This window comes from Ursus arctos, unplaced genomic scaffold, assembly GCF_023065955.2.
Source record: "Ursus arctos isolate Adak ecotype North America unplaced genomic scaffold, UrsArc2.0 scaffold_18, whole genome shotgun sequence".
Classification (NCBI taxonomy): Eukaryota; Metazoa; Chordata; class Mammalia; order Carnivora; family Ursidae; genus Ursus; species Ursus arctos.
The window spans coordinates 58,972,153-59,040,064 of NW_026622852.1; the positions used below are offsets into that span (position 1 = coordinate 58,972,153).

The window sequence follows — 67,912 nt, forward strand, 5'->3', positions numbered from 1 at the left end:
AGAATGGAAATAAGCAGACGTGCAGGAACGGGGAAGAAGACAGGCAGGAAGGACGGGCGGACGTCAGCGAGCCAGTCGTCTACGGCGGGAGGGGGTGCGCAGGCAGAGAAATTCACGGGCACAGATTTTCACGCGATTTTAAATTTGGACCAGTTCATGTCTTATATATTTTAGATGTAAATGAAAAGAAAAACTGAGGGGCTCCTGGGTGGTTCAGTCAGTTAAGCGTCTTCCCAGGGTCCTGGGATCAGGTCCCGTATCAGGATCCCTGCTCAGCAGGGAGTCTGCTTCTCCCTCTCCCTCCGCTCCTCCCTTTGCTTGTGCGCTCTCTCTCTCTCTCTCTCTCATGTACTCTCTCTATCTCTCTCAGATAAATAAATACATTAAATCTTTTAAAAATAAAATGAAAACTGAAAGGCAGCAAGCCACAAAATGATAAACACGCAGAAACAAATGAATCCAACTTCCGTAAAACTGACCATCAGAGAAAAAAGTGTCAACTTTTTAACTTATTTTTTTGCCAGTGACATATGTTAACGCCCCACGGCCATCAGTCCATCGTGAAGCGTGGTCAGTTCCAATATGAGGGAACGTAGACAGTGGAGCAGCCTCGTTGAGAAATCTTGGTCAGATGCCTCCCACTCTCTGGTCACACCCCGTTCACTGGGCTGCCTGTGCCCACCCTGGGGTCCTGCCCGTGACAGTGCCCCACCTACTCACGCTTTGATCTTTAGTGGACTGTATTCTAGGGAAAAAGAAATCTTAACGTCAGCCTAGTGGTGACATTCGTGTTGGCGACAATATTGGTGTTCTTATCAGTGAGAGTCCAAATCGAAGCAGATGGAACTTGAGAAGTGGCTCTGATGGAGGACTCCTTTAAAAGGATCTGCCCCCAGGGAAGGAGGGAGGGGGCCGGGGCTAGTGGAGCCAACCTCCTACCACACACAGTCACGAGAAGGGACGGGGAAGGATTCACGTTGTCACTGGAATAAACCAAAAGATCAGTGGAACAAAATAGAGTGGCAAGAAATTTGTGTTGAAATTTAGTGAACGATGGGGGTGGCGTTTCAATTCAAAGGAGAAGTAAGTCTTATTTAATAAATAGCACATAGCCAGCTGGAATCAGTGTAGTGCGTGTCTCACAACATGAATTGGGAGTCACCCCTCGGCTTGCGGTTTCTGGAAGAGTTTCTGCAAGATTTGTGCTCCTGCTTTCTTTCTTTCTTTTTTTTTTTTAAGATTTTATTTATTTATTTGACAGAGATAGAGACAGCCAGCGAGAGAGGGAGCACAAGCAGGGGGAGTGGGAGAGGAAGAAGCAGGCTCATAGCAGAGGAGCCTGATGTGGGGCTCGATCCCACAACGCCAGGATCACGCCCTGAGCCGAAGGCAGACGCTTAACCGCTGTGCCACCCAGGCGCCCCTGTGCTCCTGCTTTCTTAAATGTTGGATAGAATTTAACAGTGAGGCCAACTGGGGTTTCAGATTTTGGCGGGGGAGGGGGAGATTTTCATCCACAAATTCAATTTCTGCAATAGATCTAGGCCGATTCTGGCTACCCATTGCTTCTGTAATAACCTTTGATACTTTGCATCTTTCCAGGAATTTATGCATTTTGTCCAAGTTATCAGAATTATTTCCATAAAGTCATTCAAAATGTTCTCTTAATATTCTTTGGGGGGGGCAGAGAGCACATGAATGGGGAGGGGCAGAGGGAGAGGGAGAGAGAGAATCTCAAGCAGGGACTCAATCTCACGACCTTGAGATCATGACCTGAGCCGAAACCAAGAGTTGGACGCTTAACCGACTGAGCCACCCAGGTGCCCCTTTTAATATCCTTTTAGTTTCCATAAGGTCTGTACTGGTGTCGCATTCTTCATCCCTAATAGTGACATATGTCAACTGCCTGGGTTTTCCTGATTAGTTTAGCTAGAGGTTTACCCATTTTCCTGATCTTTTCAAAGATCAAAACTTTTTTTTTAAAATATTTATTTGACAGAAAGAGAGCGAGCACAGTAGGCAGAGCAGCAGGCAGAGGGAGAAGCAGGCTCTCTGCTGAGCAGGGAGCCTGATTCGGGGCTCGATCCCAGGACCTGAGATCACGACCAGAGCAGAAGGCAGACTCTTAACCAACTGAGCCACCCAGGCACCCCTCTTCTTTTTTTTTTTTTAAGATTTTATATATTTATTGGAGAGAGAGTGAGAGAAAGAGCATGAGCAGGGGGAGGGGCAGAGGGACAAGCCAACTCCCACTGAGCAGGAAGCCTGATGCAGGTCTCAATCCAGGACCCTAGGATCATGACCTGAGCAGAAGGCAGATGCTTAGCCGACTAAGCCACCCAGGCATCCCTCTAAACTGTTTTTGATTAATTTTCTCTGTAGGCTTTCTGTTTTCTATGTCATTGCCTTTTGCTATTACATTATTTCTCTCCTCTTGCTTACATTGATTTCAAGTTGTTCTCCTAGTTACTTAAGCGGCAAGCTTAGATTTTTCAATTGAGTATGTTTATGTGGCCTAATATAAGCGCCAATGTCACAAATTCCCTTCAAACTGCTGCATCCACATATTTTAATATATTTTGTTCTCATTTTTAGTCAATTGAAAATACTTTTCTGAGAAGGATCAAGTTGTATCTTTGTCTATTGAATTCTTGGTATTTATTGATCTGCGGGAGCTCTTTATATATTAGGGAAATTAGGTATTATTTGTGCTATCAGTTAAAAATAATTTTCCTCAGTTCATCATTTCTCTTCTTACTTGGCTTGTGGTGTCATTTCAATGTGTTTCCTGTGCGTGGTTAGACTCGCCAGTATTTCCTTTTGTAGCTTCTGATCACTGTTGCAGGGTTTTGATCATCTTTAAAAAGGCCTCTTGGGGCGCCTGGGTGGCACAGCGGTTAAGCGTCTGCCTTCGGCTCAGGGCATGATCCCGGCGTTATGGGATCGAGCCCCACATCAGGCTCCTCTGCTATGAGCCTGCTTCTTCCTCTCCCACTCCCCCTGCTTGTGTTCCCTCTCTCGCTGGCTGTCTCTGTCTCTGTCAAATAAATAAATAAAATCTTTTAAAAAAATAAAAAAATAAAAAATAAAAAGACCTCTTATATTCTGATATTGAATTCCTGAATTTTCATTGTTTCATTGTTTTCATTGTTCAATCCTTTGCTCCATCAGGAATTCATTTGTTTTAATTCATGAGTCAGGACTCAAACTGTATTTTCCAAATGCCCACCCCATTCTCCCAAGACCGTTTATTAACTACTGAGTTTCCCTCATTCCTGATTCTCATGTGGGTTTGGGTCTGTTCAGAGACTTTTCATCCATTCTACTGGGCTGTGTGCCAGAACCCCAATGGTTTGCTTTTGTTTGTTTTGTCTTTGAAGCACAGCTCATCCACAATGTTCCATTAGGTTCAGGTGTACAACATAGGGATTCGGCATCTCTACATGTTATGCTGTGTTGTCACCATATGTCACCATACATACTACTGCAATATCACTGTGTTCCCTGGGGCTATACCTGTCATCCCCGTGATTTATTCATTCCATAACTGGAAGTCTGGACCTCCCACTCCTCTTCACCTATTTTGCGTATCCTCCCTCCTTTGGCAACCACTAGTGTGTTCTCTGTGTTTATGGTTCTGTTTCTGCTTTTTGTTTGTTTGTTTGTTTGGTTGGTTTGGTTTTTTTAGATTCCACATATAAATGAAATCATACAGTATTTGTCTTTCTCTGCCTGACTTACCTCACTTGACATAATACTGTCTAGATCCAGCCATGTTGTTGCAAATGGCAAGATCTCATTCTTTTTTATGGCCAAGCAATATTCCATCATCTATATCACATCTTCTTTATCCATTCATCTGTCAACGGACACTCAAGTTGCTTCCATGTCCTGGCTATTGTAAACAATACTGCAACAAACATAGGGGTGCAGATATCTTTTTGAATTAGCATTTTCATTGTCTTTGGGTAAATACCTAGTAGTGGAACTACTGGATCATATGATCTTTCTATTTTTAATTTTTTGAAGACCTTCCATACTATTTTCCACAGTGGCTGCACCAGTTTGCATTCCTACCAATAGCACATGAGGATTCCTTTCTCTCCACATCCTCGTCAACATTTGCTGTTTCTCGTGTTTTTGCTTTTAGCCATTCTGACAGGGATGGTGAGGTGGTATCTCATTGTGATTTTGATTTGCATTTCCTGATGATGAGTGATGTTGAGTATCTTTTTACTTTTATGTTGGCCATCTGTATGTCTTCTTTGGAAAAATGTCTCTTCAGGACCTCTGCCCATTTATTAATGGGATTTTTGTTGTTGTTGTTGTTGAGTTGTTAAGCTCATTTTGCATGTCAACTCCTTACCAGGTCTATCATTTGCAAATATCTTCTCTCACTCAGTAGGCTGCCTTTTTGTTTTGTTGATGGTTTCTCTTACTGTGCAGAAGCTTTTTATCTTAGTGTAGTCCAAAGCTCCAAAGTTTTAATTATTGTATCTTAACACCTGGTGTGGATAGTTCATCCTTATTAGTCTTCTTTAACAGAATTTTATTACTTATTTTTACTTATTTAAATCTTCAAATATACTTTAGGATCAAATGGTCTGGTACAAACTATGGCTGATATTTTTATGGACTTGCATTACATTTATAGGTTGACTTGGGGGAGAATTGACATCTTTATGGAACGTTCTCAGCCACAATAATGACATGTATTTCTTTTGTTTGTGTCCTTTGTTGGGTCCTCAAGGGTGTAATTCTTTTTTCACATTGGGTTTGTGTAATTTTTGCTAAATTTATTATTAAAAATAATTCTGAATTTTATCAGAGCCTTGATAGCATCACTAGAAATGATCACATAATTTTCCCTTGTGATCTATTACTATGATGAATTTTATCAATAAGTTTACTAATGGGAATTATGCTCACAATCCTGGAGCGAAGCTCTTAGGTATTGCCCTCTGAAAGTGTTACTGTGCTTTGTTTGATATTTTAGTTAGTAATTTTACACTGATATTCAAAACTGAGATCGATCTGTACAGTTCTTCGCAGGTTTTGGAAACAAAGTCTTAACTTCATAAAAATGATTTGGGAAGTTTCCTTATTTTTTTAACATTCAAATTAACTGTCCCTTAAAGGAGTGCTAGATTTTCCCTGTAAGACTATTTGGAACTGGTATTTTGGGGGGAAATACCTCCTTAGTAACTTATCTTTCCTTTTTTTAGTTTTTTTTTTTTTTTTAGGAAATTGGTCCATTAACACTCTATAATTCTCTCACTGTCAGATTGGGTAACTTATATTTTTCTAGAAACTGTCTATTTCACCCAACTTTTTATTTATTCCATGAGGTAATGTAAATCTTTTCCTCCTAATGGTTCTTTACTTTCTTGTCCTTTCATGGCTATTTTCCCAATAGCATTTATTATTTGATGTAAATTCTCTTTTTCCCTTTTTCCTTGATTAGGGCCCTGAACTTCAAGAACCACCACTTGACCAAATATACCATTTTTCTATTTTCTGATTCAGTAACTTCTGCTTTTATATTTGCAGTTTCTTCCTTATCCTTTCTTAGAATGGTTATGCTGTTTTCCCCCCTAATTTTTGAATGGTATAGCTAATTAATTCATTTTCATTCTTTTTATTTATTAAAATTATCTTTAGGACAACAGACTTTCCTCTGAGTGTCACTTTACCTAGATCTCTCAGAATCTGATCCACTGTGTGTTCATTTTCATTTTCTAAATATTCTGCAATTTTCTATTTCATTCAAGAGTTGCCCCACAATTTCCATGTTCTTACGGTAAAAAGAACCATAGACTGGTCTAGCTCATAAAGAGGGTAAAATCCAATTTTGATCATCCTAAAACATGAGTTGAAGTATCCGAAAGTGTCTGCCCTGGTTTGTCCTCTGCGTCAGGTGTTTCTGGGTAGGTAGAGAAAGCCTGGGGAATAACAGAGCCAAGTTCAGGATTCTGAGTCCTACTTTGACTCTCTCCTTGTAAATATTTATCAGCGCCACCTTAGAGCCCTAATTACCACTTGGAGCCCTAACACTGAATGATGTTCACCTCTTTTCCTGCCCCACTCAGCTAATTACCAGATTCAGCTGTCACTTGGGTTATTGGGAAGCCCCAGATGGAGCCAAAAATTGAGCCAGTGAGACACAAAGATCCATTGTGAGGAAGTGCCCAAGGACTCAGCAGAATCTGGCAGGTGTTGGGCTCACCCTGGGTTCAGGAAGATGGCCCAACACCAGGTTGAGGAGGGTCCTGGGAGCTGGACATGGTGTTCTGTTCCAGAACCAGCTTCTGGCTGACCTCAACAGCCCTGGACTCAAGGCCAGGCTTGGTTACTAAATGTGGGTAAATAAATATAGGTCAGGGATTTGGCCCATTCTATCTCATTCTTGACACCTGCACAGGAAGCTGAGTGGGAGGGGTCAAAGGTGACAAAGGACATGAAAGCACCTTGGAAAGTTGGAGGGACTGTGAGAATGAGAAACTAAATGGCCTATCCAATATGAGTTAAGGAAACCATTCATCCATCCATCCATCCAACCATCCATCCACAATCCATCCATCCAACCATCTACCATCCACCGTCCATCCATCCACCGTCCACCATCCACCATCCACCATCCTTCATTCTTTTTCCCAAACACTATTTATGGTGCTGTGTGCCCTGTTTTTACGATCTTTGCTATCTCAACACTGCCTCAGTAGAGCCCCTTGAACAGTCAACTCTGGGATGAATGCTGCAGAGATTTACTACATAGAATACAGGTAACTTTCAAAATGCAAAAACAATTATTTCTGCTATACAAATATGGATCAAATGGTGTTATTGGTGATATAACAGGTATATGTGTCAAGCAAGCCTGACAATTTCAGCTGGTAAAGAAACAATGAGCCTCTCTTAGATTCAGAAATTGTATTACTTATATCAACAGCAAAAGCAAGACAAGCAAGGGTGCCAACCCCCATGTCCCTTGTTTTACAGGATGACACCAGATCCAGAAGGATCTGGATATGGCAATGCAACAGTAGTGGTGGGAAATCCTGTTGTTAAGAAGCCCCTTCCAGACAGAGCTTAGTAGCTGTGCCCTGAGAGGCAGAAGCCTCATACTGCATCAGAACCCGGGAGGAGGGGACGCTTTCTCGTGGTGGCCTCCTAGGAAGATGTGGTGGCAAGTGGGAAATGTTCTCATAACAGCTTGTCCCAGACCTCCCATGGTCTATGTTCCAGAAGGATCACAAGGCATCTGTCAAGGCTATATTCAGTATGGTGTAAATCTTCACCCGCCTATGTGGATATGTGCAAGGTGGCGAGGGTGCCACAGGGAAACCAGGCCCTGACAGTATGGGCCCCAAATACTTGGGACCTTCAGGAAAGCCCCTCTCAGAAAAAGGGTCCCTGAGCCTTGTCTTGAACAGGGAGGATGGGTTTGCCAGGTGGCATGCTGCAGAAAAGCATTTTAGGTATGGACTTGGGGCAAAATTCAAAGGTAAGCCAGGGAATGCAGGAGCTTAGGCCCTAGACAGGGGATAGTGAGTCAACATCTAAAAATCTTGAGTGAGCAGAAGATCCCTCGACAACCCCACAGACTGTGAGCCCTGCTGGAGAAGCTTTAACTCAGCTTGAATCAGAATCAGAGGTGGGGAGAAGCAGCCAGTAAATAGAACTTCTCGATCCCCAAACCCGGAGGTTCTGCCTTTGGGTCTTGAAGGAATCCAGGTACACACCTTCTTGTGATTCGGATGCACATTCGGGTTAGAACACCTCCCAGCAAGGAGGGTATCTGCATTTATTTGTTTGTGTTTCAGTATCACAGCAACACGATCCCATTGGCACATGGGACTTTTTCCTCTCTGGTGCCTAGAACGAGGCAAGGCTGAGGTGGGGAGCCCAGTAAGGGGCATGCCCAATGGTGCGTTTACTAAAGAAATACTTATGCAGTGAGAAGAGAACAGAGGACGTGGACAATTTACAGGTGAAATGCAAAGGTCAATTGGAGGAGGACGGAAAATTCAGGGACAGCCCAAGTGGTGAGGAACCCCGAAATCTGGAAGGGTGTTCCCAAAAGAGCCAGGACTGGTCAACAGTCTGCCCTGGTGGAGAGCCCATCAGGGGACAACCCCTGGAAGCCATCTTTGAGTCTGCAGGGGGCGAGGCTGGGCGGAAACCAGACTGCATGGCAGTGAGGGTGGGTGGGCAGGGCACCATCGTCACCCAAACCCTGGGCCCTGCAGTGCAGGGAAGAAAGAGCCAGCAAGGGTGAGGGTGGGTGGACATCAGGGGATGGGTCTCCATCTTTGTTGTTCTAAGTGTGCTCCCTACCCGCCATCATTACAACCTTCTCCCTTTGAGGGGAAGCTGTTGGAACAGACTCCAAGACGGACACACAGGGCACTTTGTTGATGACGGCCCAGCACCGCCACCCAGCGAGGTCCTGTGGCCATCGTGAAAGGCGGGCAGGAGGGAAATGGGCCCCACTGCAGGCCAGCCCAGAGCCGGGGACAAACGGGAGGCCGGGTGAGTGGGGAGCCCCAGGGAGCTGGCCTTCCGTTGGCAGGCTGAGCCTACTGTCTGTGTTGGGCATGAAGGGCCCCACTTGTCCTGCCACCCCACAGAGGTGCGAGCCTGGGGATGGCCACAGGTACGACCTTCAGCCACCCAGGGGCCAGTTTCACACCTGGGCAGCATGAGCTGCCCCGCGCCCATCACACCAGCTCAGAGCCCCAGCTGGACACTGGCCAGAGCCCCTCCCCTGCATCATATGGAGTCCGACACAGAGGGGGCCCTGGCGATGTGGGGTCTGCTGCAGAGGGGACCCAGTAGGGCCAGGCAAGCTCCCCCTGCAGGCAGAGCGGGCATCATCCTGTCCACTCTGTGAGGCAGGTCAGAGCGCACCCAACCACTCCCCAGAGGTGGGGATTCTGTTGCGGCCTGTGTCCCTCAGAGACGCCGTTTCCTCCATCAGGCTCCTGTGTTGAAAGAACGCGTGAGGAATCGCTGCTTTTCTGGGTTTTCACTTTGCAAGGGAAACGCATCAGGGTAAAATAAAATCACCTTCTTGTCAAGACTTTGTGACTTTTAGAAATTCATGGAATTCGGGGCGTCTGGGAGGCTCAGTTAGTGAAGCGTCTGCCTTCAGCTCAGGTCATGATCTCGGGGTCCTAGGCACCTAGAACCCAATGAGGGTGGCCTTGGGAAGGAAGGCAAGGGCTGTGGGGGTCCTGCCGGAGTCCTCCGGACACTCTGCATGCCGCTTGTCTGCCCAAACATCTGAGAGCCCATCCTTTGCCCCCAGATGACCTATGGGCCTGGATGGCCAGGTAGGAGCACGGAGGGGGTCCTCATGGAGCACAGCAGACCACACGGCCATGCCCAGCCCCAGGGCTGCACACTCAGGACAGCTGTGTGAACTGGGTGCACACAGGAAGAGACCAGGAGTGTGACAAAGTGTGCCCCTTGTGCAGGACAGATGGCCACCCATGGGCACGACATCATCACAGACCCTGGGGCTGGCGTGGGGCTCACCTACCCTCTGGGACACAGCTGTCCTCAGTGCTGACGCTGACCTGTTGCCCAAGATAGAGACCCAAGTTCCTGACCCTGGCGGCCAGCCTGGACCCACACGCAGACCCTCCCCTCTGGGGCCTGCCAGGAACTATCCAGGCCTTGGGGACACGGGGACCTTCCTGTTTGGACTCAGGAGGAAGTCAGTGACACTGTCCCGGAAAGAGGACCTCATGCTATCCTGGAAGAAAATGTCCTCGTGACCCTGGGGGTGAGCCATGGGGGATTCTGAGAACCGCGTGGCAGGGGACCTGGACGGTGCTGGCTTGCAGGCCCCCGGCCCCTATATAAGGGCCCGAGCCCACTGCCCGGCCTTCGTCGCTCCCGGGAGCTCAGCACAACCACAGCCGCAGCCATGAAGTGCCTCCTGCTGGCCCTGGGCCTGGCCCTCATGTGTGGCATTCAGGGCATCGTCATCCCCCAGACCCCAAGAGCCCTGGATATAAGGAAGGTACGGGCATGTGGGGTGGATGCTGGGGGGCCGGGCCAGGGGTGGCTCACGGAGGGCAGGACGGCCCGACAGCAGAAATCTAAGGGGAGACAAACGAGGCATAGAACTAGGGCACGTCTTCGTCCCCCCGAATGCTGGCTCCAGCCACGTCCGTGTTTCCCTCTCGCTGCCGGGGTGGAGGCACCGATCCGCGGCCGCGCCCCGAGTGGGAGCTCGCTCAGGACAGCGCGGGGCTGGAGAGGGTGGTTGTTCCAAACGTGCATAAACCCCACGCGGGCATCGGCACGTGGTAGGTGATCCTCAGACGTGCCGAGTCCTGACCCACTTGCCGTGCTGCCTGAGAAACGTGTGCAGGAGACCAGCCAGCGGGCCAGAGTGGCAGGGAGAGACCCTGTGGGGCCGGGGCCCCTTGCCACCCCCGATGACAGCTCAAGGCCCCCTCCCCAGGTGGCTGGGATGTGGCACTCCATGGCCATGGCCGCCAGCGACATCTCCCTCCTGGACGCCGAGAACGCCCCTTTGAGAGTATACGTCCAGGAGCTGAGACCCACCCCCGAGGACAACCTGGAGATCATTCTGAGCAAACGGTGGGTGTGCCTCCGCTCCGGGGTTGGGAGCCAGCGAGGGCCTGGCTCCTGGATGGGCAGGTGGGCAGGCAGGTGGGCAGGCAGGGCAGGGTCCTGATGGGAGCCGGCTCCCTGTGGGTGCTTCCCGGTGCCCTCGGAGCCCCCGCCCTGGGCTCTGGGCCAGCAGGCCGACCACACAGTGGGTCAGTGCACAGAGGGGCCTGTGTGGAAGCTGGCTGGTCAGCTGTGGGGCTGGGGCCCTGGGGGTTTGGGCAGGTCCTGCCATGAGCCCTGTCTGCCCCTGGAGTGGGGGCCGGGGGCTCAAGGAATTCTGAGTGTGACCCACGATGAGGTCCTTGGAAGTGCTGTAACCCAGCACCTCCCAGACAGGGTCAGTTTCGAGCTGGTACACACCCTTGGCCCCCAGGCAGGTATCCTGGCTGGCTTTGTCTGCCCCATTGTCACCTTGCCTGAGTCACCTGCCGGGGCCACAAGGCCACTCTCATTCGGGCCAACCCCTCATGGCATTGCCTTCAGCTGGCCCAGGGCCAGATGGGGCGGGGTGTCCACAGGGCCCGTGGACACTTCATGGAGCCGGCTCCTGTCCCGACACTGGGGTTCATGGAGGACCCCCAGCACTCTTTGGCTTTTCAGGGAAAACAGTGCATGCGTTGAGGGGAACATCATGGCCCAGAAGACTGAGGACCCAGCCGTGTTCACGATCGACTGTAAGTACCCCCACCCCGTGCCTGTGCCCCACCCCCGTCAGTCCCCCTCAGGCGTCCCTGGAAGAGCAGTGCCCCCTCCCGCTCTGGGTCCCCTCTATATCCCTGCTTCTCCTGTGCCATCGCCACAAAGGGTGCTCCGGGGGTGATAAGGCCTGGGGACCCCCCTCCGTCCGGGGCTCAGTCCCCTCCTGGCCCCCGCGCCCCCTGCATGGTGCGGGAAGACAGCAGAGCCGCATCTGGCTTGCTGTGATGTCCGTGCTGCCGTGCAGATGGGGGTCCGCGCAGGGACGCGTCCGAGGACAGGCGTGCGGGGACTTCCCTGCCCAGGGACCAGCAGCCTGTGGCTCCTTAGACGTCCACATAAACCAGACCTGCGGATAAACACAGTGCATTTCCTCTGTGTCCTGGAACCTGCTTCTGGAATGTTCTGGTCCTAACCCGCCTCACCTCCCACCTTTCTGTACCCCAGCAGCACTGTCCCCTGGGCCTAGCAGCCTCCTGCCCTGCCCTCGGCCTCCTCTGGGTCAGGCCTCTGGGCCCTCCCCGTGGAGTCCGGCCCTCCCCTGCCACCAGGGCCACCTGTCCTCTCCCAAGTCTGTGGGGCCTCCAGCCTCTGACGTTTTGTGGCATCCTCTTCCTCTGAGAGGCAGTGGCTGTGGTGGGTGGGGACAGGCCCTGCTGCCAGGGACAGCCACCAAACCCTGCCCCGGTTCCGCCGGACCCTTCCCTAAGAGCCACTTCACCTGCAGGGCCTCGGGTCCACTGAGAAGGGGGCGGGAGTCTCCAAAGAGCTGGACAGAGGCTGGCGGGACCCTGCTCGTCCCCCTGCCAGGCCCACGGGCCCCACAGACTAGGGTCCCCACACGCTCTCCCCGGCTCCCTGCCTCTGAAGAGCGGGGGCATCGTGGCCCAGCCTAGCGCCCCCATCGTTCGTGTCTTTCTTCTGCTCTTTGCTATCCATGCAGAGGCCTCAGCTCAAGCGGGTGCCAGTCCTGAGCCATTTTGTCGTTGCTCACAGGACCTGGGCACCTGTCACGGGGCAGGGGTGGGGTCACCTGGGTCCTCGTGCCTGAGTGTGTGACAAGGAGCCAGATGGCAGAACGGCACGGACAGAACGTGTGGGACCCTGCCTTTTCCCAAGCAGGGCAGCGAATCTGAGACGCGTGTCGTGGAGTACAGACATTCTGAGAATTGGGTACTCCGGTCTTGGCCCCGTGTAGGAGGGGCTGGTCTCATGCAGCCGGAGCCCCTCCAGGACCCCACTGGGGGGTCCATAACCGTGTCCCACTGCAGCTGAGGGCTCTCGGCGGCAGCGGTGGAAATGAAGGGCAGGGGAAGGCGAGGCCTGGGGGTGCGGCGTGTGCCCTTGGTGTCGGGGACGAGGCCTGAGGCCACGAGGGGGGCTGCGGGGGCACTCAGACGGATTTCGGGCCTGTGTTCTGGCCTCTTTTCCAGACCAAGGGGAAAGAAAGATTTCCGTGCTGGACACAGACTATACCCACTACCTGTTCTTCTGCATGGAGGCCCCCGCGCCCACCGCTGAGAGCGGCGTCATATGCCAGTACCTGGGTGCGTAGCGGGGTCCCGCAGGGGCGCTCGCCAGCTCCGCCGGGCCCTGGGGGCGGAAGGGGGAAGGGCTGCCTCCCAGCCCCCATGGCTCACGTTAGCAAAGGTGATCAGGTGTGAGCAGTGTGGGGTCGCGGGGTCGAGGGACAGGCGGAGCGGGGCTGATGCAGAAGACGGGGGTTTGTCTACGAGCAGAGGGGTCACACGGAGCAGTGGGTAGAACCCGGGCAGGGAGCCCTCTCCTCCCAGTGCTGCCCTGGGAGGAAAGGGAGGGGACGGGGACCCTGCAGGCAGGTGGGCTGAGCCCCTGAGGCCACCCTGAGAGCTGACCTCAGGGAGCCAGTGTGTCCTTCCTGCACTCACTCCCTGGGCGGGGCCGCTGCGGCTCCCCGAGGTCATCAAAGCCCCAAGGCCCAGGGACTGACCACCGCTCCCCCCAGCCAGGACCCTGAAGGTCGACAACGAGGTCATGGAGAAATTCGACGGAGTCCTCAAGACTCTTCCCATGCAAATGCGAATCATCCTGGACCTGACCCAGGGGAAGGGTGAGCTCCGGCCCACAGCGGCCCCTCCCCTGCACGCCGTCCCAGCTCCGGCCCCCAGTCAGGGGCTCCAGAGGCATTAGGACAGCATCTTCCTGCACTGGTGGCCCCCATTCCCCAGGCCTCCCAGGATGGGGGGTGGCAGGTGCAGAGCCCCTGAGTCAGGGTCCTCCGGCCCCACCCCCTCTGCCACACCCCTCTGGGCCCTGGACTGTCCTGGTCACTTGTGACCCCCCCACGTCTCTCCCTCCCCCCACAGAGCAGTGCCGCATCTAGGTGAGCTCCTGCCTGACCGCCTCCTGGGGTAACGTACCAGCCCTGCCCCCACGTCCTGGGCACATGCACGGGTGGGGGCATCCCAGGGGACACCCAGCTCCCCTCCATTGGGCCCTGGTCCCTCTGCAGGAATGGCAGGAACCTGGTGTCCCTCCTGGTGACCACGGGGGCCAGGCTGGCCACAGGCCAACCCTCTCCAACAGCCTTTCTGGGATGTCCTCCCCGTGTCCTAGTCAAGTGCCCACACGGATGTCCCTATGGCCTCTTGTGGGCAAGGGTGTGGGCAAACATGGGGGGCTGGCGTGGGGTGACCACCACTCAGCCTGAGGCGGAGAGGCCGTCCCTCACCCCCAGGCTGGGAGGAGCTGGCGAGGGCCCAGCAGGCTCCCCGGGAATCACAGGGGAGCCCTCGTCCGTTTCAGGGCCCAGAGACGACACCGCTCCCTCCCTCCCCCGTCAGAGGAATCAGGAGGAACCAAGCCCCAGGTCCTCCCGGACCTGCTTCTCCAGGCCCTGGGATCCTCAGGCCCCAGCCTGGGTCTCCTGCTCTGAGCCCCTCCTCCTCCAGCAATAAAGAAATCAACCAGCCAGCAGTCTGCCTGGGTCTTTCTTGGTCACGTGTGCGGGATGCGTGGCTCGGGGGGTGGGGTGCGGGCGGGGGTGGGCAGTGGCGTCAGCATGGGTCCCAGCAGGACCCCTCATTGTCCCCACCCAGTGTAAGGAGTGTTGGATACAATCTTCTGTTACCGCGTGTGGCATCTTCCTCGTCCCAGGACACGGAAGCCCTATGTGCTGACAGGACGGGACACCTGGGGAATCATAAGTTTTTAGTCCCATTGCTTGAAAAAGAAATGTCTCAGGGGTCTTCTTGGTACTGCCTGCCGTCCCGTCTCCCTGGAGGTGGGGGGTGTTGGAGCTCCAGAGCAGGGAGGGGACACAGCCCGTGCTGTGGACGGTCAGGTGCAGGGACAGCAGCATTGAAGGCCGCCCCCCAACGTCCTGCTAGGGCTCCGGGCCCCCAGCAGGGGAGCTGCTGCAGACCTGATCCACTCCCCTCAAGAGAGAAGTGGGAACAGGAAAATGTCCCGACATTTGCACCCCCCCAAGGCCCTGCCCGGGTGTTGGCCCTGGAAGGCAAGCCGCTCTCCGTCCATACAGAGGGAGGGTGGCCGAGCAGCCAGCGGCCCCAGGTGCACGCAGCCCGATCCAAGGCCGAGCCGGACGTGGAGCCAGGCCCTGCGGCTCTAGCCCCGGGGACACAAGTGATGGGATCTGAGCACAGGGTGGGCGGGAAGTACGGGGCGTCGGGCACAGAGCCCGAGTTCTGCACTTGTCGGTGGTCTACTAGAGGCCCGCGTGGCCCACGTGGCAGTGAGGTGTGGGTGCTGTGGCCAAGAGCGTGGGCTGCAGGCTGGCCTGTCCGCCGCCCTGCCGTCACCTGTTTGCCGGGGACCCCAGGGCAGGCCCCTTCACCGCCGCATGTCTGCTTCTTGTCTGCAATGTGGAGAGGGCAGGACTGGGCTCAGGGAGTGGCTGGCGGGACCCCAGGAGAAAACAACCACGTCTGCACACACAGAGCGCTCGGGATCCACCGGCTGCGGGCCCGCCGCCGCCGCCCCCACCCCGTCCCACTGCCGCGGCCACCGCCACCCCCTGCCCACTGGGGCCTCGGCCCACACATCAGGGCCAGCCCGAGGTGTGCTGACGGCCACACTTCCTGCTGGGCCCCTCCTGCCCCCTCCTTATTAGTTCAAAGTCAGCAAAGCCACCTCTACGCTCCTCCCTGCGGCCCCACAGTTACAAGCCCTGAAAGTCACAGCACCCTGGCAGGTGGACAAGGAAGGCCGATCGGTCTGGGACCCTGGGATGGGACAGTGGCAGGTTGTCATGGGTCCCCCCACTCTAGAGAAGAAGGTGACCCCGGCCTGGTGTTTCCTGATGCTCCGTGTTCCCTGCCTGGATCAAACCGGAGTCCCTCCCGTGACACCAGGTCACCCAGTGCCCATGGCCGGCAGATCCAGGGGCCCTTCCAACGGGAAGCCGCCTCCGGATGCGCTCCCCTTCCACAGGAGACCAGGCCTGAGACTGGGCTCATTTCAGAACCAATCTTCACCAACACTGAGCTACGAGCTTTGGTGCTAACCCCAGGATTATTCGGCACAAGAAGGTTCTAGATGGAGGTTGCAGGGCAGGCCGCACTGGCCTTTCTTCGGAAGACCTGGCAGGGGCCAGGGGAGCTCCAGTGCCCTTGGAGGAGACAGAGCGAGATCCCTCCCAAGATGGGTGCTTCCAGAAGGAGCCTGGGGACGGAAGGTCGGGAGTGCGCTCAAGCAGGGCCGTGCGGGCAATTAGACTTTGTTGTAATTATGGCCAAATGCACACAGCATGAACCACACACCGCAGCCATCCCCGCCGTCTGCCCTGGAACCTGGTCACCTTCCCAGACTGAACCTCTGTCCCCATTAAACAATGTCTCTCCTCCCCCGGCCGCTGGCGCCCCCCCCTCTGTCCCCATGACTCTGACTCCCCAGGTCCCTCACACAAGCGGAGCCCCTCCGGATGTGTCCTTCTGTGTCGGGCACGTCTCTCCCGGTGCCGCGTCCTCCAGCTCCGTCCACTTCGCGGCGGGTGGCGGGAGTCCTTCCTTTCTCAGGCCGAGTAACATTCCACGGCGTGGACGGACCACGTCCTGCTTACCCATTCACCTGTCAGTAGACGCTTGGGCTGCCTCCGTCCTCCGGCCGTCGTGAAGAGCACTGCCGCGAGCACGGGCACACGTACCACTTCAAGATCTGCCTTCAGAGCCTCGGGGCACAGAGGGGGGGGGTGGGGCATCGGCAATCGTGTTTGCTTTTCTGAGGAACTGCCATACTGTCCCCCCCAGCAGCAGTGATCTGGCTTTTAAGAGACACTCTGTGGGGGCCCCTGGGGGGCTCAGTCGGTGAAGCATCTCCCTTCGGTTGGCTCAGGTCATGATCCCGGGGTCCTGGAATCGAGTCCCGCGTTGGGCTCACTGCACAGAGGGGAGGCTGCTTCTCCCTCTGCCTCTGCCCCTCCCCCTATTCATGCACACTCTCTCTCTCTTTCTCTCTCTCAAATGAATAAATAAAAATCAATAAAAAAAAGACACTGTTTGGTGACACACTGGGGACAATTTCGGAGCTTTATATGGTATGTGCTACGATAACAACGTGAGTGGTGACAATGACTGCAAACATTCAACTGCCAACTTTCCCGGAGGCACCAGGTTTGTCAAGGACTCGTGCAGGGAGGGAGCTCCTGCCAGGGAAGGGTGTTCTTTCCAGGAAAAAGGTAACCCACGATTGTGCATGGGGGCACCTGGTGCTGGCCACCGCCGTCACACCCAGCAAAACGCGGACTCGCACTCGTGAGGTCCCGCTGATGCCCGGCTGCAGGGAGGGGGTCCCGGGGAGACAGGGCGGCCATGCACACAGCACTCTCCGCGGAATAAAAGCCCACTGACGCCACCCTCCTCCCCGGCCCCAGGAGTTCAGCCCGGGAAGGAACTCCCTGCTCCAGCAGTGACAGGCCTGCCCTCCTGGCCCACTCCCAGCAGGAGGGGAAGGGCCCGCGGGGCACAGTCTCCTCCCAGGCCCCGCTCGCTGGGGCAGCGACCTGCGAAAGTGGGACCCCCAGGGTCTCGGTCTCCCCCTGACCCTGGACAACGCCAACAGCCCAAGGCCAGGCATGGCGTCTTACTCTTTCGTGTTTCTGCAGCAGAATTCTGTGGAACACTGTTCGAAGAAATGAACAGGCCCGTCCTGAACAGTGTGCTCTGTGGTCACTGCGGGCCAGGACACAGTGGAATCTCTGAGACCCGGCCGGACAGACGCCTCCACGGCTGGTGGGTCCCGCACTTCCCAAGCTTACCCGAAAACACGACATTCGCTTTCACTGGCTGACCGCCCCGTCCTCTGCACTGCGTGACCCTGCTCAGCGGGACTTAGGAGCACGGCCTCCCGTCTCACAGCTGGGTCACCGCGGATGCCAGCAGGGTCCGCCTGGGCCAGGCCCGCTGGGGGGCTTCTGTCAACAGAAGCCTATTCTCCCCCAGTTCTGAGGCCCGAAGCCCACGGTCAAGGTGTGGACAGGGCTGAGCTCCTTCCGAAGGCCTCGGTCCTGGCCGCTTCCAAATCTTCTGGAGCGGCCGCGATCCCAGGCCCCCATCCCTCCAAGTTCTGGCTCTGTCGTCACACGGCCTCCTGCCTGGGTCCCCTCTGTGTCCGTTTTCTCTTAAAAGGACATTAGACATTAGCCCCGGCTCCCACGGGCCTCATCCGACGTAATCACAGCCCCAAAGGCCCTGTTTCCAAATAAGGTCACACCCCGAGGTTCTGGGGGGACATGAGTTTTGGGGGACGCCATCCAACCCAGTGTGCCACCAGCCACTCAGCGTAAAACGTGGAAGCACTGGCCGTGACCGGCTGTCCCGAACTACAGGCAGGCGTGGGGAGGGCCGGAGGGGCCGCTATTCCTGGGCTCACCCCGCAGAGGCCGCCGACGTCCACCTCACTTGTGTCCTCCAGGCCTTCCACCAGCGAGTGGCAAGAAGGTCCACTCCTCCCTCCTTTGCCTCAACCCCCCAAACGGATCTAGCAGACCTAGAACTGCAGTCCATGTCCCAACGTCCCAGGTGCAGAGCCTCCCTGAGGAGGACGCCACGCTGAGACCTACCACCTGCCCTAGGAGACGTGGGGGCTTCGGGGCTTGGGCGCCACAGGAGACGGCTCTGCACGCCGCTGCCACAGGAGGGCTGCACCAGAGTGGCCACCAGATCCCCTTCCTTTCCCTGCCCCGACCCCGAGACAGGAGCCCCATGGCCCAGGACCACCATCTCGCTGGTGGGCCGGCTCCCTCCCGGCACAGGGATGAATGGCCTCTACGGGAAAGAATCCAGAGTGAGTGTAGGAGAAGCCCCAACCTCCATTCAATGCTGACCAGGGATCCAGCAGATGCAGGACTGTCACCGTGGCCTTTACTGTCACACTTAGCCACATGGAACCTGCCTGTGCTGCCCCTGTGTGCACTGCACCCCGGGGGACCTGCACACGGTCTGGGTGACCCTGCAGATGACCGCGGCCAGCACCCTGCAGTGAGGTCTGGGTGACCCCGCTGATGACCGCGGCCAGCACTCTGCACCTTGGTCTGGGTGACCCTGCTGATGACTGCGGCCAGCACCCTGCACCTTGGTCTGGGTGACCCTGCTGATGACCGCGGCAAGCACCCTGCAGTGAGGTCTGGGTGACCCTTCAGATGACCGCGGCCAGCACCCTGCACCTTGGTCTGGGTGACCCTGCTGATGACCGCTGCCAGCACCCTGCAGTGAGGTCTGGGTGACCCCGCTGATGACCACGGCCCGTGCTTGCAGAGCACTCGCTGCCGGCCAGCCCCATCCTCCAGCGCCACCTGAACCCACTCCACCCGCACCCCTTCCTGCAGTGGGTGGGTGGGGTGACCGAGGAGGAGCTGATGCCTGAGGCGGAGAGTAAAACAGGAGAAACACCGGGAAGGACTGCAGCCTTTCAGGGAGGCTGGGCACGGTGGGTGGCCCGGCGTGGGGGGGGGGGAGTGGGCAGGCGGTGCCTGCAGGAAGGAGAGGGGTAAACGTGTAGGTAATGGCTGTCCCTTGTGCAGGACAGATGGCCACCCACAGGCACGGTGTCCACAGACCCTGGGGCTGGCATGGGGCTCTCCAGCCATTGGCTGAGCCCCGGGGCTCACCCTCCGGGACACAGCTGTCCTCAGTGCTGACTCTGATCTGTGGTTGCCCAAGATCACGACCCAGGAAGTGTTCCTGACGCCGGCAACCAGCCCGCACCCACCCGGCCCGGAACCTCCCTTCTGGCGCCTGCCAGGAACCGTCCAGGCCCCGGGGACACAGGGACCTTCCCGCTCCCACTTAGAGGAAGAAGGCCTCCTATTGTCCTGGTGGAGGAAGCCCCCTGAGGCTCTGGGGATGAGCCACGGGGGATTCAGGGAACCGCATGGCTGGGGGGCCTGGACGGTGCTGGCTTGCAGGCCCCCGGCCCCTATATAAGGGCCCGAGCCCGCTGCCCGGCCTTCGTCACTCCCGGGAGCTCAGCACAACCACAGCCGCAGCCATGAAGTGCCTCCTGCTGGCCCTGGGCCTGGCCCTCACGTGTGGCATTCAGGGCATCGACGTCTCCCAGACCGGGCAGAACATGGACCTCCAGAAGGTGGGAGGACGGCTGGGGTGGGGGGTGAGCTGCAGGGGTGCGGGGCAGCGGGAGCTCAGCTACACGAGCACGAGCGGACCCCATGATGTCGGGAAGCCCCCACCTGGCTCTCTGTCTTCAGGGCGGCTTGTCACTTGGTTTCCCAAGATCCAGGAGGTTCTAGGGAACTCGTGTGATGTGCACGTCAGACCCACCTGGGTAACACAGGCGTGTTATTTCAAGTGTGGAAATCGTGCAGCCCAGTGTCCGGTCGATGGCCGAGGGTCATCCAGAGCTCACAGACGGCCACCCCAGTTAGACTCGGCCCCCGGCCGGGGTGGGAGGGAGAGCCCCCCGTGGGGCCGGGGCCCCTTGCCACCCCCGATGGCAGCTCAAGGCCCCCTCCCCAGGTGGCTGGGATGTGGCACTCCATGGCCATGGCCGCCAGCGACATCTCCCTCCTGGACGCCGAGAACGCCCCTCTGAGAGTGTACGTCCAGGAGCTGAGACCCACCCCCGAGGACAACCTGGAGATCATTCTGAGCAAATGGTGGGTGTTCAGCCCCCAGACTGGGGGCCGGCGAGGGCCTGGCTCCTGGATGGGCAGGTGGGCGGGCAGGTGGGTGGGCAGGGCAGGGTCCCGATGGGAGCCGGCTCCCTGTGGGTGCTTCCCGGTGCCCTTGGAGCCCCCGCCCCGGGCTCTGGGCCAGCAGGCCGACCACACAGGGCTGCCCCAATGCCCCAAGTCAGTGCACAGAGGGGCCTGTGTGGAGGCCGGCTGGTCAGCTGTGGGGCTGGGGCCCTGGGGGCCTGGGCAGGTCTTGCCGGGAGCCCTGTCTGCCCCTGGAGTGGCAGTGGGGGTATAGGAGAGAGCTGGGTGAGTGTGGGGGGTAGAGAGGAGGACCCAAACCCCACGATTACCAGCCGAAGGCAGATCATCACCCCTGACTGTGGGCGCAAGGGCACTCCCAGCCCATTTCCCCTCTGGTTCCATTTGCCCTCTCGTGGCCTGTCCTCCCGGTCCCCTAGAGGTTACGGTGTGTGCAGCCCAGGGCTTTCCCGGAGCCTGGCTTCTGCTCCCCACCTGTGGTTCGGCTCTATCACAATAAGGCGTGTGCTGCCGGCCCACAGACAACCTTCTTCCAGGGAGGACGGCAGGTGTGCTGAGCAGAAGGTCGTGGCAGAAAAAACCGAGGTCCCTGCCGAGTTCAAGATCAGCTGTGAGTGCTGGGCTCCCGGGCCACGCTGGGCACCCACCCGCTGGCTCACAGGCAGGGCAGGGGGCCTGCGCTCCAGCCTGAGGGTGCCTCGCAGGGCCAGCTCTCACTGCCCCTCCTCCCACCTTCACGGCTGTGGGCCTGGGGCCTGGGGCAGGTCGCTGCTGGGCTGCTCTGACCCCGGAGGCCACGAGACCAAGCTCAACGTCTATGGGCGGGGCCTCGGGGAGCATCTGGGTCCACCACCCCCTGCGCTGCCCTCCCAGGCCCCCTGCCGCGAGTGAGACACCGCCTGCTCCCTGACAGGGCGCCCCATGACGCCCAGCCTGCCCCCTGGGTTCCTCCTAGGGATCGTTCCCTCCTGTGCTCGTTCCCACACTCCTCACTAAATCCTAGATGAGAAGGCCGCGCAGTAGGGGCAGCTTCCCCCAGGGCTGTCCCCACACCGGGCAGCCGGGGCTGCGTCCCACTTTGCCTGCCCTGGGCCGGTCCCTGGGCCTGGCTTTGATCGGAGGCGGCCCCAGGGGCTCCGGCACCTTCCAGTGCAAGAGGACTGGGACGCTGGCACTTCCTGTGATGCTGTGCCCCTGGCAGCTCCCAGGACCCCCAAGACCCCTGGGGCTTGCCTCAGGGCCAGGCCCACCCCCTCGTGCCCCACGTCACCATGCCAACACAGCTCCACCCCCTCAAACTGACCCTGTTCCCGGAGGGTCCTCTTCTCCGAGGTGCCCCTTCCCTCAAGATCAGCGTGGGAACTCACCTCTGAGCCCCTCTGGGTCCCAGGACACAGGGTGGGGGGGTCCAGGATTGAGTGATGAGTGAGCCCCTCTAGGACGTGGCATAGCAGCTCTGGTGGGATCCACAGGTACCCGTTGGGGCCTCCCCACTCCCTGTGCCGTGTGGGGTGCTGGAGAAGCCCCCTGCCCGGGCCTTGTCCGTGGTGGTCATGGAGGACCCCATACGCCCCCATCCTGGTCTCTCTCCCAGATCTGGAGGAGAACGAGGTCTTCGTGCTCGACACGGACTACGAGAACTACCTGTTCTTCTGCATGGAGAACACGGACGCCCCCGAGCAGAGCCTGGTGTGCCAGTACCTGGGTAGGCCCCCCAGGGCCCGCAGGGAGCACCGGCTGCGGGCGGCCCACAAGCCCCGAGTCCCAAGGGGGGTCCCCCAGGGTCTTGTCAGGAGAGGGCGGCCAGGTGTTGAAAAAGGTGGCATCTTGGGGACTGTGGGTGGCTGGTGACAAGGGACAGATGTAGGCTGAGGGGCAGTTTAGCCACAAGTTCCTATGACAATCTCCATGGAACAGGCAGGTTCAGAGCCTTTGCAAACAGAGTTTCTTTTATTCCACCAAATAACAAGTCAGATATAAAGATATCTTTAAGCGACAGCATCCTGAAAACAAGTGTAGGGTCACATTTCACGGTCACGAGCAGTACCACTGGGTGCTCGCCGGCTCCCGAGGGGCCCACGGCGCTGGGGCAGCAGAGGCTCCCTGGTGTATAAGTCAGCAGCCGCAGGCGCAGGAGACCCAACAGCCCGGGGCAGGGAGCCCTTTCATCCCAGTGCCGTCCCGGGAGGAAGCGGAGGGGACAGGGACCCCGGAGCCCGGGGACTGACCCACTGCCCCCCCCCTCAGCCAGGACCCTGAAGGTCGACAACGAGGTCATGGAGAAATTCGACAGAGCCCTCAAGACCCTGCCCATGCACATCCGGCTCTTCTTCAACCCGACGCAGGTGGAAGGTGAGACCACCACATTCCACGTCCCTGCTTTCCCGCCGCACGCGCCTCACCCACCAGACGGCCACGAGCACTGGGCCCAGCTGCCTCCCACGGCGGCCCCCATTCCCCAGGCCCTCCAGGATGGGGGGTGGGAGGTGCAGAGCCCCTGAGTCGGAGTCCTCCGGCCCCACCCCCTCTGCCACACCCCTCTGGGCCCTGGACTGTCCTGGTCACTTGTGACCCCCCCACGTCTCTCCCTCCCCCCACAGAGCAGTGCCGCGTCTAAGTGAGCTCCTGCCTGACCGCCTCCTGGGGTAACGTACCAGCCCTGCCCCCACGTCCTGGGCACATGCACGGGTGGGGACAACCCAGGGGACACCCAGCTCCCCTCCATCGGGCCCTGGTCCCTCTGTGGGAATGGCAGGAACCTGGTGTCCCTCCTGGCGACCACGAGGGCCAGGCTGGCCACAGGCCCCCCTCTCCAACAGCCTTTCTGGGATGTCCTCCCCATGTCCTGGTCAAGCGCCCACACGGATGTCCCTATGGCCTCTTGTGGGCAAGGGTGTGGGCAAACATGGGGGGCTGGCGTGGGGTGACCACCACTCAGCCTGAGGCGGAGAGGCCGTCCCTCACCCCCAGGCTGGGAGGGGCTGGCGAGGGCCCAGCAGGCTCCCCGGGAATCACAGGGGAGTCCTCGTCCGTTTCAGGGCCCAGAGACGACACCGCTCCCTCCCTCCCCCGTCAGAGGAATCAGGAGGACCCGAGCCCCAGGTCCTGCCGGACCTGCTTCTCCAGGCCCTGGGATCCTCAGGCCCCAGCCTGGGTCTCCTGCTCTGAGCCCCTCCTCCTCCAGCAATAAAGAAATCAACCAGCCAGCAGTCTGCCTGGGTCTTTCTTGGTCACGCGTGCGGGATGCGTGGCTTGGGGGGTGGGGTGCGGGGGGGGTTCAGGCTTCAGCACCACCGCCCGTGACATCTGGGGATCAGCACTCATGATGGGGGTCTCTCTTAAACCCGAGGAACAAGATAACAGGGCCGCGAGGCAGCGCGTGGGTTAACGCTGCGGGCCGCGCAGACGTCGCAAAGGACAAGTGAAAACAGCACTTAATCTAATAAACACGGATAGAAAACCGTAAATAAGTAGCTGCCAAAGTCTGTGCTCTTCCGGAAGTTCAGCCCTGTGGCCCTCCAGGCCGTCCTTCAGAAGCAGGAGGGTAATTGCTACCAGGAAGCCTGGGCGTCCAGCGTCACGTGCCTATGAACACACACACACACACACACACACACACACACACACACACACACGGGCTAGGACGTGGTAGAGGTTTCCCTGGTCGCTGGTCTGGAAAAGCAGTCAGAGGTGGAAGGGAGACTTGTTTTCCACAGACGTTCAGTGTCACTAATGTAGGGTATGGAGCCATAGAAGAAGGTCTTTTTAGGGGCGCCTGGGTGGCACAGTGGTTAAGCGTCTGCCTTTGGCTTAGGGCGTGATCCCGGCGTCATGGGATCTAGCCCCACGTCAGGCTCCTCTGCTATGAGCCTGCTTCTTCCTCTCCCACTCCCCCTGCTTGTGTTCCCTCTCTCGCTGGCTGTCTCTATCTCTGTCGAATAAATAAATAAAATCTTTAAAAAAAAAAAAGGTCTTTTTAAATAAATACACGCATTTTTATATATGAAAAATTATATATAAATGTTATAGATACATAACAGTTTATCTATAATATTTTTTATTTTAAATAAAATAAAAATTTTTAATTTTTTTTAAAATTTAAAATTTTTAAAGCTTTTAAAAATACAGATAGAATAGATATATTTTTAGAGAAATATCAATTACCAGTTTGGGCTAAAAGGAAAACTTCGAAAAATTTTTTAATTTTTAATTGAGGTATAGTTGACACACAATGCTGTATGAGTTTCGGGGGTACAGCCTGGTGACTGGACAACCGAGCGCCCTACCCAATGCTCACCCCGTAAGTGTGGTCACCAGCGGTCGCGGTACAGTTATTACAGTACTACTGACGGTGTTCCCGTGCTGGACGTCTCATCCTCGTGATTATTTAATAACTGAAGTTTGTGCTCTTCATCCCCTTCACCTAGTTTGCACCCCCCCACACTGGCAACCACCAGTTTGTTCTCTGTATTTGTGAGTCTGTGTTTTTCTTTGTGGCTTATATTTTCCTTTGTTTTGTTTCTTGATTCCACATATAAGTGAAATCAAATGGTGTTTGTCTTTCTCTGATTTCACAATAGCCCCTAGGACCCTCCATGTCGTCATGAACGGCAAGATTTCAGTCTTTCTTGGGGGTAAGTACTATTGCATCGCATATATGCACACCACGTCTCCTTTATCGTTCACCTGCGGGAGGACGCGGGCTGCTGCCACGTCTTGGCTTTTATAAACAATGCTGCAGGGAACATGGGCATGCAGATACCGTCTCAAATCACTGTTTCCTTTTTCCTCAAGTAAATACTTAGAAGTGGAATTGCTGGGTTGTATGACATTTCTATTTTTAAGTTTTTAAAAAGATTTATTTATTTTAGAGAAAGAGAGAACATGAGCATGAGCGAGAGGGGCAGAGGGAGAGGGAGGGAGAGAGAAACGCAAGCAGACTCCATGCTGAGTGTGGAGCCCAATGCGGGGCTCGATCTCATGACCCTGAGGTCACGACCTGAGCCGACAGAGCCACACAGGTACCCCTATTTTTAATATTTAAGAAGAAAATTTTAAAATAACAATAGCTATAGAAAATAAAGAGCAGTCCCAGACCTTCTCAGCTTATGGGTGAGGACCACCAAACTGCTATCAGATGGTTCCTGGCTCGTACGGTCGTCCGGGGTGTAGACGTAGATGGGAAGTTGCTGGACTGTCCTATGGTGAAGCTGGAGGAGGAGGATGCAAGAGAAGGAAGAAGAGGATAGCCATCCCCTTTGGGGATAAAGACACAAAGATATGAATGATTTATTAGCAGGTTGACTCTAACAATGAATTCAATACATCATGACTTAACCCAGAGAGTCAAGGATATTTCCACAGGATACATATCAAAAACTCATTAGCTAAGACATGAAGGGTGAAACGCCCACATAAGCACCTTTAACTGATTTTTAAAAAATATTTTTCAAAAATACCATATCCCTGTTATGAGGCAAACTTTTCACATATCAAGAGTGTCGTTCAACACAAGCCGGTTTACGCTGCATTAACAAGCAGCCTTAAAATCTCAGCGGCTTAAAACACCAGATTCAGTTCCTGTTTATTGCCATTTGCTTTACAGAAGGAAATGCACCGCGTGGCCCCTGAGGAATCCGGGTGATCTGCCACCCCGGGAGGTTGCTGGTCACCCTACTAGAGGGGAAATGTAGACATCCAGAGGGCCTCAAGCCATCCATTCAATGCTCGGTCCTGACAGGTACACACATCACCTCCCTTCTCCGACTATTGGCCAGAAGTTGTCCGTCCGCTAGAAGGAAGCCGAAAATAAAACACAATCCTACCCCAGACTGGAAGCAACATCCTTAAACGGATAATTTAAAAAAACAAACAAACAAACAAACAATGTGACCAGCTAACATCATTCTTTATAGTAAGAAGTTGATTGCTTTCCCCCGAAGACGGACAGCAAAGTTGTCCTCTGTCAGTTTCCTGTTCAGCGCCATGCCGAATGTCTTAGTGCAGTGAGACAGTAACAAGAAAGAAAAGGCATCAATGTTGGAAAGGAAACGTCTAGCATGACTGACAAGGCAAAAAAGAGAGAAGACACAAATTATTAACTCGGGAACGAAAGAAGGGACATCACCACAGCCCGCAGACATCAAAGGATAATAAGGTGGTACCATGAACACCTCTATATACATAAATTTGACAATTTAGATGAAATGGACCGATTCCTCGGAAAATACAAGCTACCACAACTAATCCGGTATGAACTAGACAATCTGAATAGCCCTACACTTATTAAGAAAATTGAATTCCTAATTTTAAAACTCCTCAAAAAGACATTTTCAGGCCCAGATGATTTCACAGGAGAATTACACAATCTTCAAAGAATTAGTGTGAATGCCCCACAACCTCCTCCAGAAAATAAAAGAGGAAAGAACATTTCCAGATTTGTTTTATGAAGCTAATATTCTCTGATACCAAAACCACAGAAAGTTTTTTTTAAAAGGATAATTACAGGCTAATGTTTCGTCAATTCAGGTGCAACAATCCTTAACAAAATATTAACAAATAGAATTCAGCAATATATAAAAATAATTATACACCATAACAAAGTGGGGTTTATACCAGGGATGCAGGGCTCATTCAGCACTTGAAAACCAACCAGTGTAATCCACTGTATTATTAGGATAGCAAAGAAAAATCATATGATCATATCAATCAACGTAGAAAAAGCTTTGGACAAAATTCAGCATCCATTTGTGATTTAAAAAAAACTCAGAAAAATAGGAACAGAGGGAGCTTCGCTAACTTGATAAAGGCATCTACAAAAAAGTTAGAATTCACACTGTTCTTAGGGGCGCCTGGGTCGTACATTCAGCTGAGCGTCCAACTACTGGTTTCAGCTCAGGTTGTGATCTCGGGTTCACGGGATCGAGCCCCAGGTGTCTGGCCCCGAACTCAGTGGGAAGTCTGCTTGAGATTCTCTCCCTCTCCCTCCCCCTCTGCCCCTCCCACTTGTACTCTCGCTCTAAAATAAATAAATCTTAAAAAATAAAGAATTAACACCATACTTAATGGGGAATGATGATTGCTTTCATCCACGATGACTGGATGGTGAATGATCAGGAACACGGCGAGGAGGCCCGCTCCCAATCCTCAGTCACCGGACTGCAGGAAGCTCCCGCCAGGGCAACAAGGCAAGAGGAGGTCATGAAAGGCATACGAATCCAAAAGGAAGAAATAAAAGTATTTCTATTTGCAGACGACACAATTATCTAGGTAGGATCTACGAAAATAAACAAAACCCTCCTCGAATTAATGAGTTCATCAAGGTGGCAGGATATAAGATAAACATACAAGAATCAATTACATTTCTACATACTAGCAATGGACGTGTGGACACTGAAATTAAAAATACAATACGAGGTCTACTCACGCCTGAAAAAAGTGGAGTACTTTGATGTAAATCTAATGAGACGTACACCGGATCTGGACGCTGAAGACGATGCAATGCTGATGGAAGAAATCAAGGAAAATCTAAACAAACAGCCTTACTGTGTTCATGACCTGAGACTCAGCAGAGTAAAAGATGTCTGTTCTCCCGGTTGGTACACAGCTTTCACGCAATTCCTACCAAAATCCCATCAGGGTTTTTGTAGACATAGATAAGATGATTCTAAGATTTACCTGGAAAGACAGAGGTATTAGAATAGCTAATATAATTTTGAAAAAAATAATAAAACAGGAGGAAACAGTCTACCACATTTAAATCTTATTATATAGCCAAAAGAATCAAGACTGGTATTTGTAGGGGCAAAGACACACGGATCAGTGGGACAGAGTAAAGAACCCAGAACTAAACCCCCACAAATACACCCAACTGCCATGCAGTTATCTGGACTGGGGTATCCCTAAAACCACGCGGAAGCCTTCCCAGTTCGTGTACAAGCCCAGACAAGGCTCCCGCAAACAGCGGCCTCTCCTTGCCTCGGTCTCCACGGTTGCTTCATAGGAAGGAGCCTCACTTCTCCGCGTCACAGCCCAGCCCTGCTCCGCTAGCCACGGCACCCTGGAGACCCCGCTCCCATCCACCTCCCACCTAATCATCAAAACTGCTCCATAGAAATTGCGAAGCTGAGCTGCCTGGCCTGGGGGTGGTGGGGAGCCCTGCCGGCAGAACCCTGCTGCGCTCCAGGACGCCGGTCCCTACGACCCGCACTCCACAGACAGCCCTGCGGTGGTACTTTCCGTGGCCCGTGCCTATCTCTAAAAAACTAGCAGTCTGTCCCGTGCCTTCAGCGCGACAGCTTCAGAGCAGCCCGAGCCAGGGGCTGCCCCTTCCCGGGCCTCAGTGGCCCCTCGGCAAACAAGCAGTTCTCGCGGGGTTTCTCACTTTGAATCCTAAAGATGTCATTCAAATGCAGAACCTGGCTGCCCAGGAGAAGCTCCGCGGGGTCCCGCACAGTGCGGGACATGGACATCCCTGGGACAGCCGCTTGGTGGCACCCGCGTCCTCTTATTGTAGGAACGCAGCCTGGGAAAACCACCCAAACTGGACAGAAATGCTGGCGGGGAAATTTCACCCGAGAGGCTCAACCGTCCTGCTTTTGCCGGTCTGCCTCTTAACTCGGAACTGTGGGCCAGGCTCAGAACCGTTCCTAAAGAGCCATTTTGGACTTCCACAAACGGATCTCATCAGAGGCCCTCGGGGACATCCGCAGTGTGGGCTTGATGTCGAGTCTGCAAGGACGTGTCCGCCAGAGCCTTCTGAGTGCGCCTCGGACGTGGCCGTTGACTGTCCTGGGTCCACCAAGGCCAGGCATGCACAGTGACCAGTGCGTGGGAGCTGCCAGGTGGGGCCTGTGCCCACGTGCCTGCCCAGCCTCCCCCTCCCGTCCTCTCGCCAGGACCCACCCCGAGACACAGACAGAAGACCCCTCCCAGGGCAGAAGAAGGCCCCCAGGAGCCATGGGCTGTCATCTGAGGTCCCACCCTGGATGCCCACGGGGACAGCCCCTTGGTGAAGGCGCTAGTGACCTCTCTGAGGCCGGGAGCTGGTCTCCCTGTGTCTGTGGGTGCTGGTGGACCCCAGAAAGGCAGGGCTGGACAGCAGCTCACCCCCAGACACATAGATGGGCATTATGATGGTAAGAGCAGCAAGCCTGTCCATGAGGGTGGCCAAAAGTCCCGGGGCTCCCAGAGAAGGAGAGCTGGGGGCCACAGGAAAGGGCTCCCTCAGGGCAGAGTCCGAGGCCCAGAGCTCACAGCGGACACTCTGGTCTTGACCTCTGATGTCAATGACTTGTATGACCGGGGTGGAGGGGGCAGGGGGAGCTGGAAGGAGGGAGGGATGGAAAGATTTGGGAGTGCCAGGACGAAAACCCCTACCCCCCAGTCTCCAGTCTAGCCCCCCAAACACACACACTCGCATCCCCCACCCCTCCATGCTCTGCTCCCGCTGTTCCAGCAGAGAGGTCTTTTCATTTCCAGCTTTTGTACGTTTTTTTACTTTTTTTGGAAGGGATCTGAGGCTTGGAAGCTGCTCTCCAGGACGCGGCTGGATCCTAGAACATTCCTGACACCCACCACCAGACCAGTTTCCACAACCCCATCCGGGCACCGCCAGCCCCGGCTCGCTCCTACCTGGGCCCTCCAGGCTGCACTGCTGCTCGGAGGCTGGCCTCCCACGTGGCCTCGTCTCCCCCTCCCCACCAGCCTGGCCTTGGTGAGAGTGAGTGACCCCGACTGCCTCACAGCCCAGGGATCTTGCCAAAATGTCATCCCAGTCACCACCTTCCACCAGCTGCCATCACACAGAGGAAGTCCACATTCTGCACGTGACCCAGGAGCTCCTGCGACCTGGCCCCGGTGACCTCATGGAGTGCCCTCACCTTCCCCACGCCCCGCACATTCCCGCACCCTTCAGACCTGTGCTCCCTCAGTCAGCCATCCCCTGCTTGCTTCAAGGCTCTCACACACGCTGTTCCCTCCTCCCTTCGCCCAGCCCCACCCCCAGCGCACAGCTTGGCGGTCACCCCAGCCGCGAGGTGGGCAGCATGTGGCGCTGTCACTCGCGTGGCTGCGTGTGGAGCCCCGGGGCGGGCTACACGTTCCGCGAGGCTCTGTTGACCTCACTGTCACCATCTCCCCGTGCCCGCGGGTTCCGGGCAGGTGACGGAGGCCCACTCGGGGACAGGCTGTGGCTGCCGCTGTGCCAGCGCCTTCATGTCAGAGCTTCCGGGCCGTTCTCCCGTTCTTCCGAGGACACAGTCGCTGCCCTGCAGACCCTCCTGCTGCTCCCAAGGCCCCTGGCTTCGGTGTCTGGGCTCAGTGGTGGAGTCTGTCTTCAGCCCCTGCATGGTTCTCTCGGCCCGGCTCTGGTCTCCGGGCCCCGGGGTCCGGCTCAGCCTGGGGCCGGCCTCACTGCCGGCCTCACACGGCTGCCCCGGCCACCCCCCACAGCACATGCTTCAGAAACAGGAGTCCGTGGCTTTCCCGTGGGACTGGGAGGTCCTCTCCACCATGCGAACCCCCAAAGCAACTCGGCATTGCTGGGGGGTAGGGACCGGGACCCAGATCCAAGCATGGAAGCAGGCGGCCCCCCCAGACGTCCTCTGTGACATCAAAGCCCCGGAAAACCACGGCCTGAGCATCACGTCCCCTCCGCTGCAGGTGGGGACCTGCTCAGCCCGGCCATGTCCTCAGAGACCCCAGGGCTGACCGGCCCCCCAGCTTTCCTGCTGCTCCTGGGGCCTCCCCTCGCAGCCCTAGGGGATGTGGGGCCCCGTCTGGGCGGCCGGTGCTCCCCAGAGGGTGGACAGGATAGGATCCCACAGCCCCACCTGGGCGAACCCAGACCGACCGGTTCTCACTCCTGGTGTGACCCAGATAGGGCCTGGCTCCAGCCGCCACGGCTCATGGAAAAGTGGAGAGTGAATCAAAGAATTCTACATTGTAGACTAGACTGACGGGGGCCGATCCAACGTCCCCTCCCCGGGAATCACACAGGGAGGGAGGCCAAGGAGCAGAGTCCAGAGCCTGGTGACCCCATGGCTCTGCAGACCCTCAGAACACCGGCCCCATGAGGCTCCAGGGCCCCGGTGCTCGGCCACCTCACCAGGCCACTGGCGTGCGGGGCTGGGGAGACCAGCGGGAGGATGCAGGGAAGGGGCAGGACCCAGGACGAGGGGACAGGAAAATGCCCGAAGGACCCCTGACATGGGAGCCAAGTGTTCCCTGACACATGGAGGGGAGGCTCCCTGCTGGGCTGCTTGCTCAGATCCCCAGAGGTGTGACCCCAGGGACAGTGTCTTGTCCCCACGTGCCCACATCTGGAGTGTCCTGACCTCCCTGTCCCCCCTCCCCATGGCTGTCCTGACCTCCCTGTCCCCCCTCCCCATGGCTGTCCTGACCTCCCTGTCCCCGCTCCCCATGGCTGTTCTGACCTCCCTGCCCCCTTCCTCCTCCCCATGGTTGTCCTGACCTCCCTGTCCCTTCCCCCTGCATAAACCCTGCTTCTGCTCCAGGCTCTCCTCTGCACCCCAGCCAGTAGGCTCACGCAGCTCAGACGGCCCCGGGAGAGGGTGGTGGGCAGCAGGGGTGCTGGAGTCAGGTCTGAGTGGCCACGGTTGGAGAGGGTGTGAGAGATGCTTGCAGGAAATATGAACGAGCCACACGTGGCCCTGGTTTCATGCCAAGGTGCCAAGCGCCACCCAGAGAGTTTGTGTGCCCTCCCGGCTTCCCTTCCCACCACAGCTCCCAAGACGGTGGAAGGGGGAGAGGGGAGAGTGGTCCTGGCTCAGACAGAGGATGGATGCCCCCAGGAGGAGCACCAGCAGGGAGCTGAGCCCCCGGGGTGTGGGGACGCCTCCAGGACAGCCAGCAATGTGGCCAGACTGCCCCGACAGCACCCGCCCCCAAGACCAAATGACACCCTTCCCATCCTTCAGAGACAAGGGAGGTGTCGGGGAGGCCGCGTTCTTCCTGTGGGAATAATTCTGGACTCTCAGGGAGACTGGTGGGGACAGCGGGGTTGGCCGGAGCAGCGTTTCAGACTCGGAGCCTCTGGAGGACGCCCACGAAGAAGGGACCCGGCTGCCCGGCCTCTCCTCCCCCTGGGCCCTGCCGTCATGGCCCTGCAGAGAGGGCCTCTCCTGCTGCTGACCCTCAGCCTGGGCCTGGCCAGTGCCCAGAAGACTCTAGAAGAGGTGCCAGTACAGCCAGGGTTTAATGCCCACAAGGTAATGGAGCTGGGTCGGGTCCCAGGCTCAGCCCTGGGATGCGGCGGTGGGTGCCCAGTGTTGGGGGTGGCAGCCTCCAGAAGCAGGACCCGAGAGAGAGCAGGGGAGGGGCGTTCTGGGCCCAGGATCAGCCTCTGCCCAGCCCAGGCAGGAACAGGGGTCTTCGTACTCCTGCCCAGCCCTGGGGGCAGGGAGGGGCCCAGCGTCCCCCCTGCCCTGTCTGACCCACCTGCCCGTCACCCATCACTGTGGGGAGCATGGCTGGAGCAACCCCGGGACTCGGTGGTGGTCCAGGGCGTCCCTCACCCCTCCCCAGACCTGGCCAGGGCATCCGGAACCCAGCAGGGGACAGTGTTTGGACCAGATGCGGGAGGAGCTGAAGGAAGTGGGGAAGGGAGAGGCAGCAAGAACGGGACTGGGGGAGACAGAGGTCAGCCTGACAACGAAGGACACTTACAGCAAGGAACGGGCCACCTGTGCCCCCTCCAGGACCCCCGCCGGCCCCTGACGTCCCCTGGCAGCGCTCAGCGCTGGCCGTGCTGGGGCCTGAGAGCCAAGACTGGAGGCTCCAGGAGCCACACAGCCCGGGACCCTCCACCCCTCCGCACCCTGAACCCTGCAGGTGGACGGACGCTGGCTGACCGTCCAGCTGGCGGCCAGCCGTGCCCACCTGGTCTCCCCAGCCGATCCCCTGAGGCTCGGCCTCCATTCCATCTGGACCCGGGACGAGGACATGGAGTTCGTCTTGTTCTGGACGTAAGCATGACCTCTGCAGCCCCTCGCGGGGTGCTCCTGCTCAGAGGCCCCCCAAGGGACAGTGACCAGTAGTAAGAACCAGAGGGACACACGGCACTAAGCTGCAGGCTCGAGACGCTCCCGAGAGGTGTAAGCTTGAACCTCAGAAGCCCCGAAGCTTTACAACGAGGGGCCGGGGGAGAGCCACACACACAGCCCGTCCCTCCCACCGAGTAAGCTGGAGAAGCCCGAGCAGGGCTGCGCCTCGCACTGGTCAGTTGACCAGGAAGGTCTATGGTGATGACGCGCTGTGCTGATTGCAGCGATACTTACAACAGTCCTGCACCCGTGGCCTTGAGGACCCTCAGTCAGAGCCACAGCCTTGCCTGTGCTCGGCCACAGACACCACCCCGAGGGCCGTGCGGTCCCAGGGTCTGTTGGCACCCAGTCCACCCCCAGCCACCCCAGCAGAGAAACTGAAGACCCCGGGGCAGGGGCCAAAAAGTCGTGGCCTATGTGTGGAGCCCAGGTGACTGGGGAGAGCGAGGACCCAGTGCCCCACCCAGAGACCTGCAGCCCCAAACCAAGGACAGACCAGGACCCAATCCCTCCGGGAGGTTTGGCTCCATTCCAGCAACAAGGAAGTCCCTGGCTCCTCACACCTGCCCTCTAGCCCTGTCCCCCAATTGGATGACCTCAGGAGCCCAGGGAGCCGAGAGACTCAGGCAGACACCAGGGACCTCAGCCAGGGCACCTCCAATGTCCCCGGGGGCCGGGAGACAGGGAGAGGCCGTGACCACCGAATGCCCCCTCCTTTTTTCCCAGAGGAGAGGGGGTGTGCAAAGGAATGAACGTCACCGTCCACCCAACCGGGCTCCAAGGCCAGTTCCAAGGCTCCCGTGAGTAGCCGAGCCCTCTGGCCTGGGTGCTGTGCTGGACGGGGAGGTGGACGCTCGATGCCCCGAACCAGGGCCGTGGGGGAAGTGCCGGTGCTGGAGGGAGACATCCTCCCGGTGTCCTGCACTGTCCAGGGGGTGTGCCTGCGAGGGGCGCGGGCAGAGGAGAGACGCGTCACCTGTCCCGGGCTGGGGTCTCCCACAGTGCAGGGAGGCGCCAGCATGCACGTCCGCTTCGTCAGCACGGACTACAGCAATCTCATCCTCTACGTCCGCCTGGAGGACGCCAGCGAGGTCACCAGCCTGTGGGCCCTGCTGGGTAGGTGGCGGCTCTCCCCGACGCTGGCCGGGGCATCTGCCCAAGACCTGAGCTTAGGGCCTGCTGTTCTGGGGGCGCTGGTGCCCGCCGGGACTGCTCAGAGCTGCACCCCAGTGGGTGCTTCCCCCCCTGGGCGCCCCTCAGGTCGGGCATCCCTGCACCTGACCGCTCGGTCCCTCAGGAGCTCATTCAGCTGACCGGCCTGCAGCGTGTGCATGTGCGTGTGTGTGCATGCGTGTGCGTGCGTGCGTGTCCATGTGTGTGTTCACGTGTGCGTGTGTGTGCATGTGTGTTCACGTGTGTGTGCGTGTGCACTTGTGTCCATGTGTGTTCATGTGCACGTGTGTGCATGTGTTCACGTGTGCGTGCGTGTGTGCGCGTGTGCACTTGTGTGTGTCCGTGTGTTCACGTGTGCGTGTGTGCATGTGTGTTCACGTGTGTGCGTGTGCGCTTGTGTGTGTCCGTGTGTGTTCACGTGCGCGTGTGTGCATGTGTGTTCACGTGTGTGCGTGTGCACTTGTGTGTCCGTGTGTGTTCACGTGCGCGTGTGTGTGCGTGTGTGTTCACGTGTGCGTGCGTGTGCACTTGTGTGTGTCCGTGTGTGTTCACGTGCACGTGTGTGCATGTGTGTTCACGTGTGCGTGTGTGTGCGTGTGCACTTGTGTGTGTCCGTGTGTGTTCACGTGTGCATGCGTGCGTGTGCACGTGTGTGTGTCCATGTGTGTGCGCGTGTGCCTCTGTGTGTGTCCTGGGAGCGGGGACACTCCGCTAGAACAGAAACCCTCCCGTCTTCACCGGGGAGACAGTCAATGATCCTAAAGGAACGGAGTCACATCAGGCCTCAGACAGTGGAAGTACCACGTGGAGAAGAACTGGGCGGGGCACGGGGGAGGGTGTGGAGGGTGGGCTGGGCCAGACGGGGGAGGGGTGGGGTGGGAGCACCTTATCCAGAGGACTAGATGGGTGGTGGGGGGTGTCCCAGGCTGGCCAGGTCATGCAGGCAGCAGGCTGCGGTGTGAAGGGGGTCCTCCTCCCCAGAGGGGCTGGGGCCTGACGCCCCCCTTAGCGCTGTGCCTAGGCTGCCCAGGGTGGACCTGCTCTCAAGGGAGACGAGGAGGGAGGGGGCCCAGGGCTGAGGCCGCAGGCAGCAGCCAGTCAGCGGCGGGGCTCGGGCTGGCAGGAGGAGGGGGCGCTCAGAGACAAGACAGGGCCTGTGGACTCTCGGCCCCTCTGATTTCAGCCAGAAGAATGCTCGGGGACCCCACGTGGCTGGGGAAGTACCTTGAGTACGTTGCCAGATTCCAGCTGCAGAAAGCCCCCGTCTTCAACCTCGACGGTAAGCACGGCCCTCGGGACACCTGCCCCCGAGCCCAGGCCGCCGCGCTGGGGCCCCGTCTGCCGGGCCTGGAACCCCCATGGCAGTAACAGGCACAAGACCAGAGCAGTTGAAAACACGGCCAGCCTCCCCGGGGCCCCCATGTGGTCGGGCCGGTGCTGGGAGCCTCGCCTGCCAGATGGCACGAAGCCCCTAGAACAGAGTGACCTGGGCACAACACCCGTCTCCATTCGGCGGATTCAGACGCTGGGGTCAGAGAGGCTTGGAAACAAGGCCAAGGCCGCAAAGTGGAGCCTCTCGCCCCACACCCCTTCCCTGTGCACCATTCAGTCCATCAACACACACCCAGGCCGGGCTGTTCGGGGGTGGGAAGCATGGAGAACAAGACCGACACACCCTCCAGCCCTCGCACGGGTCACACGGGGTCACCGCAGGCCTGTCCCTGATTTGTCAGGGGAAACGGAGCCCGGAGCAGGGGAGCATGGCTGTTCTGCAGGGTCACCAGCCCCTGGCGGCAAGGGGAGCAAACAGAGGGGTGGGCGGGGTGGTGGAGTCTGGGTCAAAGCGAGGGCGGGGGGGCCATGGCAGGACGTGGCCGCCCATGGGTGCTGGACGGCAGAAGGCAAGCAGCTCCCCAGTGAGGGACACCGGCTGCACGCTGGGTTTGGTTGGTTTCAAAGGGAATGGACGAAGCCTTGGAATCCTCATCTTGTTCTCTCCCCTCCACAGCCCGGTGCCCCCCAGCCGAAGCCTAGGTCAGGGCCGCTGGAGACTTCGTGCCCGGTCCTCCTGACCCCTGCCCTTGCCTCCCTCCCCTCCACCTGCCTTGCTTGCCCCGGTGCCTCCCAATCCCTCGGCCTCCTGAGGCAGCCCCCAAGCCTGAGCCCGGCCCCCTGCTCGTCCCCTTCCTGGCCTCTCCCAGCAGGGCCCGGGGGCGTGAGAACGCTCTGAGTGGCCAGGAGGGGACAGGCAGCCCCCAGAGCTCTGGGCCACGTTGAACGCAGCACTGCAGTATGGCAGGGGGCCCACCTGGGGAGTCTTCGGGGGCTCAACCCCGCTAGGGGCTGGGCCGGCACTCGTCTGACCTGCTTCCACCTGGGTCCTGCTCTGGGACAGCTCCAGAGAGGTGCGCTGGGCCCGGGAGCCGAGCCGCACGTGCCCGGCCAGGTCGGAGAGTGCTGAGTGTGCACAGCACCTGTCCACGCTCTCCCCGGGACAGCCAGGGAAACAGGCCCGCGCACCTGCACGCAGGGGAGCTGGGACAGGCCAGCGCCCTCTCCTGAAAGTCAAGGGTGCCACCAGGGCAGTGCCTGGACCGACGGCACTGCTCTGCCCGGTGCAGCCAGGGACCACCCACCGAAGGGCAGGCTCTCCAGAAACTGGGCGAGGGCCTCCATACTCACCGTCCGGAAATGCCGGAGACAGGTATGACCTGATCCTGCCCCAGCAACGCCCCGGCAAAGGCAAGGCCTCCCGGGAGGCCACACACCCCCGGAAGGCTGCGCGAGGTCAGCGCTGTGACGAACCAGTTGGCTCCTTGCGGATGTCTCCCTGCGGCTCACTCAGACGCCGGAGACGAGCAGGTGCTCAAGCACGATGCTTTCCTGTGAACCAGGAAGCCCAAATTGGAGAAATGGAATGGACATGGTACAATGAGAAAGTAATGCTCAGACATTTAGCAAGAAATCTGCAGAATTTATATGGAAAAAAAAATTTCCAAGCCCTTACCCTGGGACAGTGAAAAAAAATGACTTAACTGGATATGGGTAGTCCTGCCTATTGTTCAATATCATAAATATTTAATAACCCTCAAGTTAACCTGTCCATCCAAGCAATTCAGTCAATATTTCAGTTGGGGGGGTGGGGTGCCTGGGTGGCTCAGGTCTGCCTTGGGCTCAGGTCATGATCTCAGCGTCCTGGGCTCGAGTCCCTGAGTCAGGATCCCTGCTCAGCGGGGAGCCTGCGTCTCCCTCTGCCTCTCCCCCTGCTTGTGCGCTCTATCAAGCAAATAAATAACATCTTTAAGAAACAATATTCCAGTGGGATCTTTACCCCAAACCACAAACCTGAATCTAGAATCCACAAGAAAGAACAAAAGTTATGAAATGTTTCAGAGAGGAGTCGCACGGATACCGTTCTGTTGTAACGAGTAGGAACCGACAGCGATTGCAGTTGGGAGGGATTCCCTCAGGGACAGAAAGAACGATGCGTGAACAGAGTCGAGGCATGAACGCTAGCGGTATAGTAACAATGCAGTATACAAACGGCCCATCCTGAAGGGCATGACTTATTCAATAAAAAGTGTTGGGGGAGATGGCAAGAGATGTGGAGGAAAAAATAAGGTTAGATATCTCACTTTGCATTATCTTCAAATTCCTTCCTGACGGATCTGAATAAACACAAAACCTCGAAAGGTCTGCACTGTCTGTAACTCAGAGATGGGACCCTACTCTATGGACACAAATATCAGGGGAAAAGATGGTAGTAATGTTTTCAGTGCATCAAAAACATTGTCACCAACATTGAAACCCAAACCTGAAATTAATATCGTCAAGAAGCTTGATAGAGGGCTCACATCACATCTCTGAAGCTATCCATCAAAGTTCATGAGAAAGGAACCCAATGTGAGAAAAGTGAACAAAACACGGGAACCGATCATTTGTACGACCACAAATCAGATAGCCGATCATTACAGCCGAAGAGGGGGTTCGGCCTCACAAAGAATCCCCGAAAAAGAGATGCTATTTTTACTTATCAGGTTGGCGAAATTAAATTTATTTTTAGAGCTCGGTTAGCGCCTGCCGTGTGGGGAAGCGTGCTTTTGTTCAGAGGGATGGATATGGAGGCCGTTCTGGGGGGACCCGGCTTTCATGTCCTCTGGACAGACTTGATCATGGACCTGAAATTCTAGACGTTAACACATTCACCTGTCCTCATCCCGAAGAAGCCAAGGAACTCAGGGCTTTCCGTCTGACCCCATGATTTTGTTAAAAAGAGAATGTTAGAACCCCTTCCAGGAAGTCCCCCAGGCTTGCCCACCAGGTGTCGGGCCGATTGGGGGGGGGGAGGATCTGTTTTTGTTTGTCTGAGTGAAGCCCTCCTCTCTCTCCAGGCCTGACCCGAGAGAGCTCACACCAGGCTTGGCTTGTAGGGCTCTGTGGCTCAGGGAATGTCTGTTTTCTCTGTTTTGAAATGTTCACAGAATTTGTTTTTGAGCGCTCCTGACGCCCAAGAATGGCGGTCACTGAACGTAACATCGTCATTCGGTCAAAGGGGGCAGCTGCCGAAAAAAGCAGGACCCGCTAGTGCTGGACGAACGCGTCCTTCACAAGCACCCTCAGGATGGATGGCAGGGGGGGTGGCGTGACACGATGGGGGCCCCGGGGCTCGGCCCCAGGTGGAGCCCCGCCCCCAGCCTGCTTTCCAGGAAGCTAGGGTCAGTGGTCCTTGGGATTTTACTGTCTCACTTGCTGTCTGGGGAATGCTCGCGGCCGTGTTCCCTCTGGCGGCCGCGACATGGCCCCACAGACGGGCGGCTTGAACATCAGAAGCGTCTTCCCACCTCCTGGAGGCCGGCGTCCGAGGTGCCAGCGCAGCAGGGCCGCTCGTCCTTCTGTGTCTGTGTGTCCTGAGCTCCTGTCCCACCAGGTCCCCAGTTCGCTTGGATCGGGACCCACCTTGTGACCTCATTTACTGTGACTACCCTGTGGGGACCCTGTGTCCAGGAACCCATGAGCTGCAGCGCTGGGGACGTGACACAGGCGTGACACTGACCAACGCTGGCTACTGTCCCACGAAGGACCCTTCTGCCCCTCTGCCCTCCCAGGGACTCTCAAAGCCCTCCCTGCCCTAAACAGACGGCCGCTGTGCTCCCCGCCACGGCGGCCTGTCCCCTCCCATGGGAAGCGGCTCCCCCTCCTGGGCCACCGCGCTGCCCCCGCCAGCCCCGTCCCCCTCCTTGATTTTAGCGCTTCTGACTTGCAAAAGCAAGGCCGTGAGCGGTCTCCTGTGCCATGCGGCGCCACCGGCTGCTTCGGGACACAACTCTGACTTCCCCAAGTACTTCCCACGCCTCGCTGCCCCCGGCGACTGCCTCCGCCGCACAGCGCAGGGCGTACTTCCTTTATCATGAATCCACGTGCTGCAGCTTTAAAAATAATGACCGCCCGTCTCTGTAACGACAGAAGACAGGTGTGCGTTTGGTAGGAAGCCTGCAGGTCACCTGCGTCCTTCACATGCTGGACAGAGACTATTCGCGGGGATTAGACACAGCCGCGCACCCCAGGACGGGGGCACGTCACACATTCTACGAGTGAGCTGATGAACATTCATTGTTTTCCCTTTATTTTATTCCTTTGCCCATTTGTGTGTATATATATTTTTCCAAACTGCAATCTTTCTCCATTAAAAAAGAAATCATTTTTTGCCTCCTGAATGACGAGCCGGCTCTCTACCATGTATAGATCCCAGCATCACTGCGATTGAACATTAAATAATCACTTTTATTCCGTATCCTGCATGGACCAAACTGGACGGTTCAAAACTGAAAGGAGAAACTTTCCTACGGATGGCGTCAACGCTTACGCCCCCGGAAACCAGGAGAGCTTTAGGCCGCCCTCTGTGCTCAGGAATCCGCGGCTACGCGGTCGGTCGCAGGAGGGGCCGGCGAGTCAGAAGCCCGTCTGGGAGCACTGCGCTGCCTTGACCAACCAAACCTGTCCCGGGGGCCACAGCGCCATGTCCCAGCTGTACTCCGGAGACAGCAGCTTGGAGGGCTTGTGGATGACAAAGTACTTGTTCAGGTGTCTTTCGTAGGTGCTGTTCAGCCCGTTTTCCTTGTCGCGAATAACCCCGTCCAGATATTCGTTGATGAAATTCAACATCTCCAGGGGCGTGCCACCAACGACCGTGCCGTCATAGTAGAAGTCCCCCTGTCCCAACGGGATGCACGCCGCTGATCCGGGTCTCCTCTCGTAAGGGAGGTCCTCCGTGTCTTTAAAGTACCACCAGGCATGGAGCTGAGCCACGGACGTGCCCAGGGTCTCCACCCCAAAGTCATTGTGGAAGACCCTATTGGCCGTCATGCTGAAGAGAAAGTCAACTTCGTCCTGAATGTGCCTTTCTATGTGCGCAGCTAAGTTCTTCATGTGCGTGAGGTGGAAGTCGTCCCGGCCATTTCCTCCGACGCTGAACACCTGGAATGTCTGCAGAGGCCCCGGCTGCAGGTGGGGCCGCCTGCGGACGGCATCCACCAGGATGTAGAAGACAACTCTGTGGCCGGTCATGAAGTGCTCACTGGCCGATCGCACGAACAGCTCCAGGTGCTGATCTGCAATCCTGCAAAACACACACACGCACAGAGGGCGACGCTCCCTGAACACTTTCAGGAGAGGGACACGTGACAGCACACGTGTTGTCTAACGGACGAGTCACCGATGCTGCGGGACCCCCGCGGGTAAGGGTAGGCAGGTCAGGTCTGCAGTTCCGACTGCACTGGTTAGTAAGACAGGATGTAGTGAACCGGGGGGTCTGAGAAAACCCGTTAATGTTCTGAAACAACAGTTGGAAAGAAAGGAACCGTGAGCTAAACAATGTCAGGAGAGACAGCCGAGGGGCACGAATGACCCTCCTAAGCCAGGAGAAAACCACGTCCCGGTTTTGTACGGAACAGCCAGATACAACATTCATGGGTACCTTCGGGCAGCACGAATGACCCTCCTAAGCCAGGAGAAAACCACGTCCCGGTTTTGTACGGAGCAGCCAGATACAACATTCATGGGTACCTTCGGGCAGCTTCCGGAGAAAGAAGGTCCCCGCGTGCTCGTTCGCACTTACCTGCCAGGAGCAAGGACAGCCAAGCCTACGGTGAGGTTCTGTGCTCCGTAGTAGTCTTCCAGCACCTGCCTATCGAAAGTGCCTTCCCATATAACCGGAGCAAGCCAGCCTGTGGTCGTTACAACGTCAGGGCGTTTTCTGTTAAACAAAGGAGAAGCAAGTAAAGCAGGCCCTGTCTTTACTACGACCTCAGCAGAGGCCACCTGACGCTTAGAGCACTTACGTGTGCCAGGCACTGGGTCGAGGTGGCTTAAGCAGCTCACCCAATCGTTGCAGTGTCCTGTGTACTACGTAATAAGCACTATTTTGGTCCTTGTTCTTGGTGTGGGGAAAGAGAGGCATAGGTTGGGTGAGTGAGCTGCCTAATACCACAGAGCTAACACACGTGGGTCGGTATGCGAGACCCAGCAATTGATGCCTTTGTCACCAGGCTGCCTGCCTTTGAGCCCAGGGGCCGCCTTCTCTGAGCTCCACTCAGCTTAGATGTAGGCAGCCTGGAGTCAGAGCACCCTCTGATACCATCTGAAGCCAGTGCTGCAAGCACAGTGCCTCCACCTCCCCACATCTCCCTAAGTCCTTCTGTTCTCCTTCCCCCTCCTCTTCTCTCTCCCCCCTCTCCCTAGGAGATCAAGAAGACACTTTTCTTTAAACCTCTCCTTCTCACATTACGTCCGTCAGTGCCATGCACCAGAAATAAAAAGACGAGTCCAGAAAGGGACAGAGACATTAGGTTTGCTTCCAGTAACAACAGAACTTAAAACATGCAAGGCTGGTTCAACTTTTGAAAATCATGTGATGCACCCACCATTCCAAGAAACTGAAGAACAGTCAGATGCCCGTATCAACACAGAAAAAAAAATTAGACCAAGTCCAACAACCATTCATAATGAAAAAAGAGAAAGACAAATTCCCAGAAAAATAGGAATAGAGGGGAATTACCTAAACTGGATAAAGAGGATCCACAAAATTCCCATGGCTCACATCATACTTAATGATGAAAGACTGCATGCTTTCTCCCTAAAACTGGGAAGAAGGCACGGATGCCCTCACCAACTCTTATTCAACAGAGTTGTGTGAATTCTAGCCATTGCAATAAGGCAAGAAAAGGAAATGAAGCACTGGACTGGAAAGGAAAAAGTAACAATGTCCCTGTTTACAGAAGACTTGCCTACATACAAAATCCTACAAAATCTGCCAAAAGATCTCCAAGAACTAATAAGTGAAGTCAGCAAGGTCACAGGATGATACGAGATCAGCACACACTAAATTTAATCTCACTTCCATCTACTAACAAGGAGCATGCAGAAACTGAAATTAAAAACACAATGCCATTTACAGTTGCTCCCAAGAAAATGAAGTATTTTGAGACACCACTGTACCCACTACAAATAAGTCACGCCCTGCAGCCCCCGGCAGCAGCTCATCTACTTGCTCTCGGTGTCTGTCTTTGCTTATCCTGGGAATTTCATATAAATGGACTCATGCCATATGTGGTCTTTTGTGCCTGGCTTCTTTCACCTCCCCAGTTTCCAGGGGGGTTCTATATTGTAGCATGAATCAGTACTTCATTCCTTTTATGGCTAAATAATATTACATGGCACAGATTTTGTTTATTCACTCATCAGCCTATAGACATTTTGGTTGTTTACATTTCTCAGCTGTTATCAACTGTATTGCTATGAACACTTCTCTGCAAGATTTTCTGTAAACATATATTTTTAATTCTCTCAGATACATACCTAGAGGTGAAATTTCTGGGTCGTCTTGTAATTTCATGGCTAACTTTTTGAGGAAGTGCCAAACGTTTCCAGGCAGCCTGTTTTGTTGGCAGCACCAGGCAGCATAAAGCAAGAACTCTGGGGACTGACATCAGGCACCAGCTTTGGAAAACGCCGGGCACGATCTTCTGGGCTGGACAGTCCAGCACCCTGCCCCCCAGGGGCTCCACCTCCAGCCTGGTGAGGCTGCTGCACATGTGTGCCGGGTGACATGCGTCAGAATGATGCCAGCAAAGCGCAGAAATGACCCATGTGCTCAGCAGGACAGCTGGCGGATAAACTCGTGTATTTCCACATAGCTGTCCAAAATGAGCTACGGTGATGTGCAAAATTCGGGGGAATCTGACAGTGTCGAGAGAACACGTAAGTCCCAGGAGAGTCAGGGGACAGGGTAAAGGGACGGGAAAGGACACGAAGCTGGATGCACATTAGAATTTTTGTTGCATTAAAATCAGCAAGCAGGCAAACTCATAAATAACACAAACAGGCTCTGCGTGAACCAACGAGGATGGCGTCATGGATCATGGATGTGATTCATCTCAGAAGCTGAGGTCTATTCAACATACATGCCTATGTGAGGAAAGCATCGCGAAGATCAAATACAAAGGAATGATGAACATACTACACTACCCGCAAGCGCAGGAGTCATTACGGACTTGCCCGTGGACTTGGGATATTTTAAACTAGCGGTTTTGCCTAGAATAAATGATTTTCTGATGTCTCCGTTCATCCACTGTACCTGAGAAACCAAAATGGCACAATTATTGAAGGGAAGTTCAAGGACCTACGTCCGAGTTATAAACGCCTGCCTCTTTCACCGAGCAACTCTGTCGGGGGATTTGTCCCACAGATCAGGTCACACGACAGTGTGAAGAGACCTATGTACAAGGTTAGTCACTGAAACCACACTTGCAAAAGCCCCAAACCACAGACAATCTACAACCAGTAGGAGCTGGTTGAGTGGATTATGGTGCATGACCGTAAGGCCGGATACCACGCGGCCATTCCAGACGGGGGTCTCCCCAGTGCGGTCCCCAAATCGACAGCAGCCATCCCAGTGTTCTCCAACCACCTCCAAAGAGAGTCTGTCACTGACGAAACCAAGAAGGTCAAGCCAAGGAGACCGTGTGAGTATGAACAGCCCTAAACATGAAAACTCCAGGCCCCGAAGCCTCCCAGGGCCACTATCATGGGGTGAAACACCACTCGCTCCACACCGAGCACCATTGTTAGTGTGAGCAGACGTGTCTCTTCTCACCTAGGATTAAACCAGTCTGAGAGCCGCAGTTCTTCCACTTCATCCCTGGGTGCAAAGAGAAAACCAAGTTATTACGAGTCATCTGTGTGTTCAGCCGAGATTCCCAAGCCCCCGTGGCAGGGCAGGCGCCGGCCGGTGCTGGCCTACAGCTGTGGACAGACAGCCCGCGTGCTGCCCTCGGGGAGCTGGGGAGGCGGCCCCAGCGGTGCCCAGCGGTCGGGCCCGATGGCAGGGACAGGGCTCTGGCTGCATAAATGGTACATTCCACCCGGTCTGGGGGTCAGGGCGACACTTGGAGAGGAGCTACCTCTCCGGGTCAGGAGGGGAACCGGTGGTCAGGGAAGAGGTGCGGCGGACGAGGCGACGGCCAGAGGGGGGACGGCGAGAAAGGGCTTGTGGGCAGGGTGCTGGGAGGATTTACAAAACCCCCAGTAGGCCCAGATTAGAGGCTGTGCACCGAGACGGCAGGCCTGACGCCCTCATTGACCGCCCGAGCGGCTCTGCCGCGGTTAACGGAGACGGGCTGGAGGAAGACTCGGGCGCCCGTCTTTAACTCTCTTCTAAACACACGAGTCACCTCGAGTTTTGTTGTGCTCTAACAAGATCAGGCAACTTGCTTCCATCGCGCTGGGACGCGCTGTGGGTAAGGGAAGAACGGCGAGCGCGCCCCGATTTCATTGTTGGATTCCCCAGGGCTAGGCTGTCAAACTCCAGATTGCCCCCACAATCTTCACTAAAATTGTGAAGTGACAAGCGGGGAGCTTGCTAAAAAGTGGCCATTTATGTGTTTATTTATAACCAGGCTCCACATCCAATATGGAGCCCAACGCGGGGCTCAGACCCACGCCCCCCGAGATCAAGACCTGAGCTGAGATCAGGAGTCGGACGTTTCACCAACTGAACCACCCGGGTGCCCCCAAAGTGGCCTTTTTTTAGAATGCTGGGGTCACAGATCCTGGGGTCCCATGGAGCGATGGAGGCGTGAAAAATGCATCTGGTTGAAGAGGGGATCCTGACCTAAGGAAACCATCGGCCTGGAGGGAGGCGCTCGACCCACAGCGGAGTCGGCCTCGTCCTGGGCATGTGCGTGAGGGGCTGAGCTTGCAGGGCGCGGACGACTGTTGTCACGTGGCGGGCCAAGGGCACCCAGCTCCGTGCCACACGCCCACCCCTTCCGCACACCCCGTGCTCACGCGCCCAGCTGCTTGCAGTGCAGGCCGAGGTTGCCGATCCCACGAAACCCACCGTCTGCTGACCCCAGGGAAGCAAACCGTCACACGGTCATGCGGTCCCTCCTGGATTCCCCGTGGGCTCCGGGGGACAGTAAGCCTTGCTGTGTGAGACTGTCCTCTCGTGTCCTGTCTGTTCTCTGAACACCACCACCAGCCCTGGACCTACCACACACGTACGCACGCACGCACGCCGGTCTCACGGCCGATGGGCAGGAAAGCTGACTTCCGGGTTGCGGGCAGGGTTTTCGATCTCCGGTTTCTCTGTCGCCGTGGGAACCCGCCTGGCTCCCGCCCCTTTGCTCTCAGTCTGCAGGCCTTCCCACAACAAACCCTCTTGCCAGCTGATGCCCCTTCTGTAGGGAGGTTTGCCAGACAAAATTCAGGACTCCCGTTCAACGGAGTCCAAGATGCCGCGTGTGGCCTTTGCAGGCTGGTCTCCTTCACTCAGTGACGTGCATGGAAGTTTCCTCCGTGTGTTCACGGCTCGTGCGAACGGTATCCCCGTGTCTGGACGCACCACGCCTGATTTACCCACTCACCCACTGGAGGGCAATCACGAAGGAAGCTTCTAGAAACACCTTGGGTAGGTTGGTGCTGGGTGTATGTTTTTAGCCACCCCCCCACCCCCCGCCCCAGATAAATAAGAACACGATTGCTACATCGTCGGAAAGACTATGTAGTTCTGTAAGAAGCGGCCAAAGTGTCTTCGACGAGGCTGCCCCATGTTGCGTGGCCCCAGGCACGAACGAGAGTCCCGCTGCCCCGCGGCCTCGCCCGCGTGTGGTGTCGGCAAGGCTCCGGGCTGGGGTCATTCTCACGGGCACGTGGTGGTGTCTCATTGCTCTGACCGGCAACCAGGCACTGACGAATCACCCAGAGCCCGTCTGCTCTCTGTGTACCTTCCGGTGAGCTGTCTGCTCGGATTGCGCCCGTGTTCTCCTTAGGTTGTGTCCTCGCTGTCGAGCTGCAAGAGTTCTTCCCTTATTCGGTTACAAGCCTTTTATCAGACACGCGTTTCGTGACGGCTTCGTTCTTAAAGACGTTATTTCTCACAATATGGCTGCTTTCCAAACAGCACTTGGGAAGACCGCCGGCTCACTAGAAGGTCGTGCGGAGTGGGAGAGAAGGCGAGACCTGGAGTTTTCCTATAGGAGAGAATTCTCACGGGTCAACCGCGGGCCGCCCCGGGGCACACCTGCTGCCCCGCGGCTGCTCGGGCCGTTCCCGTTTGTCCAGACGAGCAACCCGTGCTGTCCCTCACCTCGCTCCCCTTTTCCTTCATGGCTTTTGTTATGTAAACGCGGACAGTGCCCACACTGCGATCGTCTGCCCGCTCCATCTGGAGTGGAAAGCTCCCCGAGAGCAGGGCTTTGGCTCCCGCTGTGCCCTCCGAAATCATGTTACACATTCACAGAGGACCGAATTCAAGTTGGTACACGTCGCTGTGTCCCACAGAGAGAAGGGCAGGTCTGGTCACTTTCGAGGGTGTTAGTAACGTCTGCACCAAGCCCAGCACTTCACGGACTCTCTGCCCATCACTGCGGTCAAGACTCACAGTATTTTATGTTTACCTGAAATGATACTCAAGCAGCACGTAGTATAAGACACATGAAATCAGTAACAGCATCTTTCTCTTGCAGTTCATGGTCTCCTGGAGGGAAGAGCAGAGAGCAGCAGATTTTAAACAGTGAACAGTTCCATGTTTGCCACCTTCCCGCCACGGATTTACAACGTCTAGGTGGCAGACCTTGGGACACCAGCCAAAGCTCCTACGTCTGGAAGGGGAAGGAGGCTTGGGCGGGGACCTCCACGCAGCTGGCGCTCTCGGGCACCGGGCGCCCCTCGCGGGACTGGGAGCGCACAGCCTCTGACCCTCCGGCCATGCCTCGTGCAGCTCCGCCCGGACCACAGGGAAGAAATGCACCAAATCTCCCCACTACCCGGCTGCCGTGAGGAGGAGGGCTTCCTGGAGTAGGAGGCGTGACAGGCCCCAAAGTAGCCTTTTTGTTCTCTTTCCTCCCACAATAGCAAGATGGCTCATGTACCCCAAGACTGCGGTGGTTTAAATAAAAGCTATGAGCTCCCTCTTAGGCCGATGCTGTAAACAGGGCTTACAACCTAAATCACAGGCACGAAGCTCTAACGTGGAACTCTGGGCTCCGGCCAGACCCCCGAGCTTACCCTGGGATTTCTGGCCCCAGGGCTGCAGGGTTAGGTGTTGAAGCAAAGCGGAGGTCTCTGGCGCTTCATTCCCGAGCCCTGGGCTAGCGGGCAGGAGGCTCCGATCTGCACTGCCCCGCTCAGGGGCCACCAGCCACGTGCGGCTCTCGAGCACACGAAACGTGGCTGCTCTGATGTGAGAGGTCCTGGGGGTGCCCAAAGCACACTGCCTGGGTTCTGAAGGCAGATGCAGAATGAAAGAAAAGAATGAAATCTCCTTAATAACTGCAGACGGATGAGATCTTGGAATCAGAACAGTCCAGACCTACTGAGCTTCCACTTGTTTCTTCGACCTTTTATACTGTGGCTTCGAGAAAACCAGACGTTGCAAATGCAGCCCACGTCTACTTGTATTGGACAGTCTGCTGCAGACAGTGCCACGGGGCATGGTTTTCACACCCCGCGACAGGCGGCAGACCCCCCCTTAAATAAATTCAATGCCCTGGTGACATCATCCCCATAGTCACTCAAACTGTCCACATCCCTCCTGAAGAGTCCCTTTACCTGGCCGGGGGCGACGTAAGGGACAAGCTGGGTGCTTCCCAAGCATTGTCTGTGGGTCTTCGTGAGGCCACAGGCCGGACGCTGTCCCCTGCTCTGCGGGTGGTGACGTCAGCAGGCCCTTTGATGATGCAGACGTCAGGAAGTCTCAGTCATAATGATGCATCTGCTGGGGGGGGGGGGGCTTCTCGTCGCTGCCCCATTTGTCCCATTTGAAACGTAAAGGACGGGGCGCCCGGGTGGCAGCTGCCTCTGGTTTCGGCTCAGGTCATGATCTCAGGGTCGTGAGATCGAGCCCCACGTCGGGCTCCGTGCTCCACGGGGAGTCTGCTTGAGATCCTCTCCCTCCCGCTCTGCTCGTCCCCCTGCTCATGTGCTCACTCTCTCGCTAAATGAATAAATGACATCTTTTTTTTAAATGTAAAGGATATTTCTAAATGCTCTTCTGCTTCTCGTCTCCTCTGTTGTCCCCTCCTTGCTTTCTAGCCACTGACCCTCGCGGGGAGGTGTCTTGAGCGGAGAGTGTGTTCACGCCTGTGACAGACAGCGTGCCCTCTCCTTCCCTTGTCCCGCCGTGGCGGCTGATCTGGTTCAGGGCCGCAGGGCGCAGCCCGTCTGGTGCTTTCCAGCCCGCCCCTGCCGCACTCACCGTTCTGACTGTAGACACCGCACGTGGTCAAGCTGTCCGGCCCGTCAGATCATAGCACGCGGGATCCCACCACCATGATCTGTGGTTGTAACATGCACCTTTCCTTACTCCTCCCCTTTGAAAATTCACGATATTAGTGAGAGCCTAGCATGATGCACGGTGCCTGGGCTTCCTGAGGCTACATAACAAACGGCCACAGACTGACTGGCTTCAAACCACACAGACGTGTCCGCACAGCCAAGGGGGCGCGAAGCACGGGCAGCAGGTGTCACAGCAGGTGCACACCCCCCCACCTCGGGCCGGCGGCATCCCTGGCGCTCCGTGGCTTCCAGACGCCTCTGTGCTCACGCGGATGCTTCTCCCCTTGGGCCCGCGCCTCCCCACAGCGCCCCCGGCTGTTCACACCTGTTTCTGCACGCTCGGCCGCAGGGAAGGCCCCCTCCTGCCGCAGGCCTGGGGTTCTCAGAAGGCCCCTAGCGTGGAGCCCCCAGCCCCCAGGGAGAGCAGACAAGGCGGGAAGCGACCCGCCCCGAGCCACCGCCCAATGCCCGGCCCTGGGGGAGAGTGACCTGGCGGGCTCGCTCCTCGAAGTCGCCAAGGACGCCCTTGCACCTGGACCGCCTCATCTCTCCACAGGCCTCCATGATGCCACCTTTACCTGAAAGTCAAGATCAGTTTTGAATTATTTCGTATTTCTGTCCAGCATTTGCGGAGCAGAACCTCGACGGAGTGTCCAGTTGGGGAGGCAGCCCAGGCAGGCCTAGCGCAAGGGCAGTGGGGGGAGGCGGAGGCCGCAGGGGGCCTCTCTCGTTCTGGCCCCACCACTGGGGCCGCCTCATGTCCCCTCCCCTGGGATTCATCACTTACAGGGCTCCCTGCACCTTCCCTCCAAATTCAGTGACATCCTCAAGGCCAGGATGGCCCACACAGTGTCCCGCACGCATGGCTGCCTGGGCACCTGAATGTTCTCAAATCCGGACGCCCGGGCCCAGGCAGGGGAGGGAGCCCTAGGGGCAGTCTGCTGCCCGCCTCCAGCAGCTCGGAGAGGCCAGGGAGGCCCCAGCGTCATCCGGGGCCCCTGCAGCCTGAGGGGGGGTGGTTCCAGCCCAGGGTCCCTCCAGCCACCCTCCCCCCACCGGCCTGACCTGACCTCCCCTTGCGTTTCTGACCCAGACGGACACTCTGTCCTAGCAGATTGCAGGGTGAGCCCACCATTGGCTCCAGGACATCCGAGATGGGGGGAGGTGGTGGCAGCGGCAGTGGCCTTTGGCCGTCTTCCCAGCATGCGGAGGATGAGTGGGGAGGACAGGCAGTGCTGGGGGCAGAGGGGCGGAAACCACAGGGCAGAAAGGGATATAAGGGTGGTGGGCCGCGGGTGAGGCATCCACTAGGGGGAATGGCACTACTCCTGCTGAGCCTGGGGCTGAGCCTGGTCTCTGCCCAGGAGCTCAACCCCCGAGCCATTGTGCGGAAGAACTATAACATGGCTAAGGTGGGTCTGGGGTCGGGAGTCTGGGCCTTCCCTCCATCTGGGGTCTCTGACCTGGGAGGAGGACACGGCTCCTGGAGGGCTTGCTTCTCCTCCCCGAGCTGTGACGGCTGCGGGGATCTCTGGGAGGGCAAGGAGGACTCTAGGTGGGCAGAGGGGATGCTGCGAGGGCAGGGAGGACCCTGGGAGGGCAGGGAGGGGAGGACCCTGGTTGGGAGCCATACACCCAGGGGCCCGGCCCCAGGAAGGAGGCACCAAGAAGTCCCAGGGCTGCAACCCAGGCTCCCCGCCCATCGGGGCCTTGTCTACAGGTTTCAGGAGTCTGGTATTCTGTGTCCATGGCCTCGGATGACATGAAGCGGATCGAGGAAAATGGGGACCTGAGGGTCTTCATACGGAAGATTGAAAGCTTGAAAGACGGCGGACTGAAGTTCCATTTCTATTTCATGTGAGTGCCGTCCGTCTCGGCTGGGACTGGGGAGGACGGGTGTCCCTCCCACACCACCCCATACAGCGAGAGGGCAAGGCGGCCCCCTGGGGTCGTGCTCGGGGTGCAGGCCAGCTGTCCAGCATCACCCCAGCTGGTTTCAGGGTGCAGGGGGAGTGCGTGCAGGTGGCCGTGGTCTGTGACAGGACGGACAAGGACGGGGAGTACACAATCAGCTGTGAGTACAAGGGGATCTTCCCCGGCTGGAGGCGGTGCGGTCCCGTCCCTCGGGGCCTCGGCCATCTCCTGGTGAGCTCTGACTTAGCGGATTGGGGCCTCGTGACAGCTTGACCGTGCCGTGAGAGGACCGGCCCGGCACATGGCCCTCGGGAAGGTCCCGGCCCCGGTCCTGGGGAGGCCGGCGTGCCAGTGTGGGGCTCAGGGGAGGGGGCGTGCACCGCTCCGCCGACGCTGCCCAGGGACCTCCGCTGGGGTGTCACCCCTCCTCCCGCCAAAGGCCACCCGCCCAGCACCCACGCCTACGGCCACACAGCACAGCCAGCGCATAACCCACGGGGGCCGGGGGGCCGCTCTGAGCCGCGTCTCCACGCAGATGAGGGCGACAATAAGGTGTGGCTGTCAGAGACCGACTACACCCTGTACGTGACCTTCCATCTCCGGAACACCAGGAACGGGACAGAGACCAACGTGCTGGCACTCTACGGTACCACCACCTGGCCCTCCTGTCTGCCGGGGGAGACTGGCCAGGCCCCTCGGGGACCCCTCCTCTGAAAACAGGCCCTATCCGGTGGGGCTCTGGCCGCACACCGAGGCTGCCACCTGCCAGTCTACCCACGGTCAAGTCACATGGTGGAGTGTGGGGGACCCTCCACGTGGCACGGCCCCCGTCTCTGCCCAGGGCACCCCCCTTCAGCCTCGGCACTGCCCAAGTCCCCCTGAGACCTCCTCTGCACATCGTCCCGAGCCAGCAGCAAGGAACCCCAGCCCCTGCTGCTCTGTTCTCAGGACGGGTGCAGGACCTGAGTCCCAGCTTCCTGAAGAGATTTGAAAAAGTCTGCAGAAAGTACGGGCTGGGTCCTCAGAACATCATCAGCCTGAGCAACCAAAGTAGGTCCCACTGCCTTCCACACCAGCAGCCCTGGGCCGGGGGACGTGGGGCAGGGGTGTCCTGGGGAGCCCCAGGCTCTCAGGGCTGGGGGTGGAGACCCCAGTGAGGCCCCGTCTGCGAGCCAGCTCTGTCTTCACAGATAACTGTTTCAAATACAAGAAGTAGAGGAACCCACCCAGGCCTTCCGGTGCGTGAGCTTCATGGCGGGGCGGGGCGCAGGGGGGTGGCACGGGGTGCAGTGGGAGGAAGCTGGACAGGCGTGGATCCGCTTCTGCAAACCCAACCCTCCCCCTGCCTTCTGGGATGGTAGCGTCCGAGCACACGTGCCAGTGTCCTGGGGCCACGGACTGGGAGCTTTATCACCACAGAATTCACTCCTCCCAGCTCTGGAGGCCAGAGTCCGAGGTCAAGGTGCGGACAGCCACGCTCCTGCCGGAGACTCTTGCAGCGTCTGCGGGCTCCACGCACCCCTGCACCTGCGGCCGCGCACCACCAGTCTCTGCCCCCGTGTTCATACGGCTTCTGCTCTGTGTCTGTGTCTCTCCTCTTCCTCCTTGTAAAGGACACTTGTCACTGCATTTAGGGCCACTGGACAATCCAAGATGATCTCATTTCAAGATTGTCACCTTAACCACATCTGCAACGACCCTTTTTCCAAATAAGGTCATATCCACAGGTTCTCGATGTTGGGATTGGAACATGCACGTATTTGGAGGGACCCCATTGGGACCCCCGTTTCCCTTCTGAGCTGTCCTCCTTCCTCAGGGGCCAGCCACGTCCCAGCAAAGCTCGCCCCCTACCCACACTTCCCAGGGACCGGCCCTCCACTGTCACCCCATCTGAGAGGCAAGGACCCCACGACACCTCCGGGAGGCGGTGACTGTCATCCCTCAGAGAAGATCAGCTCAGCAGCTGGGACACGGGACGCCCGCCGCACCCCATGTCTGTGGCTACATTGAGTTCCCACTCGTCCACAGTCCATCCATTCGTGGACGAGAACTGCTTGCGCCTTGGACATTTGTCCCAGAAACTTGGAAATAAGTCCACGAGCACCTGTAGGTGTCCTGCCTGGAGACGGCCCCACACCCCCACAGAGGAACAGCTGAAGACACCAGTCCCCGCACCTCGGGACACGGCTCGTCGTGAACAGGAAGGAGCTGGATGGTCTCAAGGCCGTGGTGTCGGGTGACTGGCGCCAACCCCAGAAGGCGACCCTTTAGGGCTGCACTGGCCAAAGAGTCTCAAAAACCACCAAAACAGAGAGCCACCCTGTGACTTCCCGGGCCGGGGGGAGAGGGTGCGGCTCGAAGGGGGGTCCCCACGGATCTGGACTACGGTGGAGGGTTTGGGCGCCTGCTCGCACCAGGAAAAGCACAGAACCGTAGACGCACGCTCACACGCAGCCCGCCATGCACGCGAGTGCAGGGGGCGCCAGGGCCCACGTCCGGGGGGACGGTGGGCAGGACGGTGGCGTCAGGAGGACAGCTGAAGGGCACCAGGGGTCTCTTGACTCTGTTCTCACAGCTGCGCATGCGTCTACAGTTACCTCAAAATAAAAGGTCAAAACAAAGAGAAACTCTGTGTGTCCTTCTTTCCAAGTCAGCCCAGAAAAATGCTAGAAGGGTCAGCCCTCCACCCCATTGTCTCCCCCTCCCCAGGCTCAGCCCCAGGCCCCACCACCATCGCTGCCCCCTTGCTTCCCGCCTGGGCTTCCCACCGCCTCCCCCACTGCCCCTGAGAACAGGGACCAGACTCCCTACGCGTGCTCTGTAAACACTTCACCGGCTGCTGGGCAGCTCCCGGGTGGGCAGCCGGGCAGGGCGAGGAGGGGGCTCTCCTGGCCCCTCGACACCACCGGTCCGAGTTGCAGCTGGCCCTGCCCTCCCTCCACAGGGGAGCACAGCCGGGGATCTCCCCACAGCCCACCATTCCAGAAATCTCCAGGACAGACATCTGGGCAGGACGGCCCTGGCTGGGGTCAGAAGTACAGGATTGAAAGCCAGCTGTGAATCTCAAGGGGGTCCACCCCACAGCCCCTGCTCCGGGGTGCTGTGGGGAACGGTGTCTGCTTGTAACAGCTGAGTCAGGCTGCTGTAGGACCAGGGCTCAAGGTGCTCCGGGCCCGAGATGGAGAGCTCCGCGCTCCTTCCAAAGACGCCGGACGCCAGACGCGGGACAGAGCGGCTCTCCCAGGATGGGCAGGGAGCTGGGCCACACCCGCACCCCCTCAGCCCACCCGGCCTCCAGCTCCTGGTCCGTAAGCTCAGTCCAGCCTGCTGGGCCGTGGCAAGGGACATGCGGGAAGCTGCCCCCTCGGCGGGGCCCGTGGGTACGGAAAGTCAGCGTTTGGGGGTCAGAACGGGGGCTTCCCAGGAGGGCCAATCAGGATGTGGCAGAGAGCAGAGCTGGAGGAGACCCCAGCACCCCCCCACCCCACCCCCCCGCCGTCTGAGCCGGGCTCTGGCACTCAGCGTGTTCTGCAGCCCACCCAACGCCAGAGACCCCCAGGAGGACGAGCGGCAGATGCAGTGTTGGGGAAGCCGGGCCCACGGTGTCGGGGTCAGGGCAAAGCCCGACTTCGTGGGGGGCGAGGGAACCGCCAGGAGACCATCATCGCCCCGGCGTTGGGGCAGCCGAGGCCCACCCTCGGTGAGTGACTAGGACCTAAGCCGTGAGTCTGGCATGATCAAAATTAAGCAAGCTCGTTGCAGGAGAGCAAATAGAAAAGTCACCCAGTCGCCCCCCAAATGCCAGTGCAATCCTAGCAGGAAAGTGCTCCTCGGTGTTTGCTGGGATCCGAAACGCTCTTACTTCCAGTGGAAGGGGCATCGGTTAAGCCCTGACGAGCCCTGCGCAGCCCCCCCCCCCCGCACTGGGCCCCTGTCACATCATGGGAGGGACTGGGTGCCATGCCCTCGGCCTGGGAGAAAGAGCCCAGGGAGCTGAGCGGGGCAGGGCGCCACTGCCCCAGTATGCCCCCTGCACGGCAGCACGAATCCCTGCTGGACCCGATGGCGCCGGCCCAGTGTGAGCGAGGGAAGCCCCAGGGCAGGGCCAGCTCTGGAGTCCTGCTCTCTAAGAACAGAGGGGTCTGACTGCATGGTGCTGGCGGGGGGAGGGGGGGGACAGGAAGGAAGGGCTGCTGCCCCCTCCCCACCCTCGGAGGGTGCAGGGCAGAGAGAGGCTGCTAGGCACGCACAGCCGCCTTCTTTCATCTTTCCTCTCCGCCCCCCACCCCAGGGGTCCGGAAGACAGCGTCCTTCTCTCCTGGCCTTAGATGAGAGAAGCAAAAGGACGGTCTGCCCGTCCGCCCGTCCGCCCGTGGGTTTTATCCACATCACTGACATGCATAATGAGAATCTGCTGCTTCAGGCCAGGAAGGGTTGGAGCCCCGGGCAGAGCGACCCCGCTCCCCGCGTGGGTGAGCGCACAGGAGACGCCCAGCCAGGCCAGCTGCCCATCCAACATGCAGCCCTTGCCCTTCCAGGCACCAAGCCCCATGTGGGGGGGACCCTGTGGCGCCACGGAGCAGGAACCTGGAAGCCGAGGCCAGCGGCACCAACGTCCGCCGTTGACTCCTCCACCGCTGCGGGTCTGACCTGGGACCCTCCCCAGCAGGTGCTGGCTGCTAGAAAGAGGACCGAGGAGGAAGGGCCCGGCCTCAGACTTCACAGGACAACACACATATGTCTAGGAAAAAGTAGGTTTCGGAACAAGTGACACCGAGGCAAGAAGAGGGGCAAGGTCCCTAACCCCACGTGCCGGGCAAAGCAGCAGCCAGTGCTGTCAACTGAATCAGGCAGATGCCCTGGGAGTTCGGCTGGGGGACGGGAGAGGGTTGGGCAGGGACGGCTGGCCCGAACGATGGTCCCCATCCTGTAGCAGCCAGTGCCAGCCCAGGCCTGACACCATCCCCGCACGTGCAGGCGACCCTCCCCTGCCTGGAGGGCCAGGACGGCTCGCGTCCACGTCCAGACCCTGTGGGGACCTGCAGCTCCGGCCAGGCCTCCCCGAGCCACCGCCGCTGCCAGAACCCTGGCCTCTACCTTGGCCTCGCGCACAGCCTCGCCGTGTGCCTTGTAAGGCCCTCCGGAACCAGAATTTTTCAATTATCCCCAAGAAATGAGCCTGGAATCACATCCTCCACCAGCAAGCCACGGGCACGGAGCGTGGCAGTCCAGAAAAAACGGGGCATGGCCGAGCACGTTGGGTAGGGACAGGAACGGACACCAGAGCCACGCTGAGCCGCGGGGACCAGGGCCAGGTCGCCACGCACACGCGCCGCTGCCTCGCCCTCTCACTGGGACCTTGGGAGATGTCTGCCACCTCACCCAGGACAGTGGGGCTCACAGGGGTTGTGGGGGTCTCCTGTCTACAGGAAGTGGCCTGGGGGGCTCAGGGTAGGAGACCTGCCCTTCCCCACGTCAGCCGCACTCAAGTCTCTGCCACTGTTACAGGGTTTTGTTCCCTTAGTGCCGCGGTCTGGGTGGCGCCGCTTGGAGGAAGGAAAGGTAGACCAGACGAAGGGGGGTAGGCAGCGGGGCCGAGGTTTATCGAGCGACGGTACAGAGCGCCCAAAGAGGGAGGGGACCCGAGCGCGTTGCCGTTCTCGCATTCAGGGGCTTTTCCAGGCTCTTCCCAGGAACCAGCTCAAGCAGCTGAGAGCAGCCCCCGTGGACTGGCTGCCGAGGTGCGCCCATCAGGGCTTCGATCGTGCCCCCGTCCACCTAGCGGGTTCCTGCGTGACGGCCTCAGCTTGTGACAGTGACCAATGTTTTATGGTTAATTGTTCTGTCTCGGGACGTTCTGCAGAAGTCACTCCCGCAGAGGCTGCTAGACAGGACCTACTGCGGTCTCGTCTAAGCTGTCGAACAGGATGCTAGTGTGGTTTGTCTCAGCTGTCCCAGCTTCCTGTCTTCCTGCTGGGGACCCTGGCCCTGGCTCCCTCAGTGTCCCATTGACCCCTAATACCACCACCCCCTGCTCTGCCCCTCTACCCGGGGAGGCTGTGGACCAGGGTCCGAGAGGAACAGAGCCAGACTCTGACTGAAGCAGCGAGGACAGATGGCCCAGGCAGTAGCCAGGGGGGCCCACCATGGCTGGACTCCCCCTCCAGAGGCGACTGGGCCTTCTAGGTGGGAGTGAGGCCAGGGAGAGGGGCAAGGGGCTCCAGCAGTCAGGGAGGTAGAGACTTACCGCAGGTGGGAGGTCGCGGTGCGTGTGACCAGGCCATCTGGGGTTGCCGGCAGATGGGGGCCGTCTCGGGTGCTGGCCAGCGCTCGGTGGGGCTAGGGTCATGCCAGGGATGCGGGCTTCTCCGTGCTTGTCCACGTCTTCAGAGGCCAAGTTGAGGCCTCACTGAGAAAAAGCTCCGAGTTGCTGGCTGGAGTCTGGCCCCCCATATTCCCAGCCCAGCCAGCAGTGCCCACCAGGATGAAATCCAAAGTGAGAACAGGACAGGTGTCCTGAGGGGACGCGGCGCAGATGTGGGAGGGCGGGGCCACCACAGACCAGATCCCTCATCTGGGGGCGAACGCGGTACCCAGTCACCCTGAGGCTGTTCGAGGCCCCCGTGGGCATCCCGGGCAGTTCCGTGATTCCGGTTTTCCAGGAGCATGCAATCCGGAATCGTGGGGAGCTCTGTGTCACTTTTTCTCCTTTCTGACTTTCGGTGTTTGACCAGGAGGTGCCTGCCACACACGGAACATCGTGTCACCGGCCGCTCAACCCACTGGCTCACGTGGCCCCGTTCACTCTGTGTCCCTCTGCGGTATTCCTCGTTTCAGCTTTAATTCACCTGGGGTGCCTGGGGGGCTCCATCCGGTGAGCGATCTTGATTTGGGCTCAGGTCGTGATCTCAGGGTCATGTGACTGAGCCCCACGTTGGGCTCCACGCTCAGCACGGGGTCTGCTTGTCTCCCTCTGCCCCTCCCCCTGCACTCTCTCTCTCTAATAAATAGACAAATCTTCAAAAACACGCCACACTTGATGCTTCTGTCCCGCCGACGGTTCTGGGCGCTCCCGCTCCACCAGGGTAAACCCCACAGTGGAGTGCCGGCCCCAAGGGTGCGCGCAGCCCCACACCGCGGGCAGCGTCCGGGGGCTCCAAAGCGGCTCTGCCCGCCACACCCCAGGCCCCGCCTCCTCTATCCCCAGGGGTCGTCAGGCCCGTCTCGTGGTGAGACCCAGTAGCCCGTTGTTCGCGGTCCCCCTGACTCCCAGCAGGTAGAAGGTGCGTCTGTGTGTTCTCATCCTCCTCTGGGAGCTGCCCGTTTAGATCCCTCGCCCGTTTCTCAGTGTGTGGGCTTTCTCCTGTCGTTCTTAGTTCTCCATGTTGGATACGGATCCCATTTTGCTCCCCTGGGTGGCAGGCACCCTCCCCGGTCTGTGACCTGCCTCTTACCGTGCTGATTTCATCTTGTTGCCCCGAAATACAACCACCTCTCACCCGCCTGCCTCCCCTTGTCCACGAAGCTTGTGTGCTTGGTGCTGCCTCCGCCCTCCCCTCCCCCCTGGCACTTAGGGCAGGCGGCCCGGCACCCCACAGGTGAGGACGTGGGACCAGACTCTGCCACCTCCCCGCTGTGTGACCTTGGGCACGTTCTTAACCTCTCTGTGCCTCAGTTTCCACAGCTGCAAACTGTGGGTGAGGACCCCTGCACCGTAAGGTCATCATGACAAGGGTCCCGCCAGCGACTCTGGACCGAGTACGTCCCAGGGCCGGGCAGACAGTGCTGGCTGATGGCTCCTGCGGCTGTCGGGGTGCGGTGGGAGCGGCCCGGGAGCTCCCCGGCCGTGTCTGCGGGGCCGCCACTGCGTTCTCAGCACCTGACCGGAAGCTGGCACACAAGTGCCCCAGTTAAACAATCGATCGCGGAGTGTCTGCTCTGAGCCAGGAGCAGACCCACTGGGCCGCCCTCCCTCAAGGTCCGGGAACAGCCGGGGGCTGAAGCTCCGAACCCGGGACAGGCGGACCTGAGGCTGCACACCAGCAGCTGGCCGACTCTGTGTTGTTTTTAAAGATTAACATTTCAAAACCAGCAACCTGCCGGGCCAAAGCACCTGGCACAGCCGGGCTTGGACAGTGGGCCAAAGGGTGACCTTGGCCATGGCGGGGGAGAAGGACAGCCTCCTAGAGGCACGGAAGGCCACGTTGTCAGGATCCCTGTCAGACCAGCTTGCGGGACCCTCGGCCTCGGAGACCCAGGCCCACCCATGGCCTCTCCATCACTTGCTCCCTGAGCTTGACCTGCAGCCACTGAATTCAGTTTTGTTCCAGAATGAACGTGGCATGCAGGGACCCAGGTGTCGGGGGGCTCCAGGCTTGAGACAAGAGTCCTGGGGTAGGGACCCTGCATGGCGGGGTCAGGGGTCAAGGCCGTGACACAGAGAAAAGGGTGGGCAGAGGCATCAGCTCTGGCCCGTCTACCTCACCCACGGACCTAAGTCCCCAGAGGCACAAGTGTGGCCCCCTTGCCCTCCATTTCCCCAGCCCCAAGCCCATCACAGGCCCCGGAAGGTTATGCAAGGGGTTTGGTGAATGAGGGTGGGTGGTCTCACACGTGGCATCACGCCCTCCCCCAGATCACTCGCCCCCCGGATCACTCGCCCCCCGGCTTGGAGGGCCACCTCGCGGTTTCAGGCTGAGACCCAGCTGACAGGGGCAGCCAGAGCTGGGTCCAGAAGAGAAAGGCAATGACAGACGTGGGACCACAGACGGCACATGGAGATAAAGGACAGGAAAAAGTTCAGAGCTCAGGCCCCTGGGACAGCACGCGACAGGAGGCCCCAGCAGCGGGCCACGCCTGCACTGACATAGGTTTGTGGCCGGTCAGAAACTGCAGTTTAGCTGGGGTCCTGCACGGCCTCGGGCAGGGAAGACCACAGCGAGGGGCCCAGGAAAGGGGTGGGTCAGCCAGGCAGCCCTGCACCCACCCCGTCTGCATCCCCCTGTCTGCAGCTGTCCTGAGGCAGAATCTGGCCTGGGACACACACGCGGGCCTGGGGCTGTCCTCAGCACTCTTACCTCTAGCCTGGGTACAGGACACGGAGCTCGGGGTCCCGTGAGCAGCCACGCAACAGGCTCATAGGCCTAGGGACTGGGGCAGCACAGTGGCCTCACTGCACTCCCTTCTGTCCTCAAACAGCTAGTCCCTGGTCCTCTTGGGGGCTTCTGCCCCAGGCAGCCAGGCCCCATGACACTCGGGCACCTGTCAGAGTCAGCAAGGCTGCAGGCTCCGTCCCACCACAGCACCGAGGCCATGACGGACAGCTGGGATATTGCTGAGAAACACTAGGGGGAGAGCGGCTCTCAGAGGACCCGCTGCACTGCTCAGACCCGAGGCTGTTCCTCCTGTCCCCAGAAGGACTGAACTTGGGGGCATCTGCCTCCTGGCAGGAAGAGGGAGGTGGGCAGGCTCAGGCGTTCACGGGCTGGCAACAGATTCCCGCCACTGTAGCCCCACGTTCGGGAGGCTGAGAGTCAGGGGCCCCCCGAGCTGTGGGGAGGGACAGGGGCCTGGCTCTCACCTGCGCTGTGGACATTATTCCATTCCATTCTTTCTCCAGAAGCCCCATGAGAGGGACGTGGAGCTCCAGTTTCTTCCCGGGGTGCCCTGAAACTCAGAGCCCCCACAGGGGCTTGCCTGGGCCTCCCTGCTGGGAAGTGGCCACACTGGAGGCCCCGCTCTCGTGGGACGTCATGCTGGGACCGGGGCCAGGCCGACGGACCGAGCTGTGCAGAGCACCTGCCAGCCCCACACATGTGCCGATGCCAGCAAGGACCCTTCCGCTCAAAGCATCTGGAACAGAGCTCCCAGTGTCCCCGAACTCCAGCCGTCCAGTTGCTCAGGACGGCAGCATCCTCGGGCCTCCTGCTCCCACAGCCCTCGGCCGATCCCCCCGCAGGTCTCTTACTCCTCCATACAGAACCCTGCCTCTCTCCACTGCTCCACGGCTCCCCCGTGCCAGCAGCCGCTCCCCCTGCCTGGATTCTCCCAGGGCCCCCCAGCCGGTCACTCCGTGTGTCCTCTCCACCCACTGGCTACAACGTCCCTGTTAAGATGGGAGTCTGTGTCCTGCTTCCGGTAATGTGGGGGCGGCAGCAACGAGACCAGCCCCCCTGCACACACAGAGTTAACTAGTCTGGGTAAGACACCAACAACCACCTGAGGCACGGGACAGGGCCCACGCTGGAAGAAGACACAGTCTTCGATCAGGTGCCATGTGTTTCTTTTCCTTCTTTACTTGTTTTTTTTTTTTTTTTTAACAGCTTTCTATGTGAGCACAGGCCCCACTCCACTGAGGCTGGATGGCCAACACTCAGACAGAAACCCTGACCTTCCTGGCTTAAAGAACTGGAGAACAAACCTGGAGTCAGCCGGAGCCTTGAGCATGGACGGGGCATCCTGGGAAGGAGGATGAGCTCCGAAACCACATGTGCGCCCCGGGCACCTCTCTGCATGCCCAGGACAGACTGCGCAGCCAGCAGGCCTGGGAGGAAGGAAAGGACATTTGCATCCCAGCAAACACACCGTGCTCAAAGTCTGAATCCAACCAAGGACACTGACTGCTGGAAACTCTCCGGAGGAACAAGATAGGATCCAGACTCTAAATCACGCCATGCACGGTGTCCTGGATACAATCCCACCAGCAAATACACAGAGGACAAGCCCACGCTGAGAACGCCGGAGCTGGAGTCACCTCACCAGACATCCAAGCCCTGTGGCAAAGGCCCGTGTTCAAGGGCACGAAGGAACAGTATGATCATGAGGAATGAAGACAGGGGGTGGTCTGAGGACATGGAGCAGCTGTAAAAGGAAACAAACAGAAATCCCAGAACTCACCGCACACACATCAGATGAAAACCCCCCAGACGGTCTTCACGGCAGCGTGGAGATGTGGGAAGTCGGTGAACTCAAAGACAGATCTGTAGGAACTGTCCGATCTAAAAACCAAAGAGGAGAAAGACTGAGGGGACACGAGCAGCACATCAGGAATCCGTGTGAGGGGAGCGCAGGCCCACTACCTCACTGCAGTTTCAAGGCAGAGAACGGAGGGACGTGGGGGACACATTTAAAGAAATCGTGGATGGAAAAAATCCCATATTTGGCATGAGATGTGAACTGGTAGATTCTAGAACTCCAGAACCTCCAGCAGAAGCAGCACAGGGAAAAGCGCCCCCACATACACCTGTTCACAAGCACCTGCCTCGCGTGACCCATTGGGAACCCCAACAGTTGGGGAGCGGTGACGTCTCATCAGAAACCGTGCGGGCCACAGAACACGGACCAGCACCAACGAAGGCCAGAAGAAGAAACAAACACAAGACTCTAATCCTTCATGCACGAAAGCGGAACGCAAGCTCGCAAGACTGTGTCCGTGCTCTGCCCCCACCTCATCGCAGGGGCGGGGGGGCCTCAGACCCAGCTAGCTCACTGCGCCCGCCCTGCCCCCCCTGCGCTCAGCCCTCCCCCTGCGCTCAGTCACTGCCCCCTCTGCTCACAGGTCACCTTCTCGGGTGAGCTTTCCCTTCCAGCCTAGACCTGGAAGGGCTCCCCACTTTGTGTCTTCCTCGTAGCGTCTCCTCCACAGAAAGTAGCATTTGTAATACCCCATCGAGTCCTGACGTGTCCGACCCCAAGCGGCAGGTGCGGGCCTCCGGTCGGCAGGGGTTCCTGTGGGCACACACAGGCACTCCACGAGTCTGGCCAAAACAAAGAGATGAGGACCTACCGTTTCAGATTCCGTGAAGATTAAGAAAGGCGGTGATTCCCCTGATGTCCGTCTGTAAGGTTTTCACCGTGGATGTGAACCACGAAGGGAAGACCTTGCCTCCGAGGGGCACCTGAGCTCAGGCTGGGCTCCCCTTCTCTGCACGGCATGGCGCCCGTGGGGGGACCCAACCAACCGAGCACCTGCTGCCCGGCCGTGAGGGGGCCGGCCGGCTCTCGGGAGCCGCGAGCTCCACGGGCAAGCGGGGCCGGCCACCACTGCCTGTGCAGGACTCCCCCGTCAGTCCAGTTTCTCTCCAACTGTCGAGGGGTCAGAGCCATGCAGGGGCCGAGGCTCTGCCACCATTTCTGCCTCCTCCTCCTCTTGCCCGATGTCACCCCCTGAACTCACGCTCCGGGCCGGCCGTAAGGCGCTCCCATGGCCTGGGCGACTGAGAAGCCCGTTCTCTCGCGGCTGCGGAGGCCAGAGGTCCACCATCAGGCCAGGGGGGTTGGTTCCTTTGGGCAGCTCTTGTGGAGGACCCACCCCAGGCGTCTCACAGCCCTTGCAGATGCCGGCGATCCTGGGCTGGTGGACGCCTCGCTCCCCCATCTGCCTCCCCCCCAGGTGCCTGTGTCCCAGCCTCCCTCTTCCTGCGGACACCTGGCGCACTGCCTTTAGGGCCCACCCTACCCCAGCAGGACCTCACCTTCGTTACATCTGCAGAGGCCACATTCCCAAATAAGCTCACATTCTGAGCACCTAGGGGTTAGGACTTCCACGTATCTTTTGGGGGGACATAGCTGGACCCCCAGCACCCCCCCAGACTATTTACACTCCTGACTCCATCACCTCCCAGCTGCCATCACAAGGGATAAACACGCAGCTCACGGCAATGCTGGGAGATCAGCAGGTGACAGCTGTGGGGGACGAGCCAAGCTTGGGGGTCAGTGGTCACCATGGGATCCTGCTCCCTCCCCTCCCGCCAGCCTGACCCCGGGAGAGGCAGGCCACAAGAAAACTGCCTCTCATCGTGGGACCTTCTCAGCCCAGCTCTGGGGGCGGAGGCGGGGACGGGGGATGTCCTTCGTGCTGGAGCGGAACCCAGGCCCTGTGACTCCCTGCAACCCGGTCAGGAAGGCTGGGCAGGGGGCTCCCTAGGGAAAATGCTGCACGGTCCCTCCCAGTCCTCCAGTCTGGGCAGAGGGGATGGGACGGCGGCTACAGGGCCGTGGCGTCCGAGAGCAGGGGGAGTGCTCGTCAGGTGCTGGGGGGCAGGAACTAAGTGCTACACACTGAGGTTTAAACAAAAGCAATTTCCTCTCTCCCAGTCGGGAGGCCAGAAGCCTGGGATGGAGGTGCCGGCCTGGCTGTTGCCACTGAAGGGTCTGTCCCGGGCTCTCCCTGCTCCTGGGGGTCCTGCCGCTGCGGCACCAAATCCCTAGTCTCCACTTGGTGTCTCCCTGTGTGAACCTCGTGCCCCAGTGCCCCCTGTTCCCGAGGACACCTGTCATCCTGGGTCAGGGCCCCATTCCAGCATGACATCATCTGAACTAATAACACCTGGAATGACACTGGTTTCAAGTGAGGTCACATTCTGAGGTCCTGGGGGTGAGGACCGCCACATACGGATCTGGGGGTTGGAATCACAATTCAGCTCACAGACGTCAGTCACTGTCCCCGGCCTGAGGAGGGCTGCGGGTTCCCGGGGCCTGCAGGACCCATTGTAACGGGGGCACCCTTGGTTCCTGCACCCCACGGCTCAACCCCAGGGTCTCCCTGCTCACAGCCCCTGTTCACCAGCTGCGTTCCGGCAACGTGGCAGGCACGGAGGGTATGCCAAGGTGACTCCAGCACCCTTCAGGCCCAGGAAGTTGGCCCAGCCCACAGCTGGTTGTTGATTTTGGAAACTGGCTGTATGGAAACATGACATTTTTTTGGTGTCCAAAGCAACCAAGAAGAGAGTACGCAAAAGCTGGCTAACATTAAGATCAAGTCATCAGCAGTAAGAGTCCCCACTTCCCCGCTGGGACGGGGCAGGAGCCCTTACCACGTGATCTCACCTGGCTATGTAGACAGGCCACGGGGCCCGGTCACCAGAGCCTGCCAGTCCCCAGCTGTCGCCAAACCCAGATAGACGGTGCTGTCGACATGCAGTTCCTACTGCTGACCGTAGGCCTGGCGCTGGTCTGCGGCCTCCAGGCTCAGGAGGAGCCCCCGGAGAACCTGGAGGAGGTGAGCACAAGGGGGCCGGCTGCTCCCAGGGGGCGAGTGGGGCTGGAGGCGGTCAAACCCTGAGTGAGCATCGCGGACTGTGGGTGGCCTGCCCCTGGCTGAGGCGGGGGCCTTCTGGGGGTTGTCCAGGGAGCAGGACAGCAGGTTAGAATCGTGGTCCCAGGCAGCCAGACTCCCCCCAACTGAGTCTGCGCAAGGAAGCAGGGCTGAGAGGCCTGTGCTCCCTGGTCAGCCCCGTCCGACACTGCTGGGTGCCATCGCCCTTAGCAGACCACAGACAGACCCGGGTCATGACATAGGACGGAGCCTAGACACCACACTCGGTGACTTGTAAATGAGCCGTAGGGCAAGTCCATGGTGGGGGCCGCCCGTGGGGGAGTCCAAAGGTGACACTGGGAGCTGGAGCGCCTGCCATGGTCTTGGAAGGAGCCCTGAGCTCAGTCCACAAGGGAATGAAGCATCCCCTGGGGTCGAGGGGGCGAGTGCTGGGCACGGGGTCCGTGGGGCCAGAAGCCTGGACACACCTCCTTCCCACGGCCCCACATACCAGCTGGTCCAATGGCCCAAGAAGGGGCAGGTGCCGCACACGGGGGCCGTCCTTGAATCTGCCAGCCTCACCGGCATCACAGGGCCTTGCTGGGCACTGTGGGAGTGGACGCCGGGCACGGAGGCAGGGGGCCAGAGGAGGGCAGGGTCCAGGCCTCACTCTGTCCTCTCGTGGCCCCACAGCTGTCTGGGATCTGGTACACTGCCGCCCTGGCCTCCAACAACTCGGCCCTGATCGAGCCCGGAGGGCACTTCAGGGTTTTCGTCAAAAGCCTGAGCACGAGTGATGGCAACCTGAACGGGCAGATGCTCATACCGTGGGTGCAGGGCGCAAGGGGCTTGGGCACGGCGGCGGAGCGGGGTGGACAGGGCGGCCCCGGGGAGGGGACGGGGACACTGATCCACAGGAGAAGCAGCAGAGGTCTGATCCCAGACCCCTCGCTGCTGTGTGGCCTGGGCCACCATCCAGCCCCCTCTGGGCACGGGGTCTCGAGCACCGGGACCTGGGCTTGTGCGGGTCAAGTGCAGGTGTGCGCGCCGTGGGGGGTGGGGGTGCTGCGGTCGCTGGCGCGTTCCCTCAGCTGCTGCTGCTAACGCAGCGTCCAGGAATCCAAGGAGGCCAAAGCCTGGAGGCACAGCCCAGGAGCGAGGACCAAGGTCACCTTCAAGGGGATCGAATGGATGCGTTCACCAAACTCCTACAAGCCCACACGGAAAGCAGTGACTGTCACTACGGGCAAATTATACCTTCACGTAAAACGGGGAAAGAGCCTGGCGGACGGAGTGAACCAGCTGCCTTTGTCTGCAGGCAGGAAGACGGGTGCGAGAAGGTGTCCCTCACCGTGTACAAGACCGAGACCAACAACAAATTCAAACTGGAGTGTACGTATGTGTGGGCAACAGGCCCCCAGGGCACAGCCTCCCGGAGGTCTGGCTCTTGGGCTTGAAGCCCTGAGACAGGACCCAGCAGCTCCATGCCTGAGGGGTGGGCAGGCGCCGGAACTTGGGCCCCCAGCCCGGCTCTCGGGGGACAGAGCCTGCTCCCACACCCAGGCCCCCACGAGGCTGGGCGGGACGCGGAGCACTGCCCCTGGGCACAGGAAGTGCACAGGGGTCCCCCCAGCTGGGCAGGCAGCCACCCATCTCCCAGCCTCCCTCAGCCCCGATGTCCTCGGCAGTTTGGGGACACGACGATTTCTACCTGAAGGAGACTCAGCCCCAGCAGTACCTGGTTCTCTACATCATCAACCACGACAACGACGAGACCAACCTGGTGGCCAACCTGCTGGGTGCGTGTGGTCCCCTCAGAGACGCCCACACGCGCAGGACTCAGTCTGGCCAGCGCGTGGGCAGTGGGCTGTTGCCCCCCAGCAGCAGAGGTCTCCAGACCCCCGCTGAAGGCTCCGCCCACAGCCACGCCCCCGCTCAGCCTCACCCACGGCACTCCCCCGCCTCCCCGCACACACTCGCTCACACGGCCCTCTCACCAGGACCGTCCAGCGACCAGGGCTCAACCTCCACACTGCTCTGGGCAAGGGGAAGAAGGGACAGTCCCCTCCTCCTGTGTCATCCCAAGGGGAAGAGGAGTCTCTCCTCCCCACACCAGCCCTGATTTCCCACCAAGACACGGACTCCCCTCCCGGTCCCAGAGAGCACAGCACCCTGACCCCCCACAGCATCCAACGCCCCCAGGCCCCTGGCCCCCACCCCCCACAGCACCGGGCAGACCCCACCTCCCTTGTCCCCCGCAGTCCGGGACCCCAGCACGCAGCAGGACTTCCTGCAGACTTTCGAGTCCGCCTGTGAAGACCTCGGCCTGCGCCAGGATCAGATTCTGGTTGTGAACGCTGGCGGTGAGGCCTACTACTC

At 58.3% G+C, this 67,912-nt stretch overlaps 5 protein-coding genes across 5 annotated transcripts in view; 4 read left to right on the top strand and 1 right to left on the bottom strand.

The window, feature by feature from the left end:
• The first annotated feature begins 9,934 nt into the window (after positions 1-9,934).
• Positions 9,935-19,675, top strand: LOC113266286 (beta-lactoglobulin-2-like). Its single transcript, XM_048223023.1, has 7 exons — positions 9,935-10,030; positions 10,478-10,617; positions 11,251-11,324; positions 12,780-12,893; positions 13,331-13,435; positions 19,098-19,214; positions 19,503-19,675. Exons 1-7 carry the CDS (start codon positions 9,935-9,937, stop codon positions 19,673-19,675), a joined length of 819 nt encoding a protein of 272 aa, XP_048078980.1.
• Positions 19,676-32,537: 12,862 nt separating this feature from the next.
• LOC123001873 (lipocalin) lies at positions 32,538-36,861 on the top strand. The gene is made up of 6 exons (XM_044389526.3): positions 32,538-32,745; positions 33,368-33,501; positions 34,306-34,379; positions 34,582-34,695; positions 35,936-36,031; positions 36,761-36,861. The coding sequence occupies exons 1-6, from the start codon at positions 32,635-32,637 to the stop codon at positions 36,784-36,786; spliced, it is 555 nt and encodes a 184-aa protein (XP_044245461.3). The 5' UTR covers positions 32,538-32,634; the 3' UTR covers positions 36,787-36,861.
• A 3,840-nt stretch (positions 36,862-40,701) lies between these two features.
• On the bottom strand, positions 40,702-47,779 carry GLT6D1 (glycosyltransferase 6 domain containing 1). Its single transcript, XM_044389527.2, has 4 exons — positions 47,706-47,779; positions 44,903-44,947; positions 41,867-42,004; positions 40,702-41,368 (listed from the first exon to the last, which is right to left on the bottom strand). The coding sequence occupies exons 1-4, from the start codon at positions 47,777-47,779 to the stop codon at positions 40,702-40,704; spliced, it is 924 nt and encodes a 307-aa protein (XP_044245462.1).
• Positions 47,780-50,900: 3,121 nt separating this feature from the next.
• LOC123001874 (epididymal-specific lipocalin-9-like) lies at positions 50,901-52,539 on the top strand. The gene is made up of 5 exons (XM_044389528.2): positions 50,901-50,996; positions 51,305-51,441; positions 51,585-51,658; positions 52,034-52,144; positions 52,484-52,539. Exons 1-5 carry the CDS (start codon positions 50,901-50,903, stop codon positions 52,537-52,539), a joined length of 474 nt encoding a protein of 157 aa, XP_044245463.1.
• Positions 52,540-65,371: 12,832 nt separating this feature from the next.
• Positions 65,372-67,912, top strand: part of LOC113266288 (minor allergen Can f 2) — a 3,095-nt gene continuing 554 nt past the window's right edge. Inside the window, exons 1-5 of the mRNA XM_026513747.3 lie at positions 65,372-65,497; positions 66,227-66,360; positions 66,852-66,925; positions 67,222-67,332; positions 67,795-67,896. Of these exons, the coding sequence (XP_026369532.3) occupies positions 65,414-65,497; positions 66,227-66,360; positions 66,852-66,925; positions 67,222-67,332; positions 67,795-67,896 (505 nt within the window). The 5' untranslated portion in view covers positions 65,372-65,413. The remainder of the gene's footprint in view (positions 65,498-66,226; positions 66,361-66,851; positions 66,926-67,221; positions 67,333-67,794; positions 67,897-67,912) is intronic.

Coding starts and splice junctions, on each gene's coding strand:
- LOC113266286 (XM_048223023.1), top strand. CDS start 9,935: ATGAAGTGCCTCCTGCTGGCCCTGGGCCTGGCCCTCATGTGTGGCATT. Junction 10,618..11,250: donor GAGATCATTCTGAGCAAACG/GTGGGTGTGCCT, acceptor TTGGCTTTTCAG/GGAAAACAGTGCATGCGTTG. Junction 12,894..13,330: donor CGTCATATGCCAGTACCTGG/GTGCGTAGCGGG, acceptor CGCTCCCCCCAG/CCAGGACCCTGAAGGTCGAC.
- LOC123001873 (XM_044389526.3), top strand. CDS start 32,635: ATGGCCCTGCAGAGAGGGCCTCTCCTGCTGCTGACCCTCAGCCTGGGC. Junction 33,502..34,305: donor GAGTTCGTCTTGTTCTGGAC/GTAAGCATGACC, acceptor CTTTTTTCCCAG/AGGAGAGGGGGTGTGCAAAG. Junction 34,380..34,581: donor AGGCCAGTTCCAAGGCTCCC/GTGAGTAGCCGA, acceptor GGTCTCCCACAG/TGCAGGGAGGCGCCAGCATG.
- GLT6D1 (XM_044389527.2), bottom strand. CDS start 47,779: ATGAACTGCAAGAGAAAGATGCTGTTACTGATTTCATGTGTCTTATAC. Junction 44,948..47,705: donor CTGCTTGAGTATCATTTCAG/GTAAACATAAAA, acceptor CTTTGCACCCAG/GGATGAAGTGGAAGAACTGC. Junction 42,005..44,902: donor TCAGACTGGTTTAATCCTAG/GTGAGAAGAGAC, acceptor TTTGTTTAACAG/AAAACGCCCTGACGTTGTAA.
- LOC123001874 (XM_044389528.2), top strand. CDS start 50,901: ATGGCACTACTCCTGCTGAGCCTGGGGCTGAGCCTGGTCTCTGCCCAG. Junction 50,997..51,304: donor AGAACTATAACATGGCTAAG/GTGGGTCTGGGG, acceptor CCTTGTCTACAG/GTTTCAGGAGTCTGGTATTC. Junction 51,659..52,033: donor CGGGGAGTACACAATCAGCT/GTGAGTACAAGG, acceptor GTCTCCACGCAG/ATGAGGGCGACAATAAGGTG.